This window comes from Benincasa hispida, chromosome 5 (assembly GCF_027475165.1).
Source record: "Benincasa hispida cultivar pf3 chromosome 5, pf3_genome.v1.1, whole genome shotgun sequence".
In the NCBI taxonomy this organism is placed as follows: Eukaryota; Viridiplantae; Streptophyta; class Magnoliopsida; order Cucurbitales; family Cucurbitaceae; genus Benincasa; species Benincasa hispida.
Genome location: NC_143482.1, coordinates 28,002,793 through 28,063,740, shown reverse-complemented (window position 1 = coordinate 28,063,740; position 60,948 = coordinate 28,002,793). Strand labels below are relative to the sequence as shown.

At 37.2% G+C, this 60,948-nt stretch overlaps 2 protein-coding genes across 3 annotated transcripts; one reads left to right on the top strand and one right to left on the bottom strand.

The window, feature by feature from the left end:
- The first annotated feature begins 7,186 nt into the window (after positions 1 to 7,186).
- LOC120078145 (transcription initiation factor TFIID subunit 6-like) lies at positions 7,187 to 27,885 on the top strand. Of its 2 annotated transcripts, XM_039032366.2 has the most exons (13): positions 7,187 to 7,323; positions 7,607 to 7,784; positions 8,776 to 8,862; positions 9,458 to 9,559; positions 9,640 to 9,748; positions 23,199 to 23,299; positions 23,417 to 23,554; positions 23,648 to 23,743; positions 24,806 to 24,930; positions 25,682 to 25,814; positions 26,648 to 26,773; positions 26,863 to 26,977; positions 27,409 to 27,885. In XM_039032366.2, exons 2-13 carry the CDS (start codon positions 7,659 to 7,661, stop codon positions 27,777 to 27,779), a joined length of 1,629 nt encoding a protein of 542 aa, XP_038888294.1. In that variant the 5' UTR covers positions 7,187 to 7,323; positions 7,607 to 7,658; the 3' UTR covers positions 27,780 to 27,885. The 2 variants fall into 2 exon arrangements, with proteins under 2 accessions (XP_038888294.1, XP_038888296.1); XM_039032368.2 differs by lacking the exon at positions 7,187 to 7,323 and having other exon boundaries at positions 7,672 to 7,784; positions 8,728 to 8,862.
- LOC120078146 (uncharacterized) lies at positions 27,867 to 28,717 on the bottom strand. Its single transcript, XM_039032369.2, has one exon. The coding sequence runs from the start codon at positions 28,604 to 28,606 to the stop codon at positions 28,034 to 28,036; it is 573 nt and encodes a 190-aa protein (XP_038888297.1). The 5' UTR covers positions 28,607 to 28,717; the 3' UTR covers positions 27,867 to 28,033.
- Between the last annotated feature and the right edge of the window lie 32,231 nt (positions 28,718 to 60,948).

Here is a 60,948-nt window from a genome sequence, read left to right as displayed (position 1 = left end):
TCGTTTAGAATGATCACACAAAAGACAGACAGAACGATCGCCGATCGTTTAGAACGATCGTCCAGATGACAGACAACACGATCGCTCAGTCTCCATCGTTTAGAACGATCGTCCAGGCGACAGACACACGATCGCTGAGATTCCATCGCCTAACAAAATTGGTGAAATTCCATCGTTCAGAACAATCACCACAACAAAGAACCCCACGATCTCTGAGACTCCATCATCTAGCAAGATCGCCCAGGCTATAGCCCCCACGATAGCTGAGTCCTTAGTCCTAAGCCTTTAAACAATACTCAATAACCTACCTCAGTCACAGTCATTCCCCCAAATGAATCCTACACCTCTATATGCTCCTGACCACGCTCCAACCACCACAAACCAAACATCCTCTACAAGCTATGTATCCTACCCCAGTCCAAATCTCTCTCCATCGTTGAGTTCTGCCCATCACTTGCCATTGTCCCTGACTCAAACTAGCCCGGACCAATATGACAGCCCCAATATACCATATATACCATATCCTACTGATAACCCGTCATTTGCCACTTTGCCAAAACCTGCCATATTTTCCCGCCCCTCACCAATTCTCACTCACCCCATGATAACAGAGCTAAAGCTGGCATATTTAAACCCAAAGCTTGGATGACAAGCAAAGCTACTGATTGGTCTCAAACAGAGCCCACTAGAATCACAGCTGCACTTGCAACTCCTCAGTGGAAGAAAGTTATGGATGAGGAATACTCAGCTCTCGTAAAGAACAAGATATGAACACTGGTCCCACCATCTCCATCGCACAATATAGTTGGCAACAAATGGATATTTCGACTAAAGAGAAACATGGATGGCTCAATACAATGGTATAAGGCCCGACTGGTTGCGAAGGGCTTTCATCAACATCATGGTGTGGACTTCGTTGAGACGTTCAGCCATGTCGTGAAGCCTTCCACAATCCGAGTAGTAATCAGTGTTGTTGTGTCACAAGGCTGGTCCCTCAGACACTTGACTTCAACAATGCATTTTTAAATGGTAAACTCGTAGAGAATGTATATATGTGCCAACCACCGGGGTATGTCAATGCTCACTATCTGAACCATGTTTGCAAACTTGATAAGGCCATTTATGGCCTAGAACAAGCTCCACGAGCGTGGAACACTGCCCTCAGCTTTGTCCTAACAAAGTGGGGATTTCATCAGTCTCGATCGAACACCTTACTGTTTATCTACCGAAAAATAGGATCAATAATCTTTCTACTTGTTTATGTCGACGACATCATCATCACAAGTAACAATCCTAAACTAATAGAGCAACTCATTGAAACTCTTGATGTTCAATTTGCACTTAAGGATCTGGGACAACATCGGTACTTCCTGGGCATACAAGTTCATTACTTATAGTCTGGTCTTCTGATAAATCAATCCAAGTATGTGGATGATCTACTGCACAAACTGCAAATGATGTGAAACCAATGCCAAATGTACAAGGCAAAAAACTATCCAAGAACGATGGGCAGCCCATCTCTGATCCATATATATATCGCAGCACCATAGGTGCTCTTCAGTACCTAACACACACACGACCGGACATCACCTATGCAATCAACCAACTGAGTCAATTCCTTCAAACACCAACTGATGTACACTGGCAGACAGCTAAGCGAGTACTTCGGTATGTCAGCAGCACGAAACATTATGGCCTTTACTTCCAACCAAGCCCGAACTTAACCGTCTCTGCCTACTCAGATGATAGAAAGTCGGTTGCTGCCTACTGCACATTTGTAGGGAATAACATTGTCTCATGGTCATCAAAGAAGCAAACGGTCGTTGCACGGTCGAGTACAAAATCTGAATACAGGGCACTAGCTCATGCTACATCTGAAGTCCTCTGGCTTCAACAACTACTCAGTGAGATGGGATTAAAAACAAATGCTCGACCGACCATATGGTGCGACAATCTGGAGGCAGGAGCCATAGCTGCAAACCCGGTGTTTCACTATCGAACTAAACATGTAGAAGTTGACATCCACTTTGCATGTGACCATGTCCTAAAAGGAGAAATCACCATCCACTACGTTCCTTCGGCAAACCAACTAGCTGATTGTCTCACCAAACCACTCAATAATTCCCAATTCTACACACTTAGATCCAAACTGAGAGTACTTGAAGTACCCTCCAGTTTGAGGGAGGATGTTAAGGAAGAAAATAAAGATAGAAAAGGAAAAGGGAAGGTGGAAGAATAATTGGAAATGAGTCACCAAAATCTGTTGAGAATTTGTTAGAATTATTCCTCTCCACCAACCAAAGCAAGCCATGTGGAATTATTCTTTTGTATTGTTGTGTAACCACATTGAAGGACAATGTGTATATAAGTGAATAGGCTGTATATACCAAAATATACTGAATACAAAGAGAAGAAGACGAAAGGGCATTCCTCCGAAACAAAATTTCTTATTCTTCAACTGTCATAGTTATTGTCGAAAAATTGATGAATAAAACACAAATTGACTAAGATTTAATACTTTAATGTGAATGAGCCATGGTTATTCTAAAATATGAAGGAAAAAAAAAACAATAATAAGAAAAAAGATTTAGAATGTTTAAGATAATATTAATGGATTATAACTGAAAAAATGATATTAAATATCGTAAAAAAGAACATCTAAATAAGAAAGCATATATAAATTTTTAAGAAAAATGAATTGAAAAAAAAAACTTACTTTTGATAGAATCCACAACTCTTGAAAGGATGAATTTATTCAAATAAATATATCAGGCATGTTGAACAGCACAGTGGCTAGCTTGTTAGCGATAGCTATCGTTCTGGGTTCTTTCTTTTGATTGAGAACCAGGGTCCCCTAGCGGCACTGGGTGGACGGTCTATCCACCTTGAAAATGAAAAATCATGACAATCAATATTTTCATCCCATCTACTTTCAAACAAATGTCTTAATCATTTAAGTGCATGTTATAGCAACAACATGAAATCAAGAATTGACGAAGAAACAACAAATAACCGATATTTGACACTTGCTTCACCCTTTATCTTCAAGGGTAAGCAATATTCTAACCCTAATTTCATTTTCTTTTCTAAAAGCATGCTGTATTTAATTATTATTTTTTTTGTATAATGCATAATATTTTGTTCTGTAAAATTGGGTTTCTGTAAAAATTTTGAAGTTGGGAACGATCTCCTTCCGCTGCGAATCTTCATCGATTCCTTTCATTTACAATTATTGCAACAATTACAAAGTAGGCCGCATCCATAGTGTCCCCAAGATAAGGTATCCAACCTTATCCTTATACTATGGATCGATTTGGATACTACTTGAACTTGATCCACTTTTATGTCGCTGCATAAAGTCCAAGAATTCATGTTATAGCTAGGGGTTCATAGTTTATTGGATTTAGGTTTAAAAAGGTGCAATTCACATATTCAATAACAATTTTACTAAAAAAACCTAAATAACATCTTTATTGTAAAATAGAATATGTTTAATGTTGTCAAACCACGAGTTTCAGGACATACAACCCAACAAACTCTCACTTGGACTGAAACTCCAGTGGATATGTCCATCAAACAACACAAGTACAACGTAAGTTGCAAGCAGCAGTGGGTTCAACCTCGGGGAATCTGACCCCTACTTGGAAAAAAGGAAAACATTTGAAAACGGTGAGCTAGTTGCCCAGTGAGTGACTCATAGAAAAATAGTTCATCTCATGTCTTTCATATACATATCAAACATGTAAACATGCTGAAAATAATCTCAAGCAACTTACGTAGTAACATGCATTAAACATAACATCATAATCGTACATATTATCAAACCTTAGTTGGGAACGAGTGTTTGTAGCTCAAGCTCCCAACGTTCATTCATGGCCATGGGACCCATACTTCGGCCCCATTATAATGACTGTGGCCAGGAGACCTATACTTCAGCCTCTCACACTGAACTACCTACGTGTACGTGGAGTATACGAAGTACTGTTAACACCATAGGTACTTCCTCGGATACCTTCTATACCTTCGACATCTGGCTTACTAGAATCGTAGCATTCATAGAAAATATGTGTAAGTAACCTTTAGGCATAACACTTACCTAGCTTTCACCACAAGAGCATTGTCACAATTCAACACGCATGCTTCACGAAATATAAACATTTAGCTTTTACAATACTTTAGCATTCAGCCTTGACATGCACTCGAATTAGTAAAACTTAATTAAATAGCTTAAAACATCATGCTTAAGAAATGTTATGAAATCTTTAAAATCATAGGCATAAACTTTAGTTACTTGGAATACCCATAAACCTTAGCGTGAAATTCATGTGGAACGCATGATCTTTTATATATAAATTTTTGAAGACACTTAGTTACTCACGGGTCTTTAGGCTTGTTTTTCTTAGGCTTGGTAGGCTTCTCCAATGGACGTTTCTCCTACACATAAGAATAAGAATTTTAGTTACCACTTTGGTCTCCCTTTTGAGACTACTCTTTTTAAACCAAGCTCACACTTAGCAAGAAATTGCATGTTCGTCCAACAAATTCCAGATTCAGATTCTAATGTCAATAACTCGAAAACCATAATTCATTTTAAGAAAGTTCCTTTTTCAAACATGCTCAGAATTATGTTAGCAATGTTACCTCAAACTTTCAGCATAAAACTACTTGTGGTTTGATCTGGGGCTTTAAATCTTCTTCAATGGTCTTAAACCACGAACTCCCTGCTTGTTAGAAAATTCTAGGTTTAACTTCCAAAATATGTAACTCAAACCCCATACCTTATCTTGCAAAAGTTCCTTCTACAAACTTACTTGTAAAGGTGATAACAATATTACCTTAAATTTTTAGCTTAAAATTACATGTGATTCAACGTAGATCTAAGATTCTTCGTCGAGTGCCCAGAATCGCTTGAAAACGAATCTTTGGCTTTTCCTTCCTTCTCTGGCCTTCTTTCCGATGAGAACTTCCTTTTAATAGCTTGGTTTCAGAAACTAGACTCACAGGGCTTTCCAACAGTACCAAAATCGCTTGATTTTCCCGAAGGACTTGTCCAAAATGAGCTCTTGAATTTTCCTTTCCTTTTTATACTACCGCCTAACCCTTTTGCATGAAATCTCCTTAAACCACCTCACCCTCTAGTGGAGATTAAGGGTCCAGATTAAGACATCTGTCTGGATAAATAAAAGAAAAGTTTAAAGCTGAACGTTTCGAGCAAACTCGATCCTTGATGGAAAAACTCGATGGAAATTTCTATGGTATTCTGGTGAATACTCAATGGAAAAACTCGATGCTCAATGGGATACTCGGTGCTCGATGGCTTGCTCGATGCACAATCCTTCCTTGATCGCTCATACTCGATGCTTGACAGCATTTACTCGATGCCTGTCTTATGTTTACTCGATGCACAACCACCATTCTTCACGACCAATGGTTAGCCAAAATTTCTTTTTGCAAGGCTAGCTTAATAAGTACCTGAGAGCCAAGTTTCCAATACTTAAACATTTTCCTTCTTCAAACTTATCCTTTACCCAATTTCCACAATTCCAATCTAGCTTAAATATTTAACCCTTTTACTTTACTAAACTCAACAATAAACAAATTTAAAAAGGGAAAGTAAGGTTTGGGTTTTACACGACCCGTTTTATAGTTGCTATAATTGTTGTAATGTGCTACAGATGGTCTGATCTTGATCCTTCATGTGGGGACATTGGGGGGGGGGGGGTTATCCTATACAGAAAGTTTGTATAATACTAGACCATGAAATCAATAGTCTCTCTTTATAACACCGTTGTTAGAAGATACTTACATTTCACCAGGATGACCATATGTGACTTAACCTGAATCCTAACTGTGTTCTGAAGTCTTGCTTATGAAAGTGTTCCTTCGATCTGTATGTGTGAGAGTGGGTAGATTTACTGACTCAATAAGCCTACTATTTTGTGGATTCGTTTGATTTGGGAGCTGGGAACACAACCATACAAGAAGAAATTCACTCATTCTCTACTGTTAGGGTAAGTAGTGAAATTGCAATATCAAGGATTGATTTCAGGGCTTGAACAATGTGACACCACATCCTCTCTTGATTCGAGAGAGGTTCGGTTATAGTTGGACTATAATTAGAGGGATCAATGATACTTAAGAAGTTAGATGTAACTATAGGGGCAAAATGGTAATTTTACTCACATGTAATTACGAGCAGTTTGTGTAGGGTCAATGTACTGTTTACTGTTGATTGGTATATTCAATGGACACAAAAATATATCTATAGTACAAAATATGCAGCTGTCGGTTGTTAATGGAGTGACCGACAGTTAATGAAAGTTGATTAATTTAATTAAATAATTCAATTAATTAATCAAGTATCATTGGAGCTTCAATCTATAGGTCTATAAGGTTCCCTCGTTAGCTCAATTAAGATTATTGAGAATCAAATTAATTTGAATGGTTCAAATTAATTAAAGAGAATTAATTATATGAGATATAATTAATATAATGTATATATTACATTATAAAATATTCAAATATTAAATATATTAATGTGATTCATATAAAAAACTATATGTTAAAATTAATATGAATTTGTATTAATGGAGAGAATTATAAAGTATAGGTTGTATTATATGTGATATAATATAAACCATAGTTTATATATGATATAACATATGGTTAGTTGGTTATTTATATATAAATGATTTAAAATTTAAAATTAATTTTATTTGATTTTTAAATGAATTTTGAGAGCGAGAGTTAGTCTTATAAGTTTCCCTCTCCTCTTAAATCGAGTTAGTCTTATAAGTTTCCCTCTCCTCTTAAATCTTTCAACCTCTTATCATAAAAATATCATAGAGAAGTTATTCATCTTCATCTGCCTCATCCTCTCTTTCATGTTGCTTGACATGGAAAAGTCTTTTCTCTCAACAAATCTCTTCTCCAAAATTGATTAAGAGTAAGGTCACAAATATATCACAGATAAATAGTGAAATTTTGATATATTTATAAACAATTTGATTCATCATCCTATATTTGAGAATAACCCACAAATATATATTAAAGATTAAAAGAAATACAAATTTAAACATTCGGATAAACAAATTTAACAGGAAAAAAAACCCGATAAAGAACCCGTTGGGATTCGAAAAATGGGTTATCCATATCAATCCGGGTTTCTTCCTTGTAGTTCTATATTATGTACGTGTCCATTCTGCTGGATCCACCACGAAAAATCTCGGATCCTCCATCATGCGGGATTCTTCATATAAATTGCCAAACCTTCAAAATTTCTAGTCTGCTTAGGCGCCTGCAGTGCCACTCAACATCCTAATCGTAAGCTCTTCGCTCTTTGAAATCTTGTTTGCTGATTGTAGACTCAATTTTCATGCGTAGTTCTGTTTTTCGGTTGTCGATTTTTTGGGGAAGTTTGGGGAATTTCTTACTTATTTTCTTCATTTTTACAATTTGTTCTTTATTGGGTTTTTGCAATTTGCCTTCATAAGACGATTTGGCTCAAGAAAACCTATTGTAGATTTCTCGGTTATGCGTAAGAATAAGATCTTTCCTCCTCCTCCATCTTTTTCTTCTATGAATTTTGTGTATTTTTACATTGTAGGACGTATGTGGTTATTTCGGGCCCTCAATACATGAGATATTGAAGAAATAAAATGAGTATTATACCTAAAGAAAATATTGAGGTCATTGCGCAGTGTATTGGGATCAATAACTTGTCCCCAGATGTTGCATTGGCTATTGCTCCCGATGTGGAATATCGTCTGCGGGAGATCATGCAGGTAATTCTCGTTTATGCTTGAATTATGGTGGCATGAGGTCTTTTGTTTATGATGAAACTTCAACGCAACGTTGATCCTTTCTTGCTTCATTAATCATTAAGTTTCATTACTACCCTTTGGTTGAACTGTCTTATGGTATATGTTTGGCACAAGCAAAACATTTTGAGGTTGTACTTGTTTTGATTAAGGAGAGAGGAAAAACTGTTTGGTTTTCGAGTTCCATTCACAGGTCTGTTGCAACTGTGAAGATATGAATGGCACTGGCGTGTAATTCTTTAAGGCGCTGGTGCTGTTTAACAATCATTCTTAAGTTAAAATAAAGAATGAAAATAAAAAATAAAAATCGGGGTATAGCTCTCTTATATCAAAAAGGAAAATCGGGTGATTGGTAATGACCAAAAGCACAAATACATACAAGACACGGATACGGCGAGGACATGTTTAAAACATGTAGTTTTCAAAATATATAGCATTTTTAAACAAGAAAGAAATTCAAAGTCGATGAGTTTATGTATTTATATGCTTAAAAAATTAGCTTGATGGACTTCACTATCAATTTTACTTTTATATTTTGTCATATATGTGTCTATTTAGCATATGTAACGAGTGTATGATTCATGTCTAACAAATATTGGTTTTATTTTGACTTTGTACAACTAGTGTCTAACAAATGTATTACACTAAAAAGTGTCCGCTATGTGTCCAACAAATGTTGGAGTGTCCAAGTGTCTGACACGTGTCAAACGCGGACATGTTAGTCAAACTAAAGTGTCCGTGCTTTTTAATATCTTTGAAACCGTTGGATGTTGGAATTCACGAATCGAATCCCGGTGTAGGTAGTGTACAACTAAACTGAATAAGAGGTCATACATCTTTGTTGTACTGCTTCTATGTTACGGTACTCTAGTATTTGTAAGCATAATGCATCGGCCTCACCTTGTAGAAGTTGAAATGATGGAGAAGCTAAATTTTTCTCATACTCAAAATTTAGGAGGCCATCAAATGCATGCGTCATTCTAAGAGAACTACGTTGACAGCGGATGATGTTGATGGTGCACTAAACCTAAGAAATGTTGAGGTAAATACAATACTTGTAATTATGGCTCCAGTATTGCATGTTTTAAATTTGCAAGCCTTCGATGGGTAGTTTTCCTATATGTGCATATGAACTTTTACTTCCTGTATCTTGATTTAGGAGTGATGTATAAACTTTCCTTGTCAATTCTAATGAGTGAGGCACCTAGGTAAGGAAGCCACGAGTTTCGTTAATTGAGGCGATTTAAACTTGGATCATTGGAATTTCTTTGTCATGTCCCGTCTCTGGTGCCTAGTGCATCATATGGACTGCGGCTATCAAAATGATCGTATCACTTTAAAATTCCTAAATTGGTATTACTCTAGAAGAAAATCAACAGCTCCCAGAGGAAAAAATTTGCTATGTTTAATTTGCTAGATTGAAAGCAATTTATTCTTGATTTTCTGGTGCTATTTTATCACTTCCATATAAATGTAAATTTTAGAATCTATGATTTGCTTAATTCATCAATCATCAGGTACCATGCGTTCATTATCTTAAAGCTCTTGCTGCAGTGACTCAATAACCCTTTTCCTTTTTGTCAGTTTCTAATAAAAGGAACACTATTCACTCTCCCTTTTTGTTGTTGATGTGGCAGCCAATGTATGGTTTTGCTTCTGGAGGTCCCTTGCGATTTAAAAGAGCCATTGGACATAGGGATCTGTTTTACCTTGAAGACAAGGATCTGGAATTTAAAGACGTATGTAAATTTTCACCATTCTTGCCGTCTCATTCTGGCCAGTGTCTTTAAATGAATGTAAATGTGTGGTTTACTTATAGATCATTGATGCCCCATTGCCAAAAGCTCCTCTTGATACTGCAGTTTTTTGCCATTGGCTAGCAATTGAAGGTGTACAGCCTGCAATACCTGAAAATGCTCCTGTAGAAGGTTTGTCATAAATCTGACTAAGATTGTTTTTACTAACAAGCTGGGCAGATAGTTTTATTTGGATACCCAAAATGTAAATTACTGATAATTCCATGCTAGCGTGTAGCAAATGTTTCTGTGTGTTTGTTGGTTGGAAAATAAACATTTCATCAAGGGTGATAAGACTTCAAGGGCCCAAATGAAAAACAGTGGCAGTTTGTAACGCCAAATTTCTATTATGTTTCTAGGACGCTAGGTGCATGCATCGGCTTGACAATAAATCTCTCGAGAAAAAATTAAATAAAAAGAATAAAACTTTTATTCCATAAAAAAAAACTCAAATAATAAAATTCTGAAAACACCGTTCGGGGTACCCCTGACCCAAATTTAGAATAAATAACAATTAAACAAATGAACAAATGGACAAATGAAATAATCATGAATTTTAGAATGCTAGACTCTTAAATCAAACCCTATCAAAAGAAACCTAAGTGCGGAAGCGATGACATATCCAAATGGCTGGGTCACGGATCCCTCCGGTCATCCGCCGGTCTATCCTTACTTTTACCTGAAAAACATGAAAGGAAAAGGATAAGTATATAGATATACCCAGTAAGCGATCTACTACTGAGCCCACTGAGTGAACTATTAGACTCCCTATTGGGACTAGGTGCACATTACGCATCGTAGGCATAGGTATAGGCATAAGCATAAGGGGCGAACTCGAAGGCACCCTTTCGTAAGTAGTGACCCCAGAGGGCATAGTCACAAGCATTAGTGGTGATCCCAAGGGAACACTGTAACATAGGCATAAGGTGTGAACCCGGAGGCTCAAGTCATGCGATGTGCGTAGCCCGATAAGAAAGCTAACAGCCACGGTCAATCCAACATAATCATAAGCATATAGACATAGTTTCAATTCATGCTTAAAAGATTTCAAAACAGTCTCTAAATCCATTCATCAATCAAACGTAGCAAACATTCACATAATATCATACTTCCCGTCACATAAACACGGTCTCCACAAACACACCCAACAGCCCACCGTGATAAGTCATAGCAATTAAACCAATCAACACATAACCATGCTTTTAGTGCAATCACAAACTCAAATCAGCTTGGGTTCCGGGGGTAAACCGGTAGTAAATCATGTACCTCGAAATCTAGCATTAACAATTCGATCTCCCCTTTTAGCTTCGAGGAAACTTGAGCTAGACACGTCTACCTAAACCAAAATCAGTTTGAACTTTCAGGTTTAATTCCATACATAAAACCGTCTTAAAATTCCTCAAATCATTTGCCCAACTCGTAGTTTGACCCCAATTACTCCCAAATGTCAACCAATAAATCCAACCTATGTAATATTCAATTCCAAGGGTTAGAAACCTAAAATCCAGCAACCACCAAAGACTTTCAAGGTCTTGATACTCACCAAAATCTTCCCGAAACAATCTCTAATCTGCTGGACAGCGAGCCATCAATCTCTAAAACCCCAAATCTAACATCAATACATTGATGGTATGTTAAACTTAGTCAAAGGTTCAATGGGCATTTAATATTTTTCAAGAAAACCCAAAAATATCAAGCCTTACCACAAGTGAGGCTCAACCCCGAGCAGCGGCAGCGGACAGCGCGAACGGACTGACGACGTGCGGTGTGGACGGCTGGATCTGGTGTGGAGTCAACGGCGCACGAACGCGGATGGCTGGGCTGAACGGCGGGTCCTCACGCGGCTAGGAGAAGAAGAGATTGGGGGAGGGGGGTTGTTTTGGCTTCACGAAGGAGAAGGGAGGAAGAAAAGGGTTTTCCCCATTTTTTTTCTTTAATGCACGTTTCCCAAGACACCATTAAATACCTTTTAGAACCAAAAATCCTAATTCCCAAAATAACCAAAATAACAAAGAATATTTTATATTCTTTTCCTATCTCAACTTCCAAAACCTCCAAATCAAGTTCCAATAATTTCATTCACTCATTTATTCAAAAAAATAAAAAAAGTCAATTCAATTATTAAATTCCACCTCAGAACCAAAATAAACCCCAAATAATTAAACAAAAAAAAATTACTTGAAAGTTTGGGGGCGTTACATTCTTCCCTAAAAAAAAAAAACTTTCGTCCCCGAAAGTTCTAATCTTGAAAAAGCTTTGGGTAATATGCTCTCGTCTCATCCTATCGCTCCCAGATTGCCTCTTCGAACTGGTGATTCTACCATCGAACCTTCACTAGTGGCACCTCCCTGTTGCGCAAAACTTTCACTTCCCTTGCAATAATCTGTGCAAGCTTTTCTTCATAACTTAAGTTTTTATTTACCTGCAAGGGCTCAAAGTCCACCACATGAGATGGGTCCGTTACGTACTTCCTCAGCATTAAGACATGGAAAACATTGTGAAGTGTAGAGAGAGACGGTGGCAAGGCCAACCGATACATCACAGGGCCAATTCGCTCCAAAACCTCGAATGCCCCAACAAAAAGCAGACTTAACTTTCCCTTCCTTCCAAACCTCAGAACACCTTTCATAGGTGTTACTTTCAGGAACACTTTATCACCTGCCTCGAACTCAAGATCTTTACGCCTAACATCGGTGTAACTTTTCTGTCTACTTTGCACTGCTAGCATTCGAGTTCTAATCTTCTGCGTGGCTTCATTCGTCATCTCCACTAACTCAGTTCCCACCAACTTTCTCTCACCAACCTCACCTCAGCAAATAGGAGACTTGCAACCCTTATCGTATAGAGCTTCAAATGGCGACATGTCAATGGTAGCCCGATAACTGTTATTATATGCAAACTTTGCCAAATGCAAGTGGGAGTCCCAACTCCCTGAAAACTCCAACCTACAAGCGCGCAACATATCCTTTAACGTCTGATTCAAGCGTTTTGTTTGCCCATTAGTCTGAGGGTGGAAGGTTGTACTGAAATTTAACCGAGTTCCTAATGCTGCCTGGAGGCTCTTAAAAAAACTGGAGGTAAAACGAGGATCTCTGTCGGATACAATCGACACTGACACACCATGCAATCTCACTATCTATTTCACGTACATCTGAGCCCATTTACTTACCGAATACGTGGGCTTCCCTGGAATGAAGTGTGCCACCTTAGTGAGCCTGTCCACAACAACCCATATCACTGAAAAGCCTTTCGTTGTCCTGGACAAACCCATAATGAAGTCTATGGACACGCTCTCCCACTTCCCTTCTGGTGCATTCAATGGCTGTAGTAAGCCCGCTGGCTTCTGCCTTGGGGCCTTCACCTGTTGACAAACTAAACATTTGCTGACATAATCAACTATTTCCCTTTTCATATCAGGACTACCAGTAGTATCGCTTCAAATCTTGATACATCTTGGTGCTGCCCGGATGTATTGAGAATGGGGAGTTGTGAGCTTCTACCAACAATTTGCCCTTTAGGCCATTATTTGCAGGTATGCATAACCGTCCCTAATATGGAAGACCTTGATCCATAGATACTGAAAATTCACTGACTTGGCCTAATTCCATCTGACGAAATTTCTGAATAAGGTACGAATCGCCTTATTGCGCATCAATGATCCTTTGCCTCAAAGTCAATCGTACCGTCAACTGGGCTAGCTGCAAGGTTACTTCCCCCACTGCCACTTCAATCTCCATCCGCTCCAGATCATTACACAATTGAACCTGCTTAGTGATCAAGGCAGCTGAATGAGCAGTCTTTCTATTGAGAGTATTGGCCACCACATTTGTCTTGCCTGGGTGGTAAAGAATCTCACCGTCGTAATCCTTCACTAACTCGAGCCACCTGCGTTGTCTCATGTTTAACTCCTTCTAGGTGAAGAAGTATTTCAAACTCTTATGGTCGGTGAAAATTTGGATCTTCTCCTCATACAAATAGTGCCTCCAGATCTTTAGGACAAAAACCATCGCTGCCAGTTCCAAGTCATGAGTAGGATAGCTTCGCTCATGGTTATTCAACTGACGAGAGGCATAGGCAATCACTTTACTGTGTTACATAAGCACACAACCCAAACCCTTCTTAAAAGCATCACTATAGATCACAAAACTCCCGGAGCCATTAGGTACTGTAAGAACCGGTGCTGAAACCAACTTCTGTTTGAGGTTTTGAAAACTGTCCTCACAAGCTTTGCTCCAAACAAATGAAACTCCCTTCCTGTTATAATTCTATAATTAGGATTTTCCATTATTGTAAATATTTTGTGATATTTTCCTTTTCTATGCTTTGTACACTTGTATATATTCATATCTTTGGTGAATGAATAAAGCATTCTGATTCTTTCTCAAACCTAAGAGTTTTACATGGTATCAGAGCTCTCTAAATAAACTTAGGGTTTTTGTGAATCTTAGGATTTGAGAATTTAGAACCCATTTGTGATACGTTTAGGGTTTTGTGAAGAGGTGAGTTTACTCACAGTTGCTGTCTTCGGTTTGTTCGCCGTCGTTAGTCGCTGTCGTCGCCGCCGAAAAAAAAAGGCTGTTTTTTCGACACCGCCCATTCCAAAGAGAAGCCCAGCCGCCGATCTACGCGTGTAGGCGCGTGCGTCGCCGTTTTTCGTCCGTCTTCAGTGAGGTTTCCTTAGTGTTGTTGGCTCTTCTTGGTGGTGTGTTTGTTTGGGATATATAGATATACTCATTGCTTGTGTAGACATCTCTTCGGTAAATTAGGGTTTGATTCTTTGTTGTCCGGTGTCTACTTTTTGAGGTAATGGCTGATAAGAAACCAGTAATGTCTGAGATTGTTCCTATGGTGTCAAAAGTAACTGAACACAAGTTGAATGGATCCAACTACTATTCATGGAGATCAAATCCAGGAGGTGTTGTTTACTATTATTGTCATAAACCTGGCCATACGAAACGTGAATGCAGAAGATTACTGAATAAGGGTCAGAGGATGCCATCACCCTCTGCACATGTCGCCTCTACTCTTGATAATCTTGACAAGTCAATTACGATTTCTGCAGGGGAGTTTGCTAAATTTCAGCAGTATCAAGAGTCATTGAGGGCATCATCTTCTACTCCCATTACGACCATCATAGAGACAAGTAACATTTCTAAATGCCTTCTTTCCTCCACGTTAAAATGGGTCATTGACTCTGGCGCTACAGACCATATGTCAGGTAACCCCAGTTTATTCTCTACCCTTTGTACATCTACCTCTTCACCTAATGTCACTATAGCTGATGGAACCTCCACTCCTGTTTTAGGATCAGGAACCGTCCATCTCACTAAATCAATTTCTTTGTCATTAGTTTTAAATTTACCAAATTTCTCGTTTAATTTGATTTCGGTCAGTAAATTCACTCGTGATCTTCATTGTTGTGTCTCCTTTTTTCCTAGTTATTGCTTATTTCAGGATCTTACGACGAAACAGACTATTGGTAAAGGGCGGGAAGTTGGAGGTCTTTACATCTTTGAACCACAAACACCTACGGCCATCACATGCTCTAGCGTGCCGTCTCCCTTTGAAGAGCATTGTCGTTTGGGTCATCCGTCTATCTTTGTGTTGAAGAGTCTTCGTCCACAACTTCAACATTTGTCTTCTTTTGATTGTGAGTCATGTCAATTTGCTAAATTTCATCGTTTGAGTTTGTATCCTCGAGTCAATAAACGAGCTAGTGCTCCTTTTGAATTAGTCCATTATGATGTTTGGGGTCCCTGTCCGGTTGAGTCCAAAGGAGGGTTTAGGTATTTTGTTACATTTGTCGATGACTATTCTCGTGTTACGTGGTTATATTTAATGAAAAGTCCTTCTGAGTTACTTTCTCATTTTCATAACTTCCATGCCGAAATTCAAACTCAGTTTAGTGGTATTCTTAAAATCCTACGGAGTGATAATGCTAAGGAATATTTCTCTCATACACTCAAGTCTTATTTAGATGCCTATGGCATTCTTCATCAATTTTCTTGTGTTGATACTCCATCTCAAAATGGGGTTGCAGAACGAAAGAATCGTCATCTCCTTGAGACAGCCAGAGCTTTGATGTTTCAGATACATGTTCCAAAATCCTTTTGGGCTGATGCTATTTCCACAGCTTGTTTCTTAACAAATTGCATACCCTCTTCCATTCTTAAAGGTGAGATACCTTTTCGTACTTTATGCCCTAAGCAACATTTCTTTCCCATTCAACCCAGAATATTTGGTTGTACCTGCTTTGTTCGGGATGTTCGGCCTCAGCATACCAAGCTGGATCCAAAGTCCTTAAAATGTATTTTCCTTGGTTATTCCCGTGTCCAAAAGGGGTATGGGTGTTATGGTCCTAGTCTTAATAAATATTTAGTCTCTCCTGATATCACGTTTTTTGAACATACCCCATTTTTTTCATCACCGTCTTTCTCTTCGAATAAGAGTCAGGGGAGCATAAGGAATTAGAGGATGATTTCCTTGTCTACACAGTCTATACTCGACGAAAACCTCCTCCAGTTCCATGCCCTGTACCAGAGTCTTCTTTGTCATTGGATCCAGAAATGGGTGATGATCTTCCTATTACTCTTCGGAAAGGTAAACGTACTTGTGCTCATCCTATTTCCTCTTTTGTTTCATATAACCATTTGTCACCTTCCACATGTTCATTCATTGCATCCTTAGAGTCTGTATCCATCCCGAAAACTATTCATGAGGCTTTGTCTCATCCTGGTTGGTATGACGTAATGGTGGAGGAGATGACTGCCTTAGATGATAATTATACTTGGGATTTAGTTTCTCTCCCTGCAAGAAAGAAGGCTATCGGTTGCAAATGGGTGTTTGCAGTTAAAGTCAATCCTGATGGTTCTGTTGCTCGGTTAAAAGCGCGCCTCGTAGCGAAAGGCTACGCACAAACTTATGGCGTTGACTATGCTGATATTTTTTCTCCTATAGCAAAAATGGCATCTGTGAGGTTGTTTATTTCATTAGCTTCAATCAATCATTGGCCTTTACATCAGCTTGATATTAAAAATGCATTTCTTCATGGTGATCTTCAAGAAGAGGTGTATATGGAGCAACCACCAGGGTTTGTTGCTCAGAGGGAGAATGGAACGGTGTGTTGCCTTCGTAAATCCTTGTATAGATTAAAGCAGAGCCCACGAGCTTGATTTGGTAAATTTAGTCAGGTGATTGAAAGCTTTGGAATGCGGAAGAGTAGGTCAGATCATTCAGTCTTTTTTAAGAGATTTGAGGGTGGTGTCATCTTGTTAGTTGTATATGTGGATGATATTGTGATTACTGGTGATGATGCTTCAGGTATCCAGTCTCTAAAGACCTTTCTTCATAGTCAACATACAAAAGATTTGGGCATGTTGAAATACTTCTTAGGAATTGAGGTAATAAGAAGCAAGAAAGGAATTCTATTATCACAGAGAAAATATGTACTTGACTTGTTGAGTGAAACAGGAAAGCTAGGGGCTAAGCCATGTAGTACTCCAATGATGCCCAACTTACAGCTCACAAAAGATGGAGAATTGCTAAAAGATCCTGAAAGATATAGGAGGTTAGTAGGAAAACTTAATTACCTTACAGTGACTTGACCCGACATAGCCTATTCAGTAAGTATTGTGAGTCAGTACATGTCATGCCCTACAGTTGATCATTGGGCTGCATTGGAACAGATTCTTTGTTATTTGAAGGCTGCTCCCAGGCGTGGTTTATTATATAAGGATTATGGTCATACTAATATTGAATGTTTCTCAGACGCTGATTGGGCAGGATCTAAAGAAGACAGAAGATCAACCTCAGGGTATTGTGTTTTTATTGGTGGTAATTTGATTTCTTGGAAGAGTAAGAAGCAAAATGTGGTGTCACGTTCAAGTGCAGAATCAGAATATAGAGCAATGACACAATCTGTGTGTGAATTGATTTGGATATATGAACTTCTTGTTGAGCTGGGATTTGAAATCACCACACTGACAAAGTTGTGGTGTGATAATCAAGCAGCACTTCATATTGCGTCTAATCCAGTATTTCATGAAAGGACTAAACATATTGAAGTTGATTGCCATTTTGTATGTGAGAAAATTCAACAAGGGTTGGTATCTACAGGATATGTGAAGACTGGAGAACAATTAGGAGATATCTTCACGAAAGCATTGGATGGAAGACGTATAGATAATCTATGTAACAAGTTGGGCATGATTAACATATATGCTCCAACTTGAGGGGGAGTGTTATAATTCTATAATTAGGATTTTCCATTCTTGTAAATATTTTGTGATATTTTCCTTTTATATGATTTGTACACTTGTATATATTCATATCTTTGGTGAATGAATAAAGCATTCTGATTCTTTCTCAAACCTAAGAGTTTTACACTGGTTAACTGGGTCAATGAGGTGGCTATGCTAGAGAAATTCTCTACAAACCTACGATAATATCTAGCCAACCCCAGGAAAGTGCACACCTCGCTGACTGTTGTGGGGCAGGGCCAATTCATAATGGCCTCAATCTTTGCTGGATCCACAGAAACCCCGTCCTTTGACACCACGTCCCCAAGAAAGGACACCTTACGTAGCCAAAATTCACACTTTGAAAATTTTGCATACAACTTATTCTCCCTCAGCGTTCCAAGGACTTTTTTAAGATGCTCCTCGTGCTCCACCTCTGTCTTGGAATAGACCAAGATATCATCAATGAAAACAATTACAAAGGTGTCAAGGAAATCCATGAACACTCTGTTCATCAAGCCCATGAATACCACTGGAGTATTGGTCAAACCAAACGACATTACAATGAACTTGTAAGGTCCGTATCTAGATCAAAACGTTGTCTTCAGGATATCACTGTCCCTTATCCTCAATTGGTGGTAACTTGACCGTAGGTCAATTTTGAAGAATACAGTAGCTCCCTGTAACTGATCAAACAGATCATCTTGGGGAGTGGATACTTATTCTTGATGGTTACTTTATTCAACTCCCTATAGTCTATGCATAAGCGTAACGATCCATCCTTTTCCTTTACGAACAACACTGGTGCATCCAGGGGGATACACTGGGTCGTATGAACCCTTTATCAAGCAGTTTTTGCAATTGGACCTTAAGTTCTTTCAATTTGGCCGGAGCCATTCTGTTTGGAGCTTTGGATATGGGAATAGTGCTTTGCTCCAACTCGATCGCAAAATCAATCTCCCTGGGTGGAGGCAAACCTGGAAGTTCCTCTGGAAACACATCAAGGTATTCTCTCACAATTGGTTCTGAGGTTAAGGCAACCTCAATTTCTCTGGTATCAACTACGCTAGTCAAGATACTCCAAGTACCTTGGTTAAGCAACATCTTGGCCTTCACCGCTGAAATCACCACAGTCCTGACCCCTTTGAACTTAAAACTAGCTTCCCTAGGAGGATTAAAAAACACCTCCTTAAGAGAATAGTCTATGCTGGTAGGATTGGCAACCAACCAATCCATGCCCAGAATCACATCAAAGTCACGCATGTCCAACACAATTAAAGTTACATCAAGGGTGCGATTCGTTATTTCTAATTGACATGCTTATCTTTTCGCTTGCTATCATTATTTCTCCTGACGGAGTAGACACCGATAAAACATAATTCAAAGGCTCTAAAGCTAGCATAGTATGCTTTACAAACAACGATGAAATGAAAGAATAAGATGATCTAGAGTCAAATAACACCAAAGCATAGTACCCCAAGATTGGAAGCGTACCTGTCACTACTGTTCCAGACTGGCCTCTCGATGGTTCGTGGCGTAAACTCAACCCTGCTGTTGCTGTTGGCTTGAACTTCCTTGATATGATTTTGGAGGTTGACCACTGGACTTCCAGAACCACTTCTAGGGCATTGGTCGGTCGCATGCCCTACCTGCTTACACCTGAAGCAAGTCCCTGTACCATTCAGACGTCGTCCCCAATGAACGCGCTCAACCTTGTTCACCCTTTCAGCTAAGTATCCAGAGGGACTGAGAAATTAATAGAGTACAAAACTTATCTTCAAGCTTTACCTTACGCTTCCCACACGACTTGCACACAGGCTTATCCTTCCATACTCCTCTTGAATTAGCAACTTGCTGCTTGATGTGCCCTAGCAATTTGTCTGTATTCTGAATCTTCTGCAGAGGCTCCGGTGCTTTCTGCTCAGCTTTCCTCTTTTGGCCTGAGGCAGGTTTTGCCGTCAAGGACTTCAGGAACTCTAGCCTCAAGGGACAGCCCACTCGTGCTGCCGTTCGAAACGTTGCTGCATAGGTGGTAAGCTCAAAAGCTTGTACAATACCTCGTATCCCGTCTCGAAGTCCCTGAACAAATCTTTCAACTTTCTTCGCTTCAGTGGACACCAGGTCAAGGGCTAAGCAAGACAGTCTGTCAAACTCCTCCTCGTACTCTTCCACTGTCATGGTCCCTTGCTTCAGGTTCATAAATTTGGCATGTTTGTTGTGTACCTCACATGGACAGAGAAGTACTTCTCATAGAACCGCTCTTTGAATTGGTCCCATGTTGCTTGGCTCCCATTAGCTTCTATCATTCTTTCAGCTGAATGCCACCAGTGCTTGGCATTATCGACGAGAACAAAGGTAGTACACTGCAACTTCTGCTTTTCTGGGCACTTCATGTACTGAAAAATTCTTTCCACAGTGGATAGCCACAACTCTGCCATTGTGGGGTCTTTCAGGGACTCGTTAAACGGGATCATACTTCTTGAAGTCCTGTAGATATCCGGCCTCCAAGGAAGGGCCTGCCATCGCCTGATTCGGTACCCTGTTTGGGTTCTGAACTTGTGGGGTCGGGGTCGGGGGGGGGGGGGGGGGGGGGGGGGGGTTGGCATCTACTTCGACTGTGCATGTTGAGCTATCTGCTCGACCACAATGTCCCTTCGCTGCCGTACCACAACCTTCGTGACGGCATTCCCAATTGTTGCAGCCATGGCAGTGTACTCCGCTAGAATCTCTGAGGGTGATGGTCCTAGTGGGTGCACGATCGAAATTCGAGGCCTACTTCTTGTTTTAACCCTTTGCCAGATTGACCCAGAAGGGTCAAGAGGTGGAGGGTCCCGTGTCTCTGGATTTTGCACCTCAGGGTCTTGCTCCCTAACAACATTCTTACCTCGACTACCCCTTCCTCTAGTTCGTGGTGCCATATCCTGATAACCACGCAGAACACTTAACAAAACGCTTACAAGAAATACCGTCAAATACGACTATGATTCAAGTAAAGTTTCATGCATAAATTCCTAAGGGACATACCTGGCGATGACGAGAGATTCGTTTGTGGGCCATAAGGGACATTTTGGACGTACGATGTAAGTGTAAGTCAGTCTACAGAACCTAAAACTTAGGCTCTGATACCAACTGTAACGACCCAAATTTCCATTATGTTTCTAGGACACTACTATGTGCATGTATAGGCTTGACAATAAATCTCTCGAGGAAAAATTAAATAAAAGGAATAGAACTTTTATTCCATAAAAAAAAACCCAAATAATAAAATCCTGAAAACACTGTTCGGGGCACCCCTGACCCAAATTTAGAATAAATAACAATTAAATAAATTAACAAATGGACAAATGAAATAATCATGAATTTTAGAATGCTAGACTCCTAAATTAGACCCTATCAAAAGAAACCTAAGTGCGGAAGCGATGACATATCCAAATGGTTGGGTCACGGATCCCTCCTGTCATTCGCCGGTCTATCCTTACTTTTACCTGAAAAACATGAAAGGAAAAGGATGAGTATATAGATATACCCAGTAAGCGACCCATTACTAAGCCCACTAAGTGAACTATTAGACTCCTTATCAACGTTAGAGGCACATTACGCATCATAGGCAGCATAAGGGGCGAATCCGAAGGCACACTTTCGTAAGTAGTGACCTCGGAGGGCATAGTCCCAATCATAAGTGGTGACCCCAAGGGAACACTGTAACATAGGCATAAGGTGTGAACCTGGAGGCTTACGTCATGCGATGTGCGTAGCCCGATAAGAAAACTAGCAGCCACAATCAATCCAACTTAATCGTAAGCATACATGCATAGTCTCAATTCATGCTTAAAAGATTTCAAAACAGTCTCTAAATCCATTCATCAATCAAACGTAGCAAACATTCACATAATATCATACTTCCTGTCACATAAACACGGTCTCCACAAACACACCCAACAAACCACCGTGATTAGTCATGGCAATTAAACCAATCGACACATAACCATGCTTTTAGTGCAATCACAAACTCAAATCAGCTTGGGTTCGGGGGCGAACCGGTTGTAAATCACTTACCTCGAAATCTAGCATAAACAATTCGGTCTCCCCTTTTAGCTCCGAGGAAACTTGAGCCAGACACGTCTACCTGAACCAAAATCAGTTTGAACTTTCAGGTTTAATTCCATACATAAAACCATCTTAAAATTCCTCAAATTCCTCAAATCATTTGCCCAACTCGTAGTTTGACCCGAATTACTCCCAAATGTCAACCAGTAAACCCAACCTATGTAATATTCAATTCCAAGGGTTAGAAACCCAAATTTCAGCAACCACCAATTGTACCAAAGAGACTTTTAAAGTCTTGATACTCACCAAAATCTTCCCGAAACAACCTCTAATCTGCTGGACAGCGAGTTGTTGATCTCTAAAACTCCAAATCTAATATCAATACATTGATGGTATGTCAAACTTAGTCAAAGGTTGAATGGGCATTTAATATTTTTCAAGAAAACCCAAAAACATCAAGCCTTACCACAAACGAGGCTCAACCCCGAGCAGCGGCAGCGGACAGTGCGAATGGACTGATGACGTGTGGTGTGGACGAGGATGGCTGGAGGTTGCACGCTTCCCAAGACACCATTAAATACCTTTAAAACCAAAAACCCTAATTCCCAAAATAACCCCCCCCCCCAAAAAAAAAAAAAAAAAAATATTTTATATTCTTTTCTTATCTCAACTTCCAAAACCTCCGAATCAAATTCTAAAAATTTCATTCCCACTCATTTATTCAAAAAAAAAAAAAAAAAAAAAGAAAACTCAATTCAATTATTAAATTCCACCTAAAAACCAAAATAAACCCCAAATAATTAAACAAAAAAAATTACCTAAAAGTTTGGGGCATTGCACAGTTGCCGAAATGAAGCAGCAAAAGAAGGGGAAAAAAAAAAAGATAAATGTTTAATTTTGCCTCATTATTACAGCTTTTCAAGGTCCTTCCAGCCCATAAAGGGTGATAATGTCTTTTCCCCGCTCAATCAGTTCAAATATAAGTTTAGCTGCTCTAAGAAGTGGCTTGAGGTTTTATATCTTTCGTCTGCCCTTTTTTTGCAAATATTGCATCATTAATGTGATCTTAGTGCAACTGTGCAACAAGTCTTTTTGCTTTGTTGATTATGGAGGGTTCTGATAATGTTCGAAGTCTCCAATGTTTGATTCTATTATTATTTCTTTAATAGTCTCAACAGGAAGATACAATTGGACGTACTTTTGTTCTTTATTGTGTTTTTTTTTACTCGTTTGTCTTTACCCCAGATGTAATGACCCAAGTTATTCAGTAACCTCCATATCATCTTTCCTATCTACAGTAATTTTACCACCTTCTGATGTCAAAAGTACAGAACAAAAAGACTGGCTGCCTGTGGATATTAAATTACCAGTTAAGCATATACTGTCGAAGGAGCTTCAGGTAATTGACTTGTTATTTGCTTATATATATGTATATATTTGAAGAGTATTTGCTTATATAGTTCATTTGAATTTTAATTGGTTGCTAATTCCCATGTTTTTATTACATTATTTGCAGCTATATTTTGACAAAATCACAGAGCTTGTTGTTAGTAGGTCCAGTTCTGTTCTATTTAAGAAGGCATTAGCGAGTTTAGCTACAGACTCAGGACTTCACCCATTGGTTCCTTATTTTACGTGTTTTATTGCTGATGAGGTATATATGTTTGAGCATACAAGATCTACAGATTGCATTTGAAGCTCTGATTTTTCTATTTTAATTTTTTTTTTTGTTCTCCCTTGATATCAGGTTGCACGTGGATTGGGTGATTATTCCCTTCTCTTTGCTTTAATGCGTGTTGTTTGGAGTCTTCTTCAGAATCCTCACATCCACATAGAACCTTATGTGAGTTAAATTCAACGTATGTGTTATATCATCTTCTTTTTCTAACGGTTGAGTCGAGGTTCATGAATGTCTAAGTCTAGAAGTATTCTGACAAGTCATTGATGTTTTTTAGCAGCCAGATCTCTACCATCATCTTGCCCTGCCTTGTCCTCCATGGTTCTGGGCTTCAGCTTTTTTTTTTTTTTTTTTTTGGTAAAAGAAACTTTATTAATATGAATAAGGGGAAGACCCCGAAGAATTACAATAGAGATTGCTGATTATTGACTAAGAAAGACAAACTGAAATGAGTGAAATTGTGCTGTAATTTACACCAAGAAAAAGCAGTAGACAAAACTAACTCAAAAGACCGAACAAAAGAAAAACATGTATCATGAAAAAGTCGTCTGTTCCTTTCACCCCATAAGCACCAAAGAAAAGTACGGATAAAAGCCAACAAAATGACCTTCTTAGTTCCACCAAAAGGATGTCCCACTAACACCGAGGCCAAAGCATAAGAAATATCATGAGGGCAAGTGAAATGCCAACCAAAATGAGGCAAGAGAAGGTTCCAAATGCCAGTAGCAAAAGAACAGTGATTTATAATATGGCAATTATTAGTAATACACCTTTTGTAATAAACACATATTGGGCTGTATTTTTCTGTAAGGTTCCTGGGGTTTGTCTATAGCTTTTTTTTTTTTTTTTTTTTTTTTTTTAAATTTTATTTTATTACATTTTATTTTTAAATACATCAAGGGTGGGGATGAGAGATCAAACTTCTAATCTATGGCCAATCATCCTTTTTGTAACTGTTCTTCTATCAGTCTAAGGTTTCTTTTGTGTTCAGAAAAGAAAAGCAGGGCTTATCACTTGTCTGCCAGAAGCATGTCTTTTGAAGAAACTATTTCAAGTTGATTACAAAAACTATTTAGCCCTGTGAATAATTTTCCTCCGATTGTCTCTATTAAAGACCAACTTTGGCTTCTCATTATTCTTCAACTTATACAAAGGATATCTAGTTTGCTTGGTTCTTTGTGTGGAAGGTCTTCAATCTGTCTCTGAGACAATATATTTTTTTGTCAGCTACACCAAATGATGCCATCTGTTGTGACTTGCCTCGTTGCGAAAAGGTTAGGGAATAGGTTTTCAGACAACCACTGGGAACTTAGAGACTTCACGGCAAAAGTGGTTGCTTTAATCTGTAAAAGGTGACCTATATTTGTCCAGGTTCTGCTTAATTTAATGCTCATCAGTTTTGGGTATGGCCATAAGCATTAGGGCCTGGGTTTTTATATGGTTTTGGAAGTGCATGCAGGATGTGAAATATTAACACGAATGAATTATATATGCTATTAGTTTGCTCCTTTTTTTTTAATATCACTTGTAGTGTTAGCAATTCTTATTTCAACCTCATTTTAAAATAAAATAGTTAGGAAGCATGTAGACAGTAGATCAAACTGGAATTGGTATATATGAATTTTACTTTACAACACCCTGCCAAAAAAAAGTTACTCGAATATTCTGTTTCTATTAAACCTACTGGACTATGCTGGGGGAGGTGATCCTCCATTCCTTAGGAGATGAGCGTATTCTTTGGCATTGGGCTTTCTTTGCTACTGTTTGGGATGTTGTTAGAGAGGAATTGGGAAGTTTAAAAGGTGCTTGAGATATATCGGAAAGAGGTGTGGTCTCTTGTTAGAGTTATTGCGTCTCAGGCATTGTGCTTTTGGGCTGGACCCACTTTTTTGTATAAATACTTTGGGTTGTGGGTGTTTCATTCTGTGGACTTTTATACTTCTTTTATAATCTTTTTGGTATTCCCTTTTGGATTCTTTCATTTATTATCAATAAAAGTAGGTTCTTTTAATTAGAAATTGATCTGCTAGTCTAATCATCATTTCTTAGAGAAGTCCTGCTCTTGGATCTTTCTCTTTAAGATTGCCGTTTCAATGTTTGCAGGTTTGGTCATGTTTACAACACTCTGCAGACAAAGCTCACAAAAACACTTCTCAATGCATTTTTAGACCCTAAACGGGCTTTGACTCAACATTATGGTGCGATTCAAGGACTAGCAGCCTTAGGGATGAATGTGGTATGCTCTTCTCACTTGCTTCTTTAATTGGCCTAGGGGGTTGAAGGTTGGAGAAGCAAGCAAAATGGAATAAAACCATGTGGAAACTGGAAAGAAAACTAGCATGTTTGCGTCAAAAGTATGCAAAGCAATAAGGCGGAAGAAAGAGAAGTATGCAAAGCAATAAGACGGAAGAAAGAAGGGAAGAGATGTAAAGAAACGTTTGCCTCTGTTTGCTATTTGAGATATATAAATATACCAAATCAGATTGAACTTCAAAAGATGTGTAACAATGGCATGCTGATTTAATCCAATTTGGAATTTGCAGCTCGATGAATTTCATCCTTGATTTAGGGAGGCTATTCCTTTAAAAGATGCCCCTCTTGATTTTTTTTTTTTAAACAATATCTGGGATGAGGGGATTGAACCTCTGACCTAGTTGAGCTATACTCATTTTGACTTCTTGTTGCTTCCAGCCAAATGTTTGGTTTTCTAACCTTGTATCAAAGCTTTATGATCAAAGCGAAAATATCAAAGCTGGATATTTCTTATTATCTCACCAACATCAGTCTGGCGGCCTTGCAGCTCCCTTTAATAAACATCTTTTAATTTCTCTCAACACAATAGAACCGTATTCCATAAGACCTCCAACCTTTATATTCATTCCATCATTTTGATAATAAATGTTCCGAGATAAGATCAATGTCCGCTTAACTTTCATTTGCAATTTCAATATATGTACAAAAAGTGAAAAGGTCTTTTGACTTCATAGTTATTTTTTATTTGTCCTTTAATTGGTATATTTCAGTAATCCTTACATAGAGCTTAGCTTATATAGGATTCGTTTGTTATAGGTTCACCTCCTTATACTACCAAATCTTGAGCCCTATCTGGGACTTCTGGAACCTGAGATGCTTCTTGCTTATCAAAAGAATGAGATGAAGAGGCATGAGGCCTGGCGTGTTTATGGAGCCTTGCTGGTGAGCTATTTCTTTTAAGATCTTGTACAACATTGTTACCAGAGTATTATGTAGAAACTGATGGAATGCCATATTGACATGTTTTCCAGCGAGCTGTTGGTCAATGCATATATGATTGTGTCAAGATTTTTCCTCCCATGCCTAGTATGCCCGCTGGTTCTGTCTTGCGGACGAATGCTGGAGTTATCACCACCACATTCCCGTGTAAGATCTTGCAATTTTATTTAAATTGAACTACGAGATACAAAAAACTATCAACTTCTGCCTGCTTTTCTCTAACCTGGCATTTTTAATTCTTGAATGACTTTGTAGTCTTTTAGCACCTATCTCTGTCTGGGATTTTTAGTTTTGAGTTTTATGTCTTTGTCTATATAGAATCATCCCCATTAATATGCTGTGAATTATGTGATTAGTGAAACTGTGAAAGAATGAAATAGAAGTGCCTGTCATAAGGGAAATTAAAATGTGAATACTTGATATATCCTAATTGTTGCTTCTTGTGAAACATTCTATTTGTAGTTGACCAAATCCTTTAAATCCTGAAGTTTTGGAACTTTATAGTTTTTTAGTAAGTACACATTATTTAAAGATTACACAGTTAGAATGATCTTTTTGTTTTGCATGCGTAATCTTAGACAAACGCAAGGCACATGCAGAGCACTTGGAAAGGCAGCCTCCCCTTAAGATGGTAATGGATAGTCCAATGGGTGTCATGCCAACTAATTCTTCTGCATCACTCATGGAAGGAGCAGTTAATCCAGCTTCCTCCGGCAATTCTAGTCTGGTTTCGCCGACATCTTCTCGACCGATACAAAACGAAATCATACCTGGCAGCACTAGTAGGAAAGGCAAGTGTAACGATCAAATTCTTAAAAGGTCAGCTGTTCTATCTCAAGTCTGGAAGGAGGATCTTAAATCTGGAAAGTTGTTAACATCTATGTTAGATTTGTTTGGTGAAAGTACGTTATGCTTCATTCCTGCTCCTGAATTGTCCATGTTCTTGTAATAACTATCATCCATTTTCAAGTAGAAAATGCGGTTCGTTTAGCTGTAGAATGATGTATAAGTTAAAGGCCTTTTTGCCCTTTTAATCTAGAGGAAATTTTCATGCATTGATCATTCTTTGCTGAAAAGGAAAAAGCAATATGTTCTATTTCAGTTGAGAAAAACCTCACTCTTCGGAATTGATTCTTGAATTTACTAATATAGCAAGTAAAAGGTAAATTATTCAGTAATTCATAATAAGAACTTTCAGAATGGTCAAGCGGCCATTATTGCGGTTTCTCTCTCAACAGCCTTCATCAAGAAGCTGCCCTCTTCTAACACCATCTGAACAGGTAAGAAGCCCATCCCATTAGCCATATCTAACATCATCCTTTTGGTCTCAGCCATAAACTCATCCAGATCAACTGTTCCGCTCGAGTCACGATCAAACTGCAAAAACAGAGAACTATAGACAGAAGAAAGCTCATCTGGATCAGGCTTCACATCGATTCCGAAATGGGTCTCAAAGACCCTGAGGGTGTGCAACTCCTCCAACATCTCAGTATAGGAAAGGAGACCATCATGGTTGGTGTCGAGGTGAGCAAAACGGTCTCTTATGAAAGCACCAAAAGCTACATCGTCTTCGACGAAGTTGACAATGGTGGCACTATCCAATATTTCCACACTCATTTTAGGTAGCTCTGATCTTTTAGCTGATGAACAGAGGAAATGGGAAGGTGTAGTAGGAGAAGGGAAGATTTTGAGTTTGGGTTTTTGATGAGGAGAGGAATGGTTGAGGATTTCATATAAATAGGACTCAGAGGAAGCTTCAGTCCTCTCTATGGCCATTTGTTTCTGACGAATTTTTCGTTTTGAAGATTCTGGGGGCAAATATTTGAATAAATGGGGTGAAAAAGGATGTTGTAATGGAATGTATAAAATACAATTAAATAATGGAAGTGAAGTCAACATTAAGAGAAGTCGGTGCAATTACAATTAGCTTCAACGGTTGAGGATTGACCGTAGAGAATTCCATTGGTCAATTCCCAAAGACGCGCCCCTTGAAAGTTTTAAGGTTGCTACCTGGCATCACAAGTCCTTTTTTTATTTTTTTTTAAAAAATTTAAATGTATTTGGCGAAAATTTAAGGGTGAAACTGAAATTGGACATCTTGAAATTTAGAGATTAAACGAAACAAAATCTAAATCTCAAAAGTAAAATTGTAACCTTTTGAAACTCAATAACTAAATTGACTAAAAATATAAGGTATATTTTTAAAACTCATGTGGGCCAATGAGACCAAGTGAAATTAGACCCAGAATATCTATAAATGTATATATATATATTTTTTCTTTTTCTTGAAAGCGCACCCATATACAAGTTAAAATACTAACTTGGTTTCTAGGAGATTGGCCAACACAAAATTGTTCTAAGCTAAATATGCTAAATGTTAGAGTTTCTAGGATTGAGTCATCGAAAAAGAAAGTGCACCTTGTTTGTACAAGTAATAATTATGAATTTTTAAGTGTGTTTAGATTTGAGCAATTCTATATTGATAGCTATTACTTGTACTCGTGAGTTGTAATATACTTTGAAAAGTCCAATTTTGAGGTCTTATACTTTCAAATGTTCAAGTTTAGTTCATTTACTTTTACTAAATCTTAAATTTAGTTTATACTACTAATTTATGGTTGATTGTTTTAAAAAAACATTGGTTATTTGTTACCATTTCACGATAAGTTTAGTAACATATTCACATATTTTATTTTCTTATATGAAAATTATTATTATTATTTAATCCATTTCGAGAAAAGTTAACTTAAATGGACTAAGCTTTAGATTTATTTACAACACAGGGATTAAAATTTAATAAACCTCAAATAGTTTAACTTTTCTTGTTTTGAAAAAAAAAAAATATTGGTACTTAAAAACTTTACTAGAATTAAGTCGAACAAGTTCTCGATTTAGTTCGACTAGATTTGTAGTCTGTGTGTTATCTTTGCTATTTGAAAATGAATGGTTTGGCCTTGAGATTGATAGCCAAGGAACATTGCGACTCAGAATATAATTGTCAAGCACGATATTTATAACAAACTAATTGACAGATAAAATAACATAATATCAAATAATAGCATCAAAGATAGTGAGATACATAAATTGCTAACCCAATTCAATATAATATCACCTATATCTATGAGTCTGTATGTTCGATAGAAGGAAACTCATTATACAAAGAGTTTAGCAATTCCAACGAAGAGCTTATTTGATAAGCTCCCCTCAATACCACATAAAAAGCTCATCCTGAGTTTTCACTTACTCCCTAAATGATTTGTTACACTCACAATAATTCAATCATGCTTTATTGACCTCTGGAACAATCCTATATTTAGGAAAGATAAAGCTTTTTAGTCACATTAGATTAAGATTGAGGCTTAGACAATCTCTAAGCTCAAAACTCTCAATGCACACCTTTTTTTTTTTTTTTTTTTTATTAAATAAGGAGGCCAACCTTAAAATTAAACAAGACCACAATATATATATCTTTGAGAAGATCTTCAAGGAAGGAATAAATCATCTCTGTAGAAAAAAAAAGGTAAACTATGAAATTTGCAAAATTATGCTTACAGATAAGGAAAGAATATAATGTAAAATTTGCTATCTGTCATGTTTGTCTTGACATCATTCATAACATGTTGCAAAACATGTTGTTCAAGATAGGAATGCAAACCAATAAATATGCACTATACATATCAACATATAAAGAAGAAACTCGAGGCAGAATTTGCATGAAACAAAACATATTGCCGAAACATGTTGTCGATAATGATATAAGACATGAATTATGTTGTTTAAGTTTTGTTTGTAATAAAATCATTCAATCATACTCCAATAACAACAATTTCTCTATAACTCTTGTTACGAAAAAAAAAATATATTTTTTAAAGTTCGGTACCATTCACAACCTTTTTCCATTGTCAAGCAAAAAAAAAAAAAAAAGAGATTTTAAGTATCTAACACTTCAAATTATAAAATGTTTAAGCTAGCATGAGCATAACATAATTGATATAGAAAAATATATTATCGATCCAGAGGTTAGATGTTAGAATTTCCTACTCAAATAAAAAAGGAAAAAATTTTGTAAAGGTGTTTTTAAGTGAGTTGAGTACAAAACAACGTCATAAGTTTCTTCTACACAATATAGCCTATCATTTTCATTATCTTAAAGTTGTAATATTTTCACTTTCTTAATATACGGGAAAAAAAAACACAACAAAAATAAAGGAGATGAACTGCATTGAAGACTTGTAAAAAAACTACTAGTTTGATTGTCTGATCATACTTATTTTAGGGTAGTTTGTTTTTCCATTTTTTTTTTAATAAATTATGGACTTAAACTAAAACAATAAAAATAGTTGGTCGAGTTGACTCACACGGAGTGCTCGTGTTTTCCTTTAATTATGATTCAAAATTCTTGATGTAACCAATGGGAGGTTTTGTTGTGATTGAAAATGTGAAAGTAAATTACAAGAATGTAGATAGAGAAAATTGTGAAACAAATTACTGAATTGAGAAAAGTCTAGTCTAGGAATTTGGATGCACGAATTTGATTGGTTGATCATAGAATACAAAAGATTTTACAAGCTTAGCCTATTTGTCGCAGTCGCACTACTTGACTAATTACATTCTTAATTAAACTAGATGCTCAATAAAGTGAGTTCGATAGCGTCCATAAAAATCTCATGTTTACATTAAACTTAGGGGATTTCGCTAATATGATTAGACTTGGATAGTCTAAGTTACTAATCGATTTTTTTTCTTGAATTATATCAATCATGTAATATTGTAAATGGGCTATTCTAAATAACCAATCAATCTATCCAGAAGCATGCTTTGACTTTTGCTACTTGACGATTCATGCAAGGTTATATTGTCACATACCAACTACGAATCTCTAGTCTAACAATGAAAAGATGATCAAGATTGGTCAAACCACTCATAGATTCAAAGAATAAAAGTTTTAATGCATTCGAGAACCATTTAAATTCAACAAGCACTTCTATAAACAAAAGTTCTTACAGTCAATTCAAACGAGTTTTACCGTAATCCTAAGCTATAAAGACCTTACCTTAGCCACAAAACATGTTAAAAAATCTTCCCGTGGACAAGATTACAAACAAAAGAATAAAAAGTTAAAGCTCATGCTCTATATGGATAGATGATGAAAAAAATGAAGAAAATTAGTGGTCATTCGTCCAAAACGGCCACTCAGATTAAAAGTTATGACCTAATTATGAAATGAGAAATTTATAGTAGTGTGTCGACACCACTATGCTACTCCAAACTCCATATTCTGTGTTACAGCGTTATGGTGGTGCCGCACAGTGTCACGGTCATGCTTGTACAGGGCGTGTTGCCCATGGTCGCATGGCCGCCTCCACCTCTTTTTACTATGCTTTCATCCTATGTATTTTCTTTTACTAGGTAGTTAGGTTTATATGTACTTTTCTTAGTGAGTGACTGCTCGCCCATTTCCATATGCAAGGGTAGCGGATGTATTTTTGTTCAGAATGCACTATATGGGGATAAGACTAACCATCACTTCCCCATACTCAGAGTAGTATGTTATAAAGCCATTGTTGTTTATTGCTTTCTAGCCTACTACAATCTTTCTCTTCTCTATTCTTACAATCAAACTGTCTGTGAAAACCTTTTCTCCAAACCCGTTTTTTAAAACCGTTTTCTCTAAAACGGGGGTAGAGGTTGCGAGAGGCACCCGCTGTGCCATCAGTTGTCTGTATGCGAATTAGCTGACTTGTTCGTGAGCGGGAACAAGTGCCGCACAATCGCTTAGTGAAGCTTCGGAAAGTGCGATTATGACACACAACAGCACGATGCCACCTTTTAGGGATGTTTTGGCATTTTTCACTTTCTTTTGATCTAGTTGCTTGGTTAGGGTTTCAATTTGATCCATTTTAGCTTTGTTTTCTCCCTAACATTGATTCTATCTCCAAATTGCTCGAACCTACAAAATAACTAATTAAACACATTAAATAGCATAATGATCTTAAGTTAAGTTGAACGAAATAACATATTTTAGGTACTATCACAACTAAGAGTTTTTTAGAAGAATATGAAATTTGTTTAATGAAAACTAAAATGAATATAAAAAAATTGAGTGGTTGAAGTTCAACCATCTACTTTCAAACATGATCAACCAATGTTTCATTAAAAAAAGATTTTGGAGATAAAGAAATAAACAAACCATGTATAAAACTAATTCCCTTAAATCAAAACGATCTTTTTGTAGGCATTTACCCCTGTTTAAATTGTAGGATCGCGAATTGATTATAGAAACATGAGTTTAATTAATCAGTTTATTTGTGAACAAGGAAAGTTATTATCAACACGAGTAAATAGACTGGTCGTATGTAAGGACCTCATCTTCTATTTTGTTAATAGGAATTAAAATTAATTGACTGAGGTTGGAAGTTGAACTTAATTTTGAAAATTAAAATAAGGGATAATTACATTATTCTCAAGTAGAGAAATAAGTTGTAATTAACAACACAAATGGCATCCAGAATCATAGAGAAAAAGGGAAATTAGACAGCTGGTATGAGATGAGCAAGAGTTGGCAGGCGTTGGCTGTGATTCTGTTGGCAAGGGAAGTCCAAACCACTTATCCTGTTGTCTCTATAAATACCGAGATAGAGGCTGAAGAAAAGACTGGACAAAGTCTAAAGGAAGGAGGGAGTTTGTCTCTGTGTAAGTGAAACGAAGAGAAGAAGAAGCAAAAATGAAAGAAGCACTGTGTTCAAGTTATCTTGAAACTGTTATGCGAGGAGGGTGGTGAAGGGTATAACAGTTGTTGTCTTTGATGAAGAGGCTGCTGGATGGAAGTACTACAAATTGAGATGGAGAAGAGAATTCAAGCTTCTAGGCAGAGATTGATGTTAGGCGCATCGTTGATGGTTGTAGCAGCCGCGATATTTGAAGGAAGGATGCTGAGTTGAAGTTGGGGTTGAGCAAGGAAGGTTTCAGTTTTTTTAAAATACGTTTTGGGCCTTGTGTAGCCAGACGCAAGTTATGTTGGTGTTGATTGAGTGTGGTGTTGAGCGCATCGTCTCACTTATTCTCGCTCTCACAGCCCATGCACGACACACTTCGCACATAACTGGATGCCTTGTGCGTTGAATGCAGTGTTGCCTACTTCGAGAGCACACTATTGCACGCCTCACACGCAGCTTGGATGCGTCATTTCATGGGACACATCAGCGAGTTGAATGCACTCTTACTGTGTTGGACGCACCCTACTGCATGCTTGAGACAACGTTTAGACTGGACGCGTAGGTTGCGCTGCGCACATTCCACGTCTAGTTACTTAAAGCACGTCCCGCAGCCACCCCTCGTGTGTTGATAGCTACTCCTTGGTAGCTCAAATTGTGAGTGATTCTTTCTTAAAAATAATAAAACTTATATGCCATTGAATTTGATTTTGATGCGTTGGAATGTGATTTGGAATATACTTCCCTGACTCTAATTTTAGATGTGATTTATCGTTGAGTGGCTTTCATAAATGTTATGAAAAAATGATGGTTTATGATAGATTATAAAAGATGGTTTCAAACCACTCAGTCTTGTGCCCGTAGTGACTTTACTTATATGCTATGCAAATATGTTTTCGTAGCGCCACTCAGATTGTTAAGGGAATTGTTGGGGCCAATAGAGGTTGTATCCTGGATCCAAATCTTGAGACTATGGTGAGGTATATGATATAGCCCTTTGGGGGCAGTTCTGATAAAGTATACATACATGTAGCAGAAGAAATCAGAATCAATAATCACTCTAATTATACTTAATTTGAGTTTTTAAAGTATGCATATAAACTGTTATATAAAGTAGGATTTCATAAGTATATTATCTTTGATGAAACTCTTCAAAATTTTGCTCTTCTTCACGAATTTGGTCTCCAAATGCACAATAGACCACCAACATAATCTTCTCTACTATCTTCTTACTTAGATTGTGTGGTAGAAATATTGAATTGAGGTTAGTTGGGTTGAGAAGGAAGAGGGTTTGGGAGAGAGTCAGTCAATCTCAAAATTTCCAACAGCATGGTCATCTTCAAAGCCGAGATTCAACTTATTTAACAAGATTAGTCATGCAAGCACTTACTTAGATGCTAATTGACACTTCAATTAGTACTAAGTAATTGGGAAAGGTGTCTAAATTGGGTGATACCACTCCAATCGAAGAGAAAAAGTTGGATTTTTTTTTTTTTAATTTTTATATTTCAATGTACCAAATAGCACAATGATTTGAAACATCAAGATACATGTTCAATTGGAAACATTCTTGTTTGATATAAAAGTTCGGTTAAAGATTTGGAATTGGCTATATATTCGCTTAAAGTTGATTGAATTTGTTTCTTAGATTGTTTCGGTGATGTCTCAGAAGTTGCCTCACAAAATGTCTCTCATGTTGGAAAATTTCACTCAAACTGGAATTTCCAATTTTTCTATTTAATTTAGTTTTTACTAAAACTGAATAAAATAAAAAATCAAATATGAATTTAATTTTCAAAAATTAAAAAAATGTTTTATTTAAATAATTAATTAAACAAATTTAGTTAATTAATTAAATAATAATTTAATATCAAATATTAAATTAATCAAACACCTAATTCATACTTGAATTCTATTCATGTAATTCAATATTTAAATCAATATTTAAATATTCTAGTCTCTCAGATTTCGTTCATTTTCCAAAAAAAAAAAAAATGAACGTTTTAATTATATCAACTAAAATTAATTAAACCCTAATTTTGATTTTGAACATTTCAAAATCGCTCAATTCACTAATCTAAGATATAATTTTATGAGCTATAGAGGGACCTTATGAACCTACAGAGCATGAGTTTCAACGATTTGAGATTAATTGGCTAAACTCTATAGACCGAATTAATTAATATTCGTTAACGACCGAGACACATCACTATAGCTCGATAGTAGCGCTCTCCTCACTGTAGATATATTTCTGTTCACTTTAAGCATAATCAGTAAGTTGATCCTTCACGGTCATTTTTATTTACAGCTAGGTCAAAATTATCGTTTTACCCCTGTAAATACATCTTGCTTTTTAAGCTCTCACTGATCCTCAATTGAGTAATTGGTTTATAGTCCAACTAATAAAACATGTCCCTCTCGATCATGAGAGGGTAGGGCCCCATTGTTCAAAATAAAAAATTAGTGCTTAAGGGAACAACCTATCTGTTAATCTTAAAACGAGTAGGAGTGAATTCCATCTTGCAGAACTATATCCCCAGCTATCTATCTGGTTTTATCTTCAAAATGGGAGGTTTATTGAGCAATGTTGTTGGACTACTCCCATCTATGCAGATCAAAGGACAATCCCGAATAAATAGGAGTTTATAGTTAGCTCTAGGTTAAGATCGAGTTACCCTAGGTCATTGAATTTGAAATAGTCAGTTTTAACAGTAAACGGTCGTTATAAAGAAAAGTGACTATTTTGAGGTCCGATCTCATGCAAACATCCTTTGCATAGGATGGCCCCACTCTCATGTCTCCACATGAATGATTTTGGGATCACATCATTTGTATCAGTATACAAAGTGAGCTGCATCCAATAGTATTACCAGGACGAGGTATCTAATCTCATCCATATACTTAAAGATAATTTTGACTATATACTAAAACTTAATCCACTTTTATGTTTCCACATAAAGTTAAAGTATTCATATTATAGCCACGGATTCATTTATTGGATTTTATAACAAAATGAAATATCAATAACATTTTATTGAATGAAATACACAATAATAATTTTATTGATAAATAGAATATATTTTCTGAAGGAAATCACAAACAGAGATCTCCATGAGCAGCGAAAGTGGATCGTTCCAAATTCTATTTAGAATGAATACAACAATTACAGTCTAACTGGAAACAAACAGATTATGCATTAAACCGAAATTACAACATGCTACAAGAAGACACAAGGAATAGAGTATGCGTACCTTTGAAGAAGAATTCTTCAAGTATCCCTCGATCAGTCTCCAATTCATCCAAAGCCGAACGCAACAAACAGAACATGAACTCCACGAACGTCTGAATGAGCCTCGACCCCAATCGAGTCCAACTCGATCCATCAACTGAGTTAGAACCTACCACAGTCGTTACCTTGGTATTCTCGGTGTGAGAATTTAGAAGTTGTGGGCTCTGTATGATCTTGGATTGAGGAACGAAGGAGTTATATGATTGAGTCGAGGATTGAGTAAGTGGAAGATATGAACACTGTCTATCGTATAGACGATGTACTCGATCGTTTAGAAGATGAAGCCTATCGTATAGACTTTACTACTCGATCGTGTAGCAATGATCAACGAGTAACTATTGTATAGTCAACTCTAAGCAATCATGTATGCTCTCAATGATTATCGCTTAGTAAAAACTCTTTTTACTTGATCGCCGTTTTCCCATGAGATTCTTCCTGTTGGAAAGTACTATTGTGCAGTGAAAGTGACCAGGATCCATAAGCACTCTAATTCATTAATTTTGACAGAAATGAAAGCACACTTCAACAGAAATAAATGAGTTTCGTGACATACCTTTGTAGAACTTCCTCAAAGCTTGAATTCCAGCTGCAAATCTCCTCTCAATCTTGTTGTTGACCACCCCAAAATCTTCCCTACTATCCTCTTAGTGCTCTAGATTGAGTAAGGGACTCAAAATAAGGTTGAATTAAGGGAATTCAGATACAAGCTCACAACAGCAACCCAACAGAAGAACAACTTCTTCTCTCGAATTTTTCAGAAACATTTGATCGGTTGCATTATTTCAAAATCACTTCAATCTCTTTAATATATTGCAGACAATCATGTAAAAAGATTTGTTACATGAGATGCAGCTCATGCTTGGAGTTAATGAAGCTTGAGAAGTGGGTTGTTAGTGAACTACTTGATGAAGACAATGGAAAATACTTATTTTCCATTTTGAGATTTTTCATTCTTTTTCAATTTATCAAAATTGATTTCACAAATCAATTTATCTTATAAAATTGAAAATATTATTAATTTTATAAAATTAATTTCATAAATGAATTTTCTTAATAAAATTAATAAATAATTATCTAACAATTTAAACAATTCTAATTAATTTAATATAAAATATTAAATTAATTTTACACAATTCCATCTTCAAATATTTAAATCATATTATTTCTCCAATTTCATTTAATTCTAATTTGAATGTTTCAAATTAACTTATCACGCCACTCTAGAGCTTATCCATTTACGAGCTAGTACGAAGACCTCACAGACCTACAGATCTTGGGCTCCAACGATCCGAGATTAATCAATTAAACTCATTAGACTGAACTAACCCCCATTTGTTAACTAATGAGTGATTCCACTAAAGCCTATAGCTAAACTCCCCTCACTGTAGATATATTATGTCCACTTGATATAACCATGATTAGTAAGTTAACCCTTCATAAGTTGTTTGTAATAACAGTTGGGTAAATTCTCTGTTATACCCCCGAAATTACCTTTTCTTCCTTAAGTCCCATTGATTCCCTAATGAATAATTGATTTGTGATCCATTCAACAAATCGAATCCTTCTCAGGCCAATGAGAGGGTGGGGCTTTTTGTTCAAGACCCAGAATCAGCACTTGAAGGGAACAACCTCTCTACTAACCCTAATCAGGTAGGAGTGAATTTCGTCTTGCACCCTATGTCCCCAGCTATTCATCCGATCTTATCCCCAAAATGGGAGGCTTATTGAGCAGAGACATTTGGTCTACTCTCACCGTTTGTAGATCAAAGGATAATTCCGAACAAACAGGAGTTCATAGTTAGCTAAGGATTTGTTGGATTTTATGTCCTAAAATTCATAGTTTGTAAATTAATAAACATATTCTGTTTTGTTTTTCGATAAAGTTGTTATTGAAATAATAATCTTGAATCCAATAAACTAAGGTCCTAAGGCTATTTAATGTAGTTTGAACTTTATGTAGTGACATAAATGTGGATCAAGTTCAAATATATAGCCAAAATGGTCTATAGTATATGAATAAGGTTGGACGCCTTATTATGAGGATACTATGGATACGACCCACTTTGTAGTTAGTACAAATGATATGATCCTGAATCATTCATATAGAGATATGTGAGTGGGGGCATCCTATACAATGAGTTTTCATAAGACTGAACCATGAAATAGTCACTTTTTACGTTCTAAATGCTGTTTTATGTATAAAACTGGTTATTTCATTAATTGATGACTTAAATAACTTAATCTTAATCCTGAACTAACTATGAACTCCTGTTCACTCGAAATTATCCTTAGATCTGCATAGGTGAGGGTAGCTCATCATCGCTGGCCCAATAAACCTCCCATTTCAGGGATAAAATCGGGTGGATAGCTGGGAACATAGGGTGCAAGACGAAATTCACTCCTACCCGTTATAGGGATAGTAGATAGGTTGTTTCCTTTAGTACTGAATCCAGGTTTTGAACAAGGGGCCCCACCCTCTCCTTGGCCCGAGAGGATTTGGTTTATAGGTTGGACCTTAAACCAATTGTTCATTAGAGGATCAGTGGAACTTAAGGAACAAGATGTAGTCTTGGGGGTAAAACAGTTTTTATGACTTAGCCAAGATTACGAACAACCTGTGAAGGATTAGCTTACTAATCATGGTTATATCAAATGGACACAAATATATCTATAGTGAGGGGAGTGCAACTACGGGACTATAGTGGAATGATCAGTTAGTTAACGAATGTTGATTAGCTCTGTCTAAAGAGTTTAGCCAGCTAATCTCGGATCATTGGAGCCCATGATCTATAGGTCCATTAAGTTCCCCTACTAGCTCATATGGAATAAACTTAGAATAGTATGATAGAATGATTCGAATTGTTCGAATTAGGTGAAGAGAGAGAAACCGACAAGTATATATGATATAGTGGTCGGATTTTTTAGTTTAGAGATACAAATTTAATATTTAAATGTGATTTGAATATCAAGAATATGAATATATTCATATTCAGAAGCTCGGAAATAATGGAAATGGTCAAATATGTAAAAAGTCAAAGAGTTGACTTTTGACTTTGAAAAGTCATTTGACCGACCTTATATTCAAATGTGATTTGAATTTCGAGAAAATGAATGCGGATTCATGTTCGGGAGGTCAAAATTAGTCAACACGGAAAAAATCATAAAAAGTCAAAATGTTGTCTTTTTAGTCAAAGTTTGACTTTAGCCAAATGACTATTTTGCCCTTTGACTAAAGTTAGTGGGAAAATCCAAACTTTTGTTGGATAATTCTACTAACAAAATAGTGGGCTAGGTATTGACTTATAGTGGAGACATTAAGCTCACTAAAATAATGGATTATAGGTGTTGGGTTTTTATGGATTTGGTTCATGCAATTGTTGCATGGCTTTTTTTTCTATAAATTGAGCTTTTCAATTTAGTAAAAGACTTTTGCCCATTTTTGCAAAAATTGTTTTTCAAATTTGGGCTGAAAAAAACTATTTTCTTTGAGAAAAATTCATAACCCAACCCAAAGATCCATCTTATTTTCCATCTCTTTTCTCTCTCTCATTTTCTTCGTCCACCGGGTCCCACATTCCAGTTATGAGTCCAGAGGATAGTAGGTCAACTCTAGTGGTGGTCCGAAAGAGTTTAGGTCGAGATTCAGCAAGGAAAAGGAGTTTTCGGAAGCTTCAAAGGTAAGTTAATTATTGTTTTTTTCCTTCAATTGCATGCATTTTTTCCTTCAAATTAAAAGCAATTAGAGTGTAATTAGATCCTAATTCCGTTGCGTATGTCTCGTGTTCTATCAGGATTAAGGTCAAGTTACCTAGGTTATCACCTTGAAATAGTTAGTCTTAAACAATAAACAACGTTATAATGTAAGAGTGATTGGTTTTGTGGTCCGATCTCGCATAAAACTCATTTGCATAGGATGCCTCCACTCCTCATGTCACAACATGCACGAATTAGAATCACTTCGTATGTAGCACTTTACAACTCTTTGTAAGAACTACAGAGTAGGCCGCATCCAATAATGTTGCTAGAATAAGGCACCCAACCTTATTCATATACTATAGATCATTTTGACTATTTACTCGAACCTGATCCACTTGTATGTCTCCGCATAAAGTTCAAGTACTCATGTAATAGTCAAGGGACTTAGGTTTATTGGATTTCTAAAAAATAATATATTCAATAACAACTTATTGAATTTTCAGATTAAGTTCTATTGTTTACAAACCACGAGTTTTAGGACATAAAACCTAACAAACTCCCACTTGGACTAAAACTCCAGTGATAACTTTATGTATCTGATATATAAGACTGAGTTTCTGAGTTTTATAGATAAATACAATAAACTAGGGCATCCCATAACCATGGTTTACCATTCGGTATCCCATACCCAATATTTCTCCCACTTGCCCTAGGTTATTTAACTGGTATTTTTAGTCTTACTAGGTGATTCTCAAACACTTTAGCAGAGATAATCATTGTGAACATATTAGTGTACAATAGGCTTCTTGTTAAACTATATGGGGAATGCATCTAATTCTCAATAATGGCCAGAAAGCACACTTTCTTTCCACTACATTGAGGTACTCTCAACTCTTTGATTAAGATGCGTTTGACCTGTCTTAACAACTCTTGTTAACAGTTAGATCAAGAAATCTTTATACTTACTATACTTTGATCTTAGCCATTTAAATATAAATATTTGCAAATAGCTTTTAATAATTTGATTCTTAACAGAAGTTGCTATGATATTGAAAAAACATATTTCTCTGAAAAATGAACATTTCATTCAAAACAAAAATATGTACAATATGTTCATTACATGATCACAAAAGCAGGTAATATTATCATCAGCAGCAAAATCTCCCACAAGTCAAGTTGAGTAAGCGGTCTCCAGGAACTAAGTTTCCTATTTAGCTTTCTCTACTTTATTCTCTGCAAGATATTTAGGGCAATTTCTCTTCTAGTGCCCTTTCTCGTTGCAGTGGAAATATTTCCCTTTCTCTGCAGCGGTTTTCTTGCTTTTCTTGCCAGTAGACTTCTTCTTCCCTTTCCATTTGTCTTTCTTTGCTGGAATACTCTTACTCTGCAAAGAGAAGGCGATATCAAGCTTAGAGGACGTTCCTCTCTTCTCAGCAAAAGCAACATTTACTTCCGATTCCAGACCCTTAGTTCTCAACATGGTCTGGAAACCTGTAGCTCATTCAATAGAGTGGTCAAGTTGTATTCAATTTTGTTCATCAAGGCATTCATACAGAATTGCAAAAAACTCTTCGGAAGAGATTATAGAATAAAACCAACTTGGCTTCTCTCGTCCATAACAACACCGTTTACTTCTGTCACATTAAAGTGGACCATCATGTCCAGGACATGTTCAATTGAGGTCCCCTCTTTCATGTGGCTATTGTAAACGTATTTGATAGCATCATGCCTCAGGGTGAAAGCCGGTTCTCCAAACATCTCTTTCAGGAGATTCCATAATCTCTTTGGCAGTACTCGTATCCTTGTGTTTCTTCGCCAAAACGTCAGACAAGCCAGTGAGAATATAAACAAGGGCTTTATCATTCACCCTGATCCATCTATCAAATGCTTCTCGAATAATTTGGTTGGAATTAGAACTAGGAATGGGAGGACATTCCTTTGTTAAGATAAATCGCAAATCGTTTATCATAAGTATCGTGTTTAAATTTGATTTCCATGTTACATAGTTATCCCCGATCATTTGTCCGATGCCAACAATTGTATAAATGAACTCGTCATTATGAAATTATAAACAAATTGTATAAGTGAATTTTTTAAAAATCCAAGCAAGTTTTAATAAAGTTATAATGTACCCATAATCATTATTTTTGCAACGATACTTAAGTGATATAGAACAATTGCTACGAGGGGTAGTCAAGAATTCCTTTACAAAAGCCAGACATTTCTTGACCAAATACTATCTCCAGAATAACTGATATTCCAATAGTCATTTAGTTATCGTTTTCGGTTAAGATCATTACTAACACTTAGTAAGTCTTGAAAGTGTAGCCCCACCATTTTCAAATCTTACAGAACAGTATGAGTATGCCTCTGAAATAGAAGATAAATACCCAAGACGAAACTATAAGACCCTAATCATTTTACTGAAGCCTGGGTTGTTCCGAATCCTATGTTACAACCCTCTGTGGGAATCGCCACAGTTAACGACTAGCTAGTGCCGCCTAAAAACGACAGCAAGCACAACATAGGAATCTCACGATTCAAACTAATGGAGGAGACCGTAGGACAATGTTGACACATTTCCTTTACCCATTTACTATGAACGACTTCCTCCATTCACCTTGTTATTGACCCATGCAAACACTTTCTGAATGGAACAGTCGAGGTAAAAGCGACACGAAGTCGAGCATGGATCTCACGGTGTGAACTCTTAAGGACGTGAGAGCTAATAACTTTTATTATCCCACTAAAGTGTTCTAAATGCTTGGGTAAATTTTATACTTAGGTTATTTCCAGCTAATAAAAAAAACTCTAAGTCTAGGTGGTTTATCCAAGCATAACACTTATAAATGGATTTTAAACCTATGATGTCTAGGTGATAAACCATTTTTATTACCTCACATCGCTCACATATGCTCATAAAACCGATTACCAACACTCAATTATTCGATCATAATCCCCTAGGTAGGAGGTGTTCTGTAGATCGTCAACTTAAGTACCCCTTAGCCTTCGACAGGATGATACATCGGTTGAGTTTGTAACCCTAGTTTTACAAGTTTAACGACCTATTTTAACTATTAAAACAAGTGGTTAACCTAAATAAGCATGTAATTGTTCTTTGTAATGGATTTTAAACGTCTAACCCAATTTTATAACAGCTTACAAAATTTTAGACATGTTAAACATCCACAACAAATAACAAAGGCATTCAATATCTAATATAACTATTATATTAAATAAAAGAAACCCTAACATGCATACTATATATTATAACATTTTATAACATACTTTTAATGCATGTAACATGCTTCCTATGGTAGGATTTTAAATCTACATGTCATACTATATGCACATACAAGATTTATTTAATTATAACATAAATCACATGCATAAATAATTAAATACTAAATGATATGGCTTTAGTTTTGGCATAAACAAGCAAACAAAACTTAATTATTACAAAATAGCTTCTAAACTGCTTCCGGACTGCTCGAACTGCTCCAAAACAAACTCAAATAGCTTGAATCGAACCCGAATTTTCTGAACCAGACCAGCCAAAAACCATTTGAGGGTGAACCGGACTGAACCCCAAGAGAACCAGTCGAATCGAGAACTCTCGCTCTCGCTCAATATCTTGCTAAGTCTCATCGTTTAGCAATGACAACCATCATCATGCGTTTGCGTGATCGTTTAGCAACTATCACATAGCTCCTGATCAAGGTATACAATCGTGTAGTGTTTGCCTTTTATCGCATAGTGTCATCGTCTAGTGCCGAAGGACGCTACACGATCGCTTAGTGTCTAACACTATCGTGCAGCTCCATCACTTAGCACCAGACATTTACTACACGATCGCTTAGCGCCATCATCTAACACTTGAAGTTAATCGTTTAGCGCGCGTACATGGTAAGTGATCGCTTAGTGCTATCGTATAGCAATTGATGCATCGCTCATCTACCGCACATAGGTAAACGATTGCCTAAACCTATCGCTTAGCTGCCGCATAGAGGTAAACGATTGAGGTAAGCGATCGTGCAACGCTATCGTATAGCTCTACACTACATTGCTTAGCTCTCACCCGAAGCGACACGATCGTCTAGTGCCATCGTATAACAATACAACGCATCGCTTAGCTCCCACAGGTACACGATCGTCTAGCACACAACACCTCAACGATCAATGCCCAAAGCTACACGATCGTTTAGCTTTGCTTCACATTGTATAATGCATGAAGCTAAACGATCGTTTAGCTATTGAAGCTCAACGACGATATGAACAGAGGCTGATTTTTTGGAATCTGCAACTCAACTTCTTCATTTGTTTCTTCAAATGACAGCTTAATTTCAACTCTATTGACTCCAAATAAATTACAGACTCTTGGGCACACATATAAGCTCATCAAACAAGATCCAATTATAAATTTAATTGAGAAATCAAAGAGAAATTAAAAGCCAAAGCTCAAAGAATTATCAGTATAGAAGTTTCATATAACTCATATAAAACAGCCACCATACCAAAATTAAACCGAATTGAATGTTTATATGATGCTCTGATACCAGTTGTAGGAAAGTACCATCGTGCAATGGAAGTGACCAGGATCCATAAGCACTCTTATTCATTAATTTTGGCAAAAATGAAAGCATGCTTCAACAGAAATAAATGGGTTTCATGACATACCTTTTCAGAACTTCCTCAAAGCTTGAATTCCAACTGCAAATCTCTTCTCGATCTTGTTGTAGACCACCCCAAGGTCTTCCCTACTAGCCTCTTGGTGCTTTAGATTGAGTAATGGGACTTAAAATAAGGCTGAATTAAGGGAATTCAGAGACAAGCTTACAGCAGCAACCCAATGGAATAACAACTTATTCTCTCGAATTTTTCAGAAAAATTTGATCGCTTGCATTAATTCAAAATCACTTCAATCTCTTCAATATATTGCAGACAATCATGCAAAGAGATTTGCTGCATGAGAGCAGCTCATGCTTGGAGTTAATGAAGCTTGAGAAGTGGGTTGTTAGTGAGCTACTTGATGAAGACAATGGAAAATATGTATTTTCCATTTTGTGATTTTTCATTCCTTTTCAATTTATCAAAATTGATTTCACAAATCAATTTATCTTATAAAATTGAAAATATTATTAATTTTATGAAATTAATTTCATAAATTAATTTTTCTAATAAATTTAATAAATAATTATTTAACAATTTAAATAATTCTAATTAACTTAATATCAAATATTAAATTAATTTTATACAATTCCATCTTCAAATATTTAAATCATATTATTATCCAATTTCATTTAATTCTAATTTGAATGTTTCAAATTAACTTATCACGCTACTCTAGAGCTTATCCATTTACGAGCTAGCAGGGGGACCTCGCGGACTTACAGATCATGGGCTCCAACGATCTGAGATTAATCGGCTAAACTCATTAGACCGAACTAACCCTCATTCGTTAACTAATGAGTGATTCCACTAAAGCCCATAGTTGAACTCCCCTCACTGTAGATATATTATGTCCACTCGACAACCATGATTAGTAAGTTAACCCTTCACAAGTTGGTCGTAATAAAGGCTGGGTCGAATCTCTGTTTTATCCTCGAAATTACCTCTTGTTCCTTAAGTCCCACTGATCCGTTAATGAACAATAGATTTGTGATCCAATCAACAAATCGAATTCCTCTCGAGTCAATGAGAGGGTGAGGCCTCTTGTTCAAGACCTAGAATCAACACTTGAAGGGAACAACCTCTCTACTAACCCTAATCAGGTAGCATACAATTCTGTCTTGCACCCTAGGTCCCCAACTATTCATCCAATCTTATCCCCAAAATGGGAGGCTTATTAAGCAGAGATATTTGGTCTACTCTTACAGTTTGCAGATCAAAGGATAAACCCGAAAAAATAGGAGTTCATAGTTAGCTCAGGATTGAGGTCAAGTTACCTAGGTTATCACTTTGAAATAGTCAGTCTTAAATAGTAAACAATGTTATAAAGTAAGAGTGACTGGTTTCATGGTCTGATCTCGCACAAAACTCATTTGCACAGGACGCCCCCACCCCTCATGTCACAACATGCACAAATTATAATCACTTCGTATTTAGCACTTTACAACACTTTGTAACAACTACAGAGTAGGCCACATCCAATAGTGTTACCAGAATAAGGCACCCAACCTTATTCATATACTATAGATCATTTTGACTATTTACTTGAACCTGATCTACTTGCATGTCTCCACATAAAGTTCATGTACTCATGTAATAGTCAAGGGACTTAGGTTTATTGGATCTCTAAAAAGCTTATTGAATTTTCAGAATAAGTTCTATTGTTTACAAACCACGAGTTTTAGGACATAAAACCCAATACTTATGAGTGAATCAACTTCTAATTTTGGAAAACAATGTTCCTTTTATTTCACGGTTACCATAAAACTTCCAATAACCTCCCACTCAATTCGATTATTAGAGAAAAAAAATTAATTATCATATAATTAATATATTATAAATAAATATGATAACCAACTTATCATATTATATTTATAACCTATAGTTTTAGTATTTCATCATATGAAATATATAAATCATAGTTCTTTTTCTATTTTATGGTACTTAATTTAAATCATATTTATATTAATTCCTCCATTTAATGTATCTAATATACCACACCAATTATATCTCATATAATTGAATATCCACTTGTTAATTTGAACACTTCAAACTAACCCAAAATTTTATTCTCAACTTGAACCCATTGAGCTACGAAGGGGACCTCATGGACCTGTAGCTTAAAGCTTCAACTGTACGTGAATAACTGATTAAACTCTTTAGTCACGAGATTCACCATCCGTTAACTGTCAGTCACTCCACTAAAGACCAATAGCTGAACTCTTCGCACTATAGATATATTTATGTGTCCATATGACCAATCAACAGTGTAATGACCTTTCACAAATCGCTCGTAAGTACAACTGAACCAATTTACCATTTGGCCCCTGTAGTTACATCTAACTCTTTAAGTACCACTGATTCCTCTAATGAACAATAAGTCATAGTCCTACTATGACTGAGTCATTTCTTCCAAAGATAGGGTGTGGCCACTATGTTCAAGACCCGAAATCAGCCCTTAAGGGAGCAATTTATCTACTTACTCCTGTTTTGGGGAAAGAGTGAATTCCGTCTTGTGTAGCTGAGTTCCCAGCTCCCAAATCAGACGAATCCCCAAAAAGGCAGGGTTGTTGAGTTGGCAATCTGGCCGCTCTCACCCATACTAATAAAAGGACCACCTTCATAGGCAAGAATTCTTAACTCACTCAGGATTAAGGTCATGTCACCTATGGTCATTTTAGTGAAATGTAAGTCTCAATTATCAATGGCATTATATAAAGAGACTAATCATCTCGTGGTCCGGTCTTATACAAACTCTTTGTATAGGAAACCCCCACTCGCATGTCTCCACATGAATGGTCAGGATCAGACCATTTGTAGCACTTTACAACACTTGTAAATATCTGCAAAGTAGGCCGTATCCAAAGTGTCACCAGGATAAAGTATCCCTCCTTTATCCTTATACTACAGACCATTTAGGTTATTACTTAAGGCATGATCCACTTGTATGTCTCACATACATGCTTAAGTTACATGAAATAACCACGGATCTTAGTTTATTGGATTTGAGTAAATGCAAATAAAATAACACTTTTTTTTATTAATAACAATGTGTACCAAATGTTTGCAAACTACGAGGCCATCGGGAGAATTAGGACCCAATCCCAACAAACATTTACGAATTGTGAGTTTTAGGACATTCCCAACAATTTCTCACTTGGACTAATACTCTGTGAGTTAAAAATATATACAAATATATAATGTTTAGAATGTTGAGAAAATAGAGAGAAAATACAATAACTAGGGCATTAATATACCCTTGACATTCTCCATTTTCCCTAGATTATGAAGCTCGTAGTCCTAGTCCGACCAGGTAGCCCTCGAGCACTTTAGTCGAGAGGGCCTTCGTAAATGGATCAGCAAGATTATCTTCAGAGGCTATCTTCATTACTATCACGTCTCCTCGGTGTACTATCTCCCTTATGAGATGGTACTTTCTCTCGATGTGTTTTCCGCATTTATGGCTTCTTGGTTCCTTTGAGTTGGCAACTACTCCACTGTTATCGCAATACAGGATGATAGGCAGATGCATATTTGGAACCACTTCCAAATCTTTCAAGAACTTGCATAGCCATACTACTTCTTTAGCTACTTCAAATGCAGCTACATATTCAGCTTCCATCATGGAGTCAGCGATACAACTTTGTTTGATGCTTCTTTACACTAGCTCCTCCTTTAAGAGTGAAAACTGATCCTGAAGTAGATTTCCTAGAATCTACGTCAGTTTGAAAATCAAAATCAGTGTATCCCATAAGGATCAAATCCTTAGGCCCATACATGAGCATATAGTCCCTCGTTCTCCAGAGATATTTGAGGATGTTCTTGACAGCAGTCCAATGACTGTGTCCAGGGTTAGACTAGAACCTGTTGACATTTCCAACGGCAAAGCAAATGTCAGGACGTGTACATAACATAGCGTAACATACCTTTTTTGGAGTTTTGTATATTATACCTTGACAACATCTTGTCAATATAAGATGCTTGAGACAGCGCTAGTGTTCTGTTTTTGCGATTCTATACAATTTAGATCCCAAGAACGTATTGTGCATCTCCTAAATCTTTCATTTGGAATTGCGATGCTAGCCATCTTTTCACGTCAGTAAGAAAACTTGTCTCATTCCCAATGAGCCAGATATCATCAACATAAAGAATCAGGAAAGCTACAGTTTTGTTTGCTATCTTCTTGTAAACACAAGATTCGTCAACATTCTGTTCAAAGCCATAAGATTTAAACGCAATGTCAAATCTTATATTCCAAGATCTAGATGCTTGTTTTAACCCATAAATGGATCCTTTAAGCTTGCAAAATTTTTGCTTTTGACCCCGTTCAATGAACCCTTTTGGTCGAGACATTTATATACTTTCATCAAGATGGCCATTCAAAAAGGTGGTCTTGACATCCATTTTCCTTATTTCATAGTCATAACATGCGGTAATGGACAAATGTATTCTTATAGATTTCATCATGGCAATAGGGGAAAAGGTTTCTTCATAGTCTATCCCATCTCTTTGGGTAAAATCTTTTGTCATGAGTCTGGCTTTATAGGTCTGTACCTTGCCGGTTTAGTCTCGTTTTCTCTTGTAGATCCATTTGCAAACAATAAGTTTAACCCCATCTAGTTGATCTATAAGTTCCTAGATGAATTGAAGTACATTGACTCCATTTTTAGGTCCATGACTTTTATCCATTGTCCCTATCAACAATTATTGCCTGTTTAAAGGTCAAGGGGTCCTCTAGGCCATCAATCAGGTATGATGACCTGAGTTTCTGTTAAACCCATGTAGCGGCCAGGCTGATGAAAAACCCTCCCACTACGTCGAGGCATTCTTTACTCTTTAGAAGGATGTGATGGAGCAATTATTGATGACCTAAATCTCTAGGGTCCTGTAGTTTGTAAACACTTGTTTGAACAAACATTTCAATGATTAATAATATTTGGTATCTTGTTCACTTTGTCTATGAAATATGTGATATTTTAGTTGCATAAACCACAAACCAATAAACTAAGATCCATGGTTATCATTGTAACTTAAACATGTATGTGGAGACATACGAGTGGATCATGTTTAAGTGATAATCTAAATGATCTGTAGTATATGGATAAGGATGGGTACCTTATCCTGGTGACACTACGAGTATGACCCACTTTGTAGGTGTTACAAATGTTGTAAAGTGCTACAAATGATCTGATCCTGATCATTCATGTATTAGACATACGAACGGGGATATTCTATACAAAGGAGTTCGTATAAGACCGGACCATGAAATGTTTAGTCTCGTTATATAACGCCGTTCATAATTGAGACTTTCATTTTATTAGGATGACCATAGGTAACATGACCTTAATCCTAAGTGAGTTGTGAACTCCTGCCTATGAGGGCGGTCCTTTAATTTGCATGAGTGAGAGTGGCCAGATCAACGACTCAACAAGCCTACCATTTTAGGGATTTGTCTGATTGGGGAGCTGAGAACTTAGCTACACAAGATGGAATTCACTCCTTCCCCCAAAGCAAGGGTAAGTAGATAAATTACTCTGTTAAGGGCTGATTCCGAGTCTTGAACAATGTGGCGCCACATCCTCTCTTTGCCCAAGAGAGGTTAGTCATAGTGGGACTATGATTTATTGCTCATTAGAGGGATCGGTGGTACTTAAGGAGGTAGATGTAACTATAGGGGCCAAATGGTAATTTAGCCCAGCTGTACTTACGAGCGATTTGCGGTCAACGTACTATTGATTGTTTATATCCAATGGCCACAAAAATATATCTATAGTGCGAAGAGTGCAACTGTCGGTCTTTAGTGGAGTATTCGACACATAACGAATGGTGGATAATGTAATTAAAGAGTTTAATTAGTTATTCACATACCGTTGGAGCTTCAAGCTACAGGTCCATAAGGTCCTCTTGGTAGCTTAATGGATTTAAGTTGAGAATAAGTTTTTAGGTTAATTCGAAATGTTCAAATTAATAAGAGGGAATTTAATTATATATGATATAATTAAATTAATTGAATTATATATGATATAATTGATATAATGTATTTGATTCATTATTGTTTAATTGGAGGAACAAATATTTGAATATGATTCAAATATATTTTCTATGAATAAGATTCATAGTTATTAAATTTAATATAAATATGATTTATATTAAATGCCATAAAATAGAGAAAAAGAATTATGGTTTATATATTGTATATGATGCAATATTAAAACTATATATTATAAATATAATATGATAAGTTAGTTATTATATTTGTTTATATTTATTAATTATTTGATAATTAACTCTTTTTTCTCCATAACCACCCTTAGTAGGGAATTATTTGGTTGTGTGACAAAATGGGATAAATGAAAATTGGTTTTTAATTATTCCAAGTGATCAGAATTCACTATCGAGTAAGCGATCGGGTAACTACACGATGGTTGAGAGCCTATGCGATAGACTCCTTTCTCTAAACCATCAAGAGCCTTTGCTATATGATAGCCTTGCTTCTATTCGATTGTTTTCCTCCCCCAACTCCAATCTGCCCTCTAACCAAAATTAGCCAGAGCCCACCACTCTTGGATTTTCACACCGAGAATATCAAGGTCACCAAACGGTAGTGTCCCTGTTGGTTCAAGGATTGAGTTTTTGCTTGCTGTTGTTCGAGGGAGTTCATGACTTTTTCGATGTGTTCGTGAATGAGTATGGTCAAGGGATTAACTTGAAGAATGATTCTTCAAAGGTATAATCTCTAAACTCTTTTTTTATTTCAAAAGCATGCTGTAATTTAGTTTTGTGCATAGTCTGTTCTTGTTGACTGTAAATGTTTGTGTTCAATCGAAATGGGATTTGGATGTTCCGCTTCCGCTCAAAGGTTCTCTGTAAATAGAGTTCCTTCAATTGGTATCAGAGTCAGGTTGTGTTCTAATTTCCAAATTCCATTTGTTGTATTGAATTTCGTTTACAGTTTGGGTTTTTTTTTTTTTTTTTTTTTTTTTTTTTTTTTTTTTTAAGTTTCTACCATGCATTAACCGTTAAATGTTTGTGGATGTTGTTGATGGATGTTTTGGGATAGTTGTCTCTTTTAATGCTTTCGTTTTAAGTTTAGAAAAGTTAATTATAAGGGCCCTTACGTTTTGGGAATAATTGCTTGCAATCGAGTATGTATTCATTTTGAGTTTTTGAGTCATTCGTGAAGAAGCTTAAGAAGCAATAGTTGCAGTTCGCTTCGATGGAGAAGATGAAACCGGTGGTCACATCGTGTAGCTTAAGCTAGACCATCGTTTAGATTTGGCTATGCATCTGTGTAGAGTTGTTCTACTCGATTGTGTAGTATTCGCTAAATGATCGCATAGTGTTGCTTGGTTTTATGTAGTGGAAATGTGGACGCTATGCGATGATGAAATTATGTTTTGCACTCAAGTTTCCCAGTGGAATCCAAGTGTAAATTCCTCTGAGTTTCCTGGTAAGTCCAGGGTCGAACACAGGGACTTGTGAAAACAGATTGCGTTGGTAATTTTTATGAAGAACTTTGTGGTAATCGGTTAAATAAATAAATCGTTGGGTTTGTTGTTTGCGTTGATGAAAAAAAAATAAATAAATGCGGGAGAGTTTGAAAAGAGTTGATAAACGAGAGGTGCGATGAATATGCGGTGAATGGGTTGAGAAGGGTTTCGGCTAACACTTCCTAGAATGTGTTCATGCTTTGCGATCATGAAACATGCATACAATAGTAAACCATCTCTCGATGCGAATGCTACAAATTCTAATATTAGAACGCATGCGATATATGTGATAAGTCTATAGGACCTACACATAAGCCTCTATTCTTATTTATGCGATGACAGGATAACACATACACACACAAATAAGGCGACCACATAATATCATTCCTATCTCTAGGATGCATGCGATGCAAGTTGACAAACAGAGATTATCTCTAAGTCCCTATCTCTTGTTTATGCAAGTCTAATCTTGCTCTTTCGAGTCCAGATTCTAACCTAACTCTCTCAAGTCATTAGGTTCTTTCTTTAGACTCTCTCTCGAGTAACTCTAAAGGGTATTTTGCACAGCATAAAACAAGACAATCGCAAGCAATGAACTTCCTAGGTCATGTTAGCTTAGTTCTTCTCAACCCATTTGACTAGTTTAGCTACTCATGCATATTAAAAGAGTGAACAGATATAGAAATAGAACTTCCATTATATAAATATGAAGATGAAGTACAAAATAACAATGCAAGTATAGAATAAAGAGCCTGGTAGCAATCTCTTGCTACCAGGCGTTTACACTGTTTTTCTACTCATGCTCAAAATGATAATCTCGCTTTCGTGAGAGTCGGCCCACTCTCTGCTCCTACGCCTCAAGGTTCTCTCTCGAGTTACCCTGAGCAATCTCCGGCGCCACCACTCTTCTCTTGCTCCGCCTTAAAATGAAAAGGAAACCTATGGACAATGGTGTGAACTTGTGGAACAAAATATTGTAAAAATGGTGAACCCCTTCTCTGAAGAATGTCCTTGGTATTTATAGAGTATCCACGGTGAAAGGCAATTTCTCTTTCATGGTTGTATAGATGGGACAACTTTAATTCCTGACTGATGCGTCAAATAATGTCACCGAAAAGCTGAATGTACTTTGTGACCGTTATCGGCTGTCAACTTAATTTGGATTCGATTGTCATCAGCTTTCTGTCCTATCATGCTCAATTGGCCTTTCACCCAGATGCGCCCACTATATTGCGCTGACCAAGTTAGGCGATCCTTCTCGGGCGAATGTTTGTGAGCACGATCATCGCAAAGCCTTGTGGTGAAGTTGCGCTTGACCAATGATTTCTTATGATCTCAATTCTTGCATTGTGTCAACGCATATTTTGCACAAAAATACAGAAATCAACTGTTCTAATGCACTGAATGCATGCGACCGCAATATTATGAAATTGATGCTTAATGGATGCAAATTAACATATTTCATCGATGCAATCTAACATTGTTTAAGAACTTAGTACTATGATAACGAGCATTTCTGCCCGTTATCACACCCCCAAATTTAAACAATTCTTGTCCTCAAGCATAAGTTAAAGATTCCTTTAGCAAGTCAACCGCAATGTTCTTTTCCAAGATTTCTCAAGAATACTCCGTTCAAATCCTATATACCAGAATTTCCTTAAGTCTTATTCAAGTCTCTTCTTAAAATATTTCTAAGACCTAGCGACTGCAAGCTGACATTTCAAAATAACTTTACTAAATTCCGGAGCATCGCATAATTTATTTCAAAAAGAAAATTTTCTACTGGGGTGTCAAATGATTTTATCCTTACACACAAAAATTTTCTTCATTGATATTTTTTTCTGAGCTTGTGCTTATCCAAGTGCCTTGCCTTCGTTTTGGCTTGCCCCCACGGGTGTCATACGAAAATCCAACTATGAGCAATGCACTCTTTCTCAGACTAACTCATACCTATTTGGCAATGGAGTTTGCGGTCATTTATTTATGCGTTGATCCTAGTGACTTACTTTCATTTTGGCTTGCCCCCACGTGTGTCATGCGGACATCCAACTACGGGTAAGTGCCTTTCATAACTTAACTCTTATCAACATGGGTTTCCCATTGCGTTGACAGTGGAGTTGTTATTCGTAATATTTTTTTTTATTTAGAAATAGCAAGGTCGAAAATAAATACCTCACCCCTAAATTTAAAATGCGGCAATGTCCTCATTGCCAAAAGATTAAAATAAGTCATGCGATGTTCTTAGAATGCATTGTAAAGGGAGTTTGAAAGAAAGCAAGCAAACCCCTAACTTCTAGAAATATTTTATGAGGTGACTATCTTAAGATTAAGTTGACTTTAGTATATACGAAAGAAATAGAAGCATATTTTTCATCATTGAAATCATACTTGGCAAAGAAACAAAATGCAGTAAACTACTAAATTTATCTATGTCAAATGATTGCGGTAATCAAAGAGGATATGGTTATAAAACTGTGAAGGCTAAAATGCAATGTGATAGCGCAAAATTTGAAATAAAGATAAGGAAGAATACACCCCCAAATTTTGCGCTGTCGCCCGCATTGTGTATTGACGTATCCATCTTTGCGGCGATCTCTCTTCCTTGATTGCGATGATGGAGTCAGATAAGAGGCTTCTTTGCGTATGATCTCTGCAATCCAATGCCTCGATCGTTGCAAGAAACAAACAGAGAGATGGTCAAATTATTTTAAACAAAACAAAACTCTTCATCGCAATTTTTTTTTTGTAGAAATAGAAATAGTAAAATAAGGGTAGATAAAGATTGAAAGGATATAGTGAAAATTCCGAATAGTGGAGAAGAGTTGAAAAATCGATGCTTTCAAAAACTTGCGTCCCTGATGAGTTTCGATCATTTGATAATGCAGGGACGACCTACTTCCTTCTTTATTCAAAGTTCTTTAGTTCCACGGAGTTAACTTGGCGATGCCAGCCTTCTCCATGATATGCCTTTACTCGCTGCCCATTGACTTTGAATATGTTGGTTCCATCATCATTTGATAATTCAACCGCGCCACACGGAAATACTTGTCTAATTATGAACTGTCTGGACCAATGCGACTTTAGTTTTACCAGGAAGGGCCGCAGACGTGAGTTGAAGTGTAAGACCTTTTTCCTGACTTGGAGGTCTTTACGGCATATGCGTTGGTCATGCCAGCGCTTGGTGCGCTTTTTATAAATCTTCGCATTTTCTTATGCGTTGTTCCTCTATTCTTCTAGCTCGACCAATTGTGTTTTTCGCACTTCGCCTGCCTTCTTTAAATCAAATTTCAGCTTCTTTACGACCCACAGTGCCTTATATTCCAGCTCCAAAGGCAAATGACACGCCTTGCCAAATACCAACGCATACAGAGACATACCTATTGGTGTTTTAAATGCAGTCCGGTATGCCCACAATGCATCGTCAAGCTTTGTTGCCCAATCCTTCCTTGAAGGCCTTACTACCTTCTCAAGTATCAACTTAATTTCTCGATTGGACACTTCAGCCTGACCATTCGTTTGCAAATGGTATGCGGTGGCCACTTTGTGGAGGATAATGTACTTGCGCAACAGCTCCTTGATATTGTGATTGACAAAGTAGGATCCTTCATCACTTATGATGGCACGAGTAGTGCCAAAACGAGTGAAAATATTTTTCTTCAGGAACTGGGAGACTATCGCCACATCACTTGCGATGCATGCTATTGCCTCTACCCACTTGGAGACATAATCGACAGTCAATAAAATATAGTGTTTACCATTCGAGGGAGGGAATGGCCCCATGAAATCAATCCCCCATACGTTGAATAACTCAAGCTCCAAGATAGTGTTCATTGGCATTGCGTTTTTCCATGAAATGTTACCTGTGCATTGGCACCGATCACATTTTATTGCGTAGTCAGCTGCATCCTTGAATAATGTAGGCCAAAAGAATCCACTTTGCAAAACTTTGGCTACAGTGCGCTGCCCTCCAAAGTGCCCACCATATGGTGAGTCGTGGCATTGTGACAATATGCGTTGTTGAGCAGCATTTAGTATGCACAATCGAATAATCTGGTCTGCACCTCTTTCATACAGTTTTGGCTCATCCCAATAATAGTGTCTACATTCATTCTTGAGCTTCTTCTATTAATGGTAGGTGTAATCTTCAGGAAATTGCTCATAAACCAAATAATTGACTATGTCTGCATACCAGGGCAATTCTTCTATATGAAACAGCTGCTCATCCGGGAATACGACACTCACCTCAGACTCGTTGCGGTCAACCTCAGGATTTTCCAGTCTAGACAAGTGATTCGTAACTTGATTCTCTGTCCCCTTCCGGTCAATTATTTCGATTCTTGAAGGAGGAGAACCCATCTGATCAACCTCGGCTTTGCGTCCTTCTTTGTCATTAAGTATTTGATCGCCAAATGATCCATGTGGATGAGTACCTTTGTTCCTAACAGATATGCCCGAAATTTTTCCAACGCAAAAATCACTGCCAAGAGTTCTTTCTCTGTGGTGGTATAATTTGTTTGAGCAGGGTTTAATGTTTTACTCGCATATGCAATGGGATGCAAGATTGTTTTTCTTTTTTGCGCTAAAGCTGCTTCCATCGCATACCCGCTTGCGTCGCACATGATTTCAAATGGCAGTGTCTAGTCCGGCGCAATCAACACGGGTGCGATAATCAGCGTATCTTTCAAAACTCGAAATGCGTTGAGGCAGTTGTTGTCAAACTCAAATTTTCTGTCAGCCTCTAACAATGCACTCAATGGTCATGCTATCTTAGAAAAGTCCTTGACGAATCGTCTGTAAAATCCAGCGTGCCCCAAGAAGCTTCGCACAACCTTCATGCTGGTTAGAGGTGGAAGTTTTTCAATTGCTTCAATCTTTGCTTTGTCCACCTCCAACCCATCCTGGGAGACCTTATGTCCCAACACTATACCTTTCTTCACCATGGAATGGAATTTTTCTCAATTGAGCACCAGATTCGTCTCTTTACATCTCTTCAAAATCTTCTCTAAGTTGGATAGGTAGACTTCATAAGTGTTCCCATAAGTGGAGAAGTCATAACCATCCAAGTTGGATAGGCAGACTTGATTGTATCCAACATAACCATCCAAGAAGCAGTAAAAATCATTCCCTGCTAGTCAGTCTAGCATTTGATCAACGAATGGCTGAGGGAAATGATTTTTCTTTGTGGCCGCATTCAGTTTGCGGTAGTCCATGCATATGCGCCATCCAGTGATGGTCCTTTGCGGTATTAATTCGTTGTTCTCATTCGGGACTACCGTCATTCCGCCCTTCCTCGTCACACATTGCATGGGGCTAACCCACGTGCTATCTGCTATTGGATAGATAATGCATGCATCTAGCCATTTGATAATCTCCTTCTTGACGACCTCCTTCATTGCAGAGTTAAGTCTACGTTGATGTTCAATTGTTGCCTTGTAGTCATTTTTAAGACGAATGTGATGCATGTAGTTCGTAGGGCTAATTCTTCTAATGTCAGCGAATGTCTAGCCAATTGCTTGCACATGTTTCCTGAGAATACAGATCAACGCATTCTTCTAACCTTTGTTGAGCACAGAGGAAATTATAACTGGCAGCTTCTCATTCTACCAGTTGGTAGGTTTTTCAATTCAAGTGTTGGTGGCTTCACTAGGGAAGGTTGTGTTGTTTTTCTTTCTTTTGTTGGATCTACTTCTTTCTTTGCGATCATTTCTTCTTCTTTGTTTGTTTTTGTTATGATCGCATTGCAAGTAGCAACAAATGTGCTGGCATCCTCTTCTTCATATTCTTCATCAATCTTTTCTTCTTCAATCAAACTCAGGTCATCATCAAAATCTTGTAGGTCTTCTTCATTCGAAAACTTCATGGCACAAATTATATTAAACTTGAGCTTCTGTCCATTGATACTTAAAATGATTTCCCTTTTATTCTTTTAGAAACTTCATGGCACGGAGAATGCCCTTGGTATTTATAAAGTATCCATGGTGAAAGGCGGCTTCTCTTTCATGGTTGTACAGATAGGAAAACTTTAATTCCTGACTGATGCGCCGAATAATTGTCATCGAAAAGCTGAATGTACTTTGTGACCGTTATCGGCTGTCAACTTAATTTGGATTCGACTGTCATCAGCTTTCTGTTCCATTGCGCTCAATTGGCCTTTCACCCAGATGCGCCCACCATATTGCGCTGACCAAGTTGCGGCGATCCTTCTCGGGCGAATGTTTGTGAACACGATCATCGCAAAGCCTTGCGGTGAAGTTGCGCTCGACCAGTGATTTCTTATATGCATCAAAGTATATTCTGCATAAAAATACAAAAATCAATTGTTCTAATGCGTTGAATGCATGCGACCGCAATATTATGAAATTTATGCTTAATGAACGCAAATTAACATATTTCATCAACGCAATCCAACATTGTTTAAGAACTTAGTACTATGATAACATGCATTTCTGCCTGTTATCAAAGCACACATTGGTGATTCAAAATGATCGTTTGAGAGCCTATGCGATAGTGTTCTCCGCCTAAATGATCGTATACCTCGCGACTAAACGATCGCACACTATCGCTTAGACGATCGGATAGCTTCTCTAAGCGATCATGTAGTGTGCCGATTTAGCTAAACGATCGTTCAACAAATCCTACACGATTATGTAACTCCTTTATGCAATAAGCATTTCTGCTATACGATAGCACTATTTTCTCTCCCACTTGCTTATCGCCTACACGACTCGTTTTTCCTCCGTCTTCTACCAAATTCACCAAGGCGCACCCTTTGGGTTTTCACTCCGAGAATACCCGAGGCTCATTAGTGGTGGTGTCATCCCCGTTGCGGCATTTGTGTTCGCATTGATCGTGCTGTAATAGTCGGCGTTCTCACCGAGTGTTGGTAGATCTTTTGGAGGGTTTCTGCTGCATTGGAGTTCCAGAGTGTGAATATAGTCTTCAACTGGTATGGAACTCTATCCCTTATGATTTTTTTTTTGTTTTTAACATGCTGTTAATTAAGTTTTGATTGCAGAACTGTATGTGTTAAATGTATATTGTTATATTTCGGTCACGGTGAGATCGGAGCGATCCAAATACGCTCATGGAACTTTCGGTATGAGATCCTTCAACTGGTATCAAAACCAGGTTCTGATACTCCGATTTCATCTGTTGCAACGAAATGACATAGACATTCATGGTGGATGCATTTCTACGTTGTTTTAATTGTTAAATCTGCTGTGGATGTGCTGGATTAATGGATGTTTTCGGGATGATTAGCCTCAATTTGTTTAAGATCCTTTTACATTTGCAGTTATTTATAAAGGCCCTTACATTTTTGGGCATTAATAATCGTTATCGAGTCTGTATTCAAATTTTGTTTGAAGATTTAAGTTGTTCGTCAAAGTTCTGGGCAAGCGTTGCGGCTCTTCGAGGAAGGAGGCGATCTAAGGTTGATCGCATCGTGCAGAAGAAGTTCTACGCGATCGTTGTCCATCGCATCATAAAGATGAAAGAGTACGTGATCAAGGTTGAACGCATCGGTTAAACGATGGGGAATGCGATCAAGAATTGGTCGCACTGGGTTGACGATCGGGTACACGATTGCTAAGTATTGTTTAATGCGCGCGCGTTAGACGATCGTTTAGGTCAGCAAGCTTTATCGCTTAGTAACTGACTAAATGATCGCTTAGTATCACAAGATAAATCGTTTACCTGGTTGCACGCATCGTGTAGACGATGAGACGCTTGCGTATCGTTTAAAGCACGTGCGCCAAATGATCGTTTAGGTCAGTAATCTTCATCGCTTAGTAATTGACTAAACGATCGCTTAGTAACTCAAGGTAAATCGTTTACCTGTCGTCGTGCTACACGATTGCATGGACGGTCAGGCTTCGCAGCCTCGTTGTTGTCGACGCGATCATTTTCTTATGCTCTTATCGTCTAGTGCGCGCTGGACGATCGTCTACCTGCTGGAGTTTGCTACACGATGAAGATCTCCTGGCAGTTTCAAGACCTGGTTCGCTTATGAACCGGTTTGCTCGATGAAAAATGTAATATATAGAGTTTTTCATTCCGGTTTTTTGTAAAGGCTCATCCCGGTCCATTAATCCTTTGTTTATTACATGTGATGTATGTCTTTATATGTCATATGGTATGTACATACAGTAAATCCCACCTTAGGTTATGCAATGGTCATACATCATCTCTTTATTGTAATTGTTATAATTTAGAGAAGCATGATTTTAATTATGTAAGAGCATGCTCATGCATCATATAATA

Coding starts and splice junctions, on each gene's coding strand:
- LOC120078145 (XM_039032366.2), top strand. CDS start 7,659: ATGAGTATTATACCTAAAGAAAATATTGAGGTCATTGCGCAGTGTATT. Junction 8,863..9,457: donor TAAACCTAAGAAATGTTGAG/GTAAATACAATA, acceptor TTGATGTGGCAG/CCAATGTATGGTTTTGCTTC. Junction 23,555..23,647: donor CGTGTTTTATTGCTGATGAG/GTATATATGTTT, acceptor CCTTGATATCAG/GTTGCACGTGGATTGGGTGA.
- LOC120078146 (XM_039032369.2), bottom strand. CDS start 28,606: ATGGCCATAGAGAGGACTGAAGCTTCCTCTGAGTCCTATTTATATGAA.